The 72,089-nt window shown below is 45.6% G+C and overlaps 1 protein-coding gene across 1 annotated transcript; it reads left to right on the forward strand.

Moving 5' to 3' along the window:
* The first annotated feature begins 600 nt into the window (after positions 1-600).
* On the forward strand, positions 601-48,389 carry MED31 (mediator complex subunit 31). The gene is made up of 4 exons (XM_085649896.1): positions 601-705; positions 40,282-40,356; positions 43,731-43,827; positions 45,976-48,389. Exons 1-4 carry the CDS (start codon positions 681-683, stop codon positions 46,169-46,171), a joined length of 393 nt encoding a protein of 130 aa, XP_085506022.1. The 5' UTR covers positions 601-680; the 3' UTR covers positions 46,172-48,389.
* Positions 48,390-72,089: the final 23,700 nt, after the last annotated feature.

The following is a 72,089-nucleotide window of genomic DNA, read 5'->3' on the forward strand; positions in this document are numbered from 1 at the left end:
GTATGTAGTGCGCTTTACAAATGATTGATTGATTGACCTTGTACTGCGTCTTAAAAAAGCACCCCACGCAGGTGATCAACAGCACTAGTATAAAAATGCATGAGTAAATATTTTAGTGAGATGATGCGGACAAGCCACTAATATGCTTTACTCTAACCATTCTTAAGTGGTATTTGGTAGGGCTGAGCTCAGCTCGTGCACAAGTTTAAGAGCTGTTTGTTGGCTCTGCTCTCCCTGTTAATTTGCTGGCTCGCCCAACTCTAAAATTATATACATGCCAACAAAACCGATTCAGGCGAGACACTTCTGATTTTCCAAGCAAAAAAATGGCTTTATTTTAGAAGTACTGTCTGCCGCCTAAAATTGGACGTTTCAGTGAAAGTTTACAAGAAAAATACAATCCCCCGATTTTCTTTTCGAAATCTCCCTCTTTTCTAACTTTAAAAAGTTGGTATGTATGATAAACACTCACAACTAGAAAGCTGCCCCCTGCAGCTGTGACTAAGTCACCGGCGGTCACCCTAAGGGCTATACTATATTTATTTTTCTGGTATTGTTATTACGTCTGAATAGCTTTTGTCCTCTTTTCATCTTCACGGACGCCGCTAATTTTAGTCCCTCTTTTATTTTCACGGGCTCCTTCGTTATGTTCCTTCTGGGTCTCTTTGCACAGAACCATCATGGAGGAGTCGGATGTTATCATAGGTACTGTGGCATGACCGCGGCGTGTATGAGTTGGGAGTTCTCGGTGGCGCGCTAAGTCTCTTTGTGACGCAGTAAATGTAGTTGGGGTAGGTGAGGAAGCCCGCGTACCTAGGTTTGAGTAGGCGGTGACTTTGAACATCACTGCCTAGTGTCTCTGTCCCAGGAGCTCACTGGTGATCGGACAATCGTGATTCTAATTGACAGGTCCTCAATAGAGAGCTGTTAAGTTAAAATGGGGAGTCAGTATCCCACTGCTGGCTATGCTGAAGTTTACCTATTTTGTTTCTTTTTAGCGATGTGAGTGGGATAACGCGGCGGCCATCTTTGAAGGGACATGACGTTTTTAAATGAGCACAGTAAACCAAAAATGCCACGGGTATCTGATACTTCACTCTATCAAAAAGTCTGAGCACTGGAGAGAAAACTGGGTCTGTACGGGAAAGGGAAATATAACACTACGGACTAGAGATGAGACCTGGGCAGGTTTTGGGGCTGTTCGAAAATGTGCCGCTGATGGAAGAGGTACTGCAAAGACCAACAGATTTGCTTCCGCTTGCAATCCTGGATACTAGGCATTTATAGGTGCCAAGTTTCCACCTTGCCTATTTGTGCCTTTCCCATGTTCTCAGTGTGCTTATGTGTGACACTTAATTGCTTTATGCCCATAGCTGCCAAAGGTTTCAGATTGCTTCTGTGTGACATTTTCATAATTTCAGTGTAATTGGGAGTTACATTCAACGACTATGAATGACACTTTCTCGCGAGCAAAAATAAAGCAATAAAGAATAGGGAAACATATAAATATCAGACATTACACCCATTTGAGCAACAAGAAACCCTAAGAATATCTTAGAACTGCTGTAATGCACCAGAAATGGAAGGGCACTGTGGGACCTGATTGTACCAAACAGGATGCGAGATGCCCCAGCGCTGATCTAAGCTCCCTACTAATAATTTATCTTAATTACTCAGAGTAACTACAGTGAGTTGACTTGTGGACTCGGAGCACTGTCCAGCCCGCCGCATCAGGCAAGCCTCAGGAGAGTGAGAGGCTGAGGCACTAAGGCTGTACTTTTTTCAAAAGACTTTAGCTCAGCTGCTAGTCCTCTAAAATAATTCAAATACATTTTACTCTAGGCCATAGACCCGATCTGTTTATTATGAGAAGCTAGGCAAAAACGTGATGTACTTATTGTGAAACGCATATGTTAAAAGTGAGAAGAGATATAATCAGGGCCACTGTAATTATGCGGCATAAGAGGACCAAGTTATGTGGCTGGGTTGAGTAAATTATGCAGCAAGAAAAGGCAAATGATGTGGCACATTTTGTAATAATGTTTACTTAATTATTTTGACATTTTTAAACTTAGTAACATTGAATCGGCATTGATGGCACCTCATAAGTACCAATATAACAGCCAAATATTGCAATAAGCTGCAGAAAAGTGACCAGTCCAGCTTCGCAAAGGGCCCCCCACTGTGCAGCAACACGTGACTGCATTTTTAGTAGTTTTTGAACCGTTTGAGCTACAAATAAAAAATGTTTTTGTTCAAATCTGCAGATTAGGTGATGGATTATGTGGCAAATAAGCAAATCTATAACTATGCGATAATCGCTGCAGCCGCATAATTGCACCCTAGAAAAATTGTATAATTGCTATTACACTACAATAAACACAGCAGAGAGGTTTTTTTGTTACTCTGAATCTCCCATATTACCACAGTACACTCATTTTGGTTCTAGTGATCGGCAAAACAAAAGCATGTCACTTAAAATGCTATCCATAGATTATGTAGATCAAAAACAAAAATATTCCTCTTGGTTTGATTGAGCATTGAATTAATTGAGAAACGCCAATTAGAGCATTAACAGAATTATGCCTTTTAAAGCATGAAAACATGAGTTAGTGAAAGAGAAGGAGACGGTGAACATGTCTATCTTTGGTGCAAAAACAGGTGATTCTAAAGGGCTGCAGTGTGTGCAACCAGAAGATTGTACGTGGGACAAAATAGTGAAGGCAACCGCATCTGGCCTGTGCACTGAAGCACAATGAGAGATTACGGGGTGTTCTGTATCCTCAAACGGACACTTCCACCAGTGAAATGGGAGGCCAAGAACAGCGGAAGCCCTCACTGAGAGAGCATCTGCTGATTGTAAACACGAGCATGGATTTAAAAAACATTTGCAGCAAGCCACCAGTGACGTCCCCAGATCAGCAACATTGAAAGTAGCTCATGTTGACATACACACTTGAGTGTCAAAAAACATAATTTATAGTTTCGGTATGAGCAACTTGTGATACTCCAACTCCGGAAGCTTTCAGACTAATGCCCGCGGGGGCCAGAGCATGTGAGCACTTTTTAGTTGCAGAGTGGAAAAATAAATGGGTGATATTCAAATAATCACTTCACTTTTTATTTCTACACATACTAAACTCAGTGGCCAGTACGAGTCTGCAGACCTGAGGTTGAGAGTGACTGAGACCCACGGCCACGACGAGGAGTCCCCAGCAGCATGGTCTGGTCACGGGCATCGTGATGAGTGCCAGGCGGCCGTTGGCGAGTGGCGGCAGAGTGCAAATCTAAACTTACAAACATAACTTGAAACGGCCTTATAAAGCTGCCAATGCATTTGCCTTGACACAAACCCACCACAAACCCACCTTTTTGTACTAACATACTTGTTCTGAAATATTAATGGTGTCTGTTTAAAAAATATACACACCATTTACTGGCAGGATTTTAGTTTATTGAAATTACATGTTACTGCCAAATTATACTGGCTCATAATTAAGTGATGGAAAAGGGAAATATGTCGTTTTCAAATTGGAAATGAAATAGATGTGTATGTTAATTCTGTAATAGAAACTAGTGTCCACTGAAAGGAACTAGTGGCCTTAATCGCCACTTTCCCCCATGATTAATGGTATAATTAAAAATTAAACTCCTTTCCATCAATTATGCGAAGATTTCCCTTGGGAACAGGGATGGGTCAGTCAACACCACCCATTTAAAATTTAATGCAACATTCATTCGTTTGAGGGCATTGTCACTCAGCCCCAATGCTGGTTTCCCAGCAGCAGGAGCACAGCTAACGTTTTTGCAGTAGGTAAAGTAACACTGGGGTCGAGGGGCGTGAAGGGCAGACCGAACCCCAACTAAAAGTGTTTTTCATATACATTTTGGAGGCCATTTTCTTTTTTTGTATTACAGTACATGTCACCCTTTCTTCAACACTGCCCATTAGGGGTGTGCAACTGTGTTGCATCTCTCAGTAAGGTCATGAACTTGCCACAGGCAGTTCTCTTCACCTCCCTGGAAAGCTCCCACATAGCTACACACAGCGGCCGGAATACAACAACACTGCTGTAGTTGCAACTGGAGCATCCACAGTGGTTTCTCAATTATAAATACAGGACTACGTTTATGAGAATTTAAAAGAAAACCCTGGGTTGGATGACTTGTTAATATGTCGAACGGGAAACTGGAGAGCTCTGAGTCACTGTTAGATCCAGGGATAGAATGTAAGGTGTACTGGTTTATTCCCTCTCTAGTTATTTCTAAGAAATCCTCTTACAGAAATGCTAAATATTGGCATGTATTCACCTGTAAAAAAGATACAACTTTTAGATATAAAATGCATTGTAGCAGCATCTGTGGGCAGAACTCCATCGCCCAGAAATCTCAGGGCCCCAGGAGGTAGTCTCTGCATCGTTCTGCGGCTGTTCCTTGTTGGCCCTATATAGCGCATGTTCCTCTCACGCAGTGCGGGTTGTAGAAGCTTCTCTGGGCAGGACTCCATTGCCCAGAAATCTCCAGGGTCCCAGTAGGCGGTCCCTGCATCGTCCTGCAGCTGTTCATTCTGGGCGCTATATAGCACATGTTCCTCTCCCGCAACGCTGGTTGTAGCAGCATCTGCGAACAGGACTCCATTGCCCAGAAATCTCCAGTACTCCAGGAGGCGGTCCCTGCATTGTCCTACAGCTGTTCCTTGTTGGCACAATATAGAGCGTGTTCCTCTCCAGCAGCGGTGCACCGTCTGCTCCCATCCGAGACCAACTGACGCTGGGCAATCCCTCTGACATGGACACTGTAGTTTAAACATGGATTAACCATCATACAGATATTCAAGGTGACCATTAGCCCTACTGTCTCCTTTAGCTGTTTAAGTATTATGGGGAAGAGGAAGGTCATAAGAACAGCCAAATTACTTTGCAAACCATACAAGCATTGATGCCACGCTAGAGAGAGCAATAGGGGTGGTCAGTACAGAAATAACCCTTACAGAATGTAGGCCCTCTCTAGGTCTGGGGGCGGGCTTGGGAGATGCATTACATGATGCTGACCCTTTATCATGAAGTTCGTAGTAGCCCCAGCACAAAGTCAGCTGGAGGGGTAAAGGGGAAGAGATTGAGTAATTCTTGTGCGGCAGAGACCCCAACAGTTTTCCCTGACTTGGAATTCTGACTTGGAATGCTTCCATGTCACTGTGGATACCAGCAGTCCCTCACTGTTCTCCGAACCAGTGGTAAAGAGGAAAAAATTGTCCATCCGCGCAATCCGCTCAACACCTCAAATAAGTGAAGGATTAACTAAATCAGGGGCTGAGCCACCATTGATGAGTGACAGTCTATGAAAGAATGTTCCGCATATTTGCTGAGGCTTTAGACAAACATCTAACACCAATAAATGACCGCTTAGCAAACATGGAAATCAATCAATCAATCATAGCATTTGTAAAGCGCACTACATACCTGTGAGGGTCTCAAGGCTCTGGGGGGGGGGGGAGGGAATGCTGCTACTGTTCGAAGAGCCAGGTCTGGAGGAGTCTCCTGAAGGATAGAAGGTCTTCGGTCTGCCGTAGGCGGATGGGGAGGGTGTTCCATGTCTTGGCAGCGAGGTGGGAGAATGATCTGCCGCCGGCGGTCACTCTTCGGATGCGGGGGATGGTGGCGAGGGCATGGTCTGCGGAGCTGGCGGGCGGGAGTGTAGAGGCTGAGTCGTCTGTTGAGGTACGCTGGTCCGGTGTCGTGGAGTGCCTTGTGTGCGTGGGTGAGGAGCTTGAAGGTTATTCTCTTGTTGATGGGGAGCCAGTGTAGGTCTTTCAGGTGGGGTGTGATGTGGCTGCGGCGGGGGATGTCCAGGATCAGGCGAGCGGAGGCGTTCTGGATGCGTTGGGGTCGTTTCAGGAGTTTGGCCGAGGCTCCTGCGTATAGTGCGTTGCCGTAGTCCAGTCTGCTGCTGACGAGGGCCTGGGTGACCGTCCTTCTAGTTTCGGTGGGGATCCACTTGAAGATCCTGCGAAGCATGCGGAGGGTGTTGAAGCAGGAGGAGGAGACGGCGTTGACCTGCTTTGTCATGGAGAGTGTGGAGTCGAGGATGACCCCTAGGTTTCTTGCGTGATTGGTGGGTGTAGGGTTCTTCCTAGTGCCGTCGGCCGCCAGGAAAAACATTTGGCTACATTTCTTAATTCATCCCCTGTGTATTTACCCCAGTCCCCCCCCCTCCCTGTTTCTATTTCTCCCATTTTTGTACTCCAACCCAGGTTGCTTGCGTCTGACTCCACAGTGTGATCCATGGGGTGTTCCCAAATATTGCCTTGCCTTTCCAGCTGTCTAAATTTTCGACCACCATAGGAGGTCCTCACGAGCATTCTGTGACAAGGGAATTCTGTCTGAATACCTTAGGCCTTTCTTCAACCCCAAAGATTTCAGTCTTTGTAAAGCCCTGTAGTGTAGTGGGTCTTAGGAAACTGCTTGAATGGAAGAGGACAGAAGTCCAACTACTCTTGCTAGCTCACGTAAGGTCACTACATCTTTTAATAACACATAAGCGATCTCCTTCTTTATTTTGGACAATTTCTTTAGTGATAGTTGTAGTTGGGCCGTAATAGTATCTACCTATAACCCTAGGAATTCTAGATATTGTGTTGGGGTCATTACGGACTTCTCGACATCGATAATAAATCATAACCGCTCCAAGAGATCCACTGATCATTTCATGTGTTTTAGCAAATCTTCCTGACTTTGTGACATCAGTAGCATATCGTCTAGCTAAATCACTAACCGTAAGCCCCTTCTTCTCAAAGAGGTGACCACTGGTCTTAAAACCTCGGTGAAGCAGAGAGGGGCTGAAGAGAGGCCAAAGGGGAGGTAACGAAACTGGTAAACTATCTCTTTCCAGGTGAACCTTAGATATTTTTGTGAATGCTGTCCATAAGGATTGTGAAATAAGCATTCTTGAGATCTCGTTTTACAAGCCAGTTCTTCCTTTGTAGAATGTCTCTTAGAAGGTGGATACCCTCCATTTAGAAATGTCTGTAGACTAGAAAAGTATTTAGTTCTCTTAAGTTTGACAGGACGCCAGCCTTCGTCTATTTTCTGAATTAGGAAGATCATGCTCACGAAGCCCTGTCTTGGGGTGTCACTCTGCATATAGCCCCTTTTAGTAGCATGTGACTCACTTCTACATGTACTAGAGCTATTTGTGTCTGGTCTAGAACTAACTCTCTGGATTGTCGTACTTAATAAGGTGTTAGGTTGAATTCTATCATTAATCCCTTTATGGTATATAGTACCCAACAGTCGTTTTCTATTAATGTCCAATTTTGGCTGAATAAGCGTAGTCTTCCCTCTACTTTTTAATGGGAAAACCATGCGGAGGTAAGACTCTTACCTTGTTGTCCGGGTCACTGGAATCTGCCTCTGCCTCTGCCACCACCTCATGTGCGAGTGTTTCGGCCTTTTTGTGGGGAAAAAGAAGTTGTTACTTCCGCTGAAGTATCTTCCGTAACCACGTTGTCCTTGTTGCTAGTACAGGGACCCATGTTGTCTGCGGCTGACAGCCAGTCCCATCCTGTCAGCCCTTCCAAAAATTCTAACCCCGAACATACTTCTCATGTTCGTCGCGGCCTTGCTAAAGGCTGAGAAGGTAGAGACATACCTCCCTAATATTTTGATAAAATTATCTCCGGAGAGTAACCCATTCGGGTCACACTGAATAGCCTTATTAGCGCGGTTTACCAATTTGGGGTTTATTCTCATTTAATATTGCTCTTCTACATTCAGAGTTTAGCCCTGCGTTGGCATTACCAAGGAGGCATAGGGTTCATTGACACCACCCCCGGAGCAGTTCAACATCCACAAGTGTGCCCTTAAGAGAGGCCTCATTTGCCAAGTCTAGGATTCTAGCCAGTGGTCCTAGGGTATCTAGTAAAGCACGTTGGGTTAAACATCTCCACACCTGTTGGTCCCTTCATAGCCTTAGAATTGCCGGGTTGGTCTAAATCCTCATCATGGAGGTAATTATCAAGAGTTTCCAAGGGGTCAAAAACGTATTTGTCCGCCTCATCATCAATATTAATTGAGAATGGATACTCATCATTATCAGTTTGAAAACTGAGGTATTTTGTGCCATGAAGGTCACTCGGTCTTCTTGTGCCGTGAGGGACACCCAAACTTATTGCGCCGATATGGTCGCTCTTGCCAATTGTGCCGCTGTGGATACCCAGGTCATCCATAGCGCACAGGCTACCTAGGGATAGTTCCCTTTCTTTTGTAGCACACAGGCTACCATGAGGCTCAAGGTGTTTAGGCTTTTCTAAAGCCTTACCTCCTTTCTTTGATAGAGGATTTTCCTCCTCAGAGAGGGTTACTGAGTCCTCCTCAGCAGGGTAATCTCTTTTTCTGATATAAAAAACTGCCTCCACTGTCTTCTTTAAGGAGGACTTGAATTGTTTTTCAAAAAAACTCATTAACGTATTTTCATTAGGAGTTGTATTCTCATCCTCTTGCATCCCATTCTCTGAAATGCTCATTATAATTTGCTTCAAAATCTGACGCGTTTTGGGCGGTTGCCCTTGCATATATATATATATATATATATATATATATTCACTGAAAAAACCATAGGTTTCACACACGTTATAGTTAGGAATTAGCATTTAAAAAACCTTGCAAATTCACTGAAAAAACCATAGGTTTCACACATGTTATAGTTAGCGGAAATTTTACTGATAAAAAACCAGTGAAATTCCCCCGTTATAGTTAGTGCAGGCAACTATAACTCACGCGACCGCAATCCTCTGCTGATGCTAATACTGTATTTAGACACTTATTTGCCCATGTCTTCTTCCATACATTTTTAGCTATACATATATTACAAATATTTTTTTTTCATAAAGACACATATGTCATCAGCAGAAGATTGCGGTCGCGTGAGTTATAGTTGCCTGCACTAACTATAACGGGGGAATTTCACTGGTTTTTTATCAGTAAAATTTCCGCTAACTATAACATGTGTGAAACCTATGGTTTTTTCAGTGAATTTGCAAGGTTTTTTAAATGCTAATTCCTAACTATAACGTGTGTGAAACCTATGGTTTTTTCAGTGAATTTGTACGGTTTTTTAAATGCTAAGTTACTTTACGCCATTCGTGGCGTGCGCGCCCACTTAACGCAGTTCGTTCCGTGCGCGCACGGTGCGCTTCGCGCACCGTGCGCGCACAGTAAGCACGCGGTGCGCTTCGCGCACCGTGCGCCCACTTTACGCAGTTAGTGCCGTGCACGCACAGTGGGCACGCGGTGCGCTACGCGCACCGCGTGCCCACGTTACGCTAGATGGGCCATGTACGCACGATGCGCTTCGCGCACCGTGCGCACATGGAGGACATATGATGCACTTCGTTTTGAAAGGTAATATTTTAATTTTTCGTATGTTTTATAAGCCATGCACAAATGGTGCCCTTCGGGCACCGTTTGCACACGGGGTGGAGAGAGTGTGGATAATTTTTTCTTTTTTTATTTTTGTTTAAAATATTCTAGTTTATCACACCTCTTATAGGCCATGCACAATTGGTGGCCGGCGGCCACCAATTGCACATGGGGTGGGGAGAGTATGGATAGTTTTTTTTTTTAATTAATTTTTTACCGTACGCGTACGGTAAGCGTAATCGGCGAAATTAGCGAAAAAATAAAAATTGCATTTTTGGCCTTGGGGGGTCTTTGGGGACTCCCTCAACATGGCTATGTGTGTGGGAGCTGTCTAAACAGCCCCTTTACATGTTTTTTGGCTTTATTTTACAACCTAACTCTCAGTGCGAGAGAGAAAATGGCGGCCGCCGCTTCCTGGTTTCGGCCGATTCGAATGTTTACTAAGATCTAAGAGCCAATCAGAATCGCGCTCGCGCACGCCACCGTACGCGTACGGTAAGCGTACCGTAAGCGCACCGTAAGCTGGCTCAGATATATATATTGATTTAAAGGCTATTTTCTCAGAATCTACTGAACAGATTTACACCAAACCTACAAAAGGCACTTCCTTGACCTGAGGACTACCTCTCTGCCAAATTTCTAGTAATTCTGTTCAGCCGTTCGGGCTGTAGCCCTGTCTAAAGGTCCTATGGAAAAATGCATCGGAAAAATGCGTTTTGGGACCCCCCTTTTATCTCAGCCCCCGCTTGACGAATCCCCCCGAGACTTTCAGGGTAGGAGCGGAGCGTAGCGCCCCACCTATTTTGAAAAATTCGCGAGGATTCGTCGACCGGCGCCAAAGTTATTCAAAATAGAATGTTGAGGATTTCCTATGGAAACGTGGTCCTAACTATAACTACCTACTGGCGACCGCCAGTAGGTAATATATATATATATTCACTGAAAAAACCATAGGTTTCACACAAGTTATAGTTAGCTGTACATTTCACTCGTAAAAAACCAATGAAATTCCCCCGTTATAGTTAGTGCAGGCAACTATAACTCACGCAACCGCAATCCTCTGCTGATGCTAATACTGTATTTAGACACTTATTTGCCCATGTCGTCTTCCATTAAATTTTAGCTATACATATATTACAAATATTTTTTTTTCATAAAGACACATATGTCATCAGCAGAGGATTGCGGTCGCGTGAGTTATAGTTGCCTGCACTAACTATAACGGGGGAATTTCATTGGTTTTTTACGAGTGAAATGTACAGCTAACTATAACTTGTGTGAAACCTATGGTTTTTTCAGTGAATTTGCAAGGTTTTTTAAATGCTAATTCCTAACTATAACGTGTGTGAAACCTATGGTTTTTTCATTGAATTTGTACGTTTTTTTAAATGCTAAGTTACTTTACGCCATTCGTGGCGTGCGCGCCCAGTTAACGCAGTTCGTTCCGTGCGCGCACGGTGTGCTTCGATCACCGTGCGTGCACAGTGAGCACGCGGTGCGCTTTGCGCACCGCGCGCCCACTTTACGCAGTTAGTGCCGTGCACGCACGGTGGTCACGCGGTGCGCTGCGCGCACCGCGTGCCCACGTTATGCGCGATGGGCCATGTACGCACGATGCGCTTCGCGCACCGTGCGCACATGGGGGACATATTATGCGCATCGTTGTGAAATGTTTTGTTTATTAATTTCACACGCTTTATTTTTGCTGCCCCACTCAGAGTGCGAGAGAGAAAATGGCGGCCGCCGCTTCCTGGTTTCGACCGATTCGAATGTTTACTTAGATCTAACAGCCAATCAGAATCGCGCTCGCGCACGTCACCGTACGCGTACGGTAAGCGCACCGTAAGCGCACCGTAAGCTGGCTCAGATATATATATTGATTTAAAGGCTATTTTCTCAGAATCTACTGAACAGATTTACACCAAACCTACAAAAGGCACTTCCTTGACCTGTAGACTACCTCTCTGCCAAATTTCAAGGAACTCTGTTCAGCCGTTCGGGCTGTAGCTGTGTCTAAAGGTCCTATGGAAAAATGCATGGGAAAAACGCGTTTTGGGACCCCCCTTTTATCTCAGCCCCCGCTTGACGAATCCCCCCGAGACTTTCAGGGTAGGAGCGGAGCGTAGCGCCCCACCTATTTTGAAAACTTCGCGAGGATTCGTCGACCGGCGCCAAAGTTATTCAAAATAGAATGTTGCGGATTTCCTATGGTAAGAGGGTCCTAACTATAACTACCTACTGGCGACCGCCAGTAGGTAATATATATATATATATATATATATATATTACCTACTGGCGGTCGCCAGTAGGTAGTTATAGTTAGGACCACGTTTCCATAGGAAAACCTCAACATTCTATTTTGAATAACTTTGGCGCCGGTCGACGAATCCTCGCGAATTTCTCAAAATAGGTGGGGCGCTACGCTCCGCTCCTACCCTGAAAGTCTCGGGGGGGATCCGTCAAGCGGGGGCTGAGATAAAAGGGGGGTCCCAAAACGCGTTTTTCCCATGCATTTTTCCATAGGACCTTTAGAACGAGCTACAGCCCGAACGGCTGAACAGAATTACTCAAAATTTGGCAGAGAGGTAGTCCCTAGGTCAAGGAAGTGCCTTTTGTAGGTTTGGTGTAAATCTGTTCAGTAGATTCTGAGAAAATAGCCTTTAAATCAATATATATATCTGAGCCCGCTTACGGTACGCTTACCGTACGCTTACGGTAAGCGTACGGTGGCGTGCGCGAGCGCGATTCTGATTGGCTCTTAGATCTTAGTAAACATTCGAATCGGCCGAAACCAGGAAGCGGCGGCCGCCATTTTGTCTCTCGCACTGAGTGTTGTTTATCAAACATGATGGCCAAAAACATGTTACGGGGCTGTTTTGACAACTCCCTCCCACATAGTCATGTTGAGGGAGTCCACAAACATCCCCCAAGAGCAAAAACGGTTTTATTTTTTTTTCGGCAATTTCGCGGGGTACGCTTACCGTACGCTTACCGTAAGCGTACGGTAAAAAAATAAAAATAAAAAAAACACTATCCACACTTACCCCACCCCCTGTGCTTTTGGTGGCCGAAGGCCACCAAATGTACAGGGCTTATTAATAGGTAAAAAAAACTAAATTTTGGCAACATGAAATTATAAAATTGAAATAAAAAAAACACTATCCACATTGACCCCACCCCCTGTGCTTTTGGTGGCCGAAGGCCACCAAATGTACAGGGCTTATTAAAGTTGATAAAAACCGTGCACGGAACGAACTGCGTTAAGTGGGCGCGCACGCCTCGAATGGCGTAATGTAACTTAGCATTTAAAAAACCGTACAAATTCACTGAAAAAACCATAGGTTTCACACACGTTATAGTTAGGAATTAGCATTTAAAAAACCTTGCAAATTCACTGAAAAAACCATAGGTTTCACACATGTTATAGTTAGCGGAAATTTTACTGATAAAAAACCAGTGAAATTCCCCCGTTATAGTTAGTGCAGGCAACTATAACTCACGCGACCGCAATCTTCTGCTGATGACATATGTGTCTTTATGAAAAAAAAATATTTGTAATATATGTATAGCTAAAAATGTATGGAAGAAGACATGGGCATATAAGTGTCTAAATACAGTATTAGCATCAGCAGAGGATTGCGGTCGCGTGAGTTATAGTTGCCTGCACTAACTATAACGGGGGAATTTCACTGGTTTTTTATCAGTAAAATTTCCGCTAACTATAACATGTGTGAAACCTATGGTTTTTTCAGTGAATATATATATATATATATATATATATATATATATATATATATATTTCCAACACACTGGTAGCTCACATGAAGACGCACACGAACTTGCACAAGGTTACCAGCCTTTAATCAAATCAGGTATGGACACGTTTATCACGCAGGTAAGTAATGCAGCTTTCCACCTTTGCCGACGCGTTTTGAGTGTCCTCTTTTTCATGGGCTGCGGGGAAAGTTCATGCACCACCCCAGGATGACAAGTGGGGCCACGCGAGTGCGGATTTACCGTCGCGCTACGTGGAGCTTGCACGCAGGATTGAGGACACGTGAGCATGTGGGGGTTCACTATGGACTAAAAACCACAGAAATAAGTGAGCTCGAACATTGGTTTGAAATGGGGAACTACAACTCCCACAAGTCTCCACAATGCCAAATTCAGGGAGGAGTCTTGTAAGTATTATGGGAGTTAGCCCACCACAGCATGAACTTTCCCCGCAGCCCATGAAGAGGACACTCTAAACGCGTCGGCAAAGGTGGAAAGCTGCATTACTTACCTGCGTGCATAAACGTGTCCATACCTGATTTGATTAAAGGCTGGTAACCTTGTGCAAGTTTGTGTGCGTCTTCATGTGAGCTACCAGTGTGTTGGAAATATATATGTATGTGTATGTATGTGTGTGTGTGTATATATATATATATATATATATATATGTGTGTATATATATATATATATATATATATATTATTTTTTTTAATAATTAAGGTCTAGACAGTTTTCTTACCGGCGTTTTATCGAGTAGCAAATTCACTGTTACTCACTCGCACTGTGCGTAGTCATGGTAACTTAGAGCACAAGCTATTTTTGGGCTTAGTCTCTTGTCAGTTTTGTTTATTATTTCTACCTCTTTCGTTCGTCATCGAACGCCGGATGGGTTGGGCCAGTCCTCTTTGGGTTGGAGTTAGTTTGAGCGGAGTCTAGAGCGTGTCGCACGACCTCCGTCTGTTCTCCTTCCTCCCTGCGTCTAGTGAGGGAGCAGAAACTAAGTAGGTCCGAGCACAGGCCGCATTGAGAGCAGTTGTGTCTCCGGTTTGTCTCCAAAGCACGAGAAGGGCGGCCAGGCATTTCTGCTCGCCTTTCCCAGCTCAACCGTTGTTCTGTGTCTCAGGAGGGCACAACTTTGACTGATACAGGCTATTATTTAAGGTATTTCCATAAATGCATAGTAACCTGTTAATTAATGATTGAATGGGGAAACCTGACCATAAATTGGAAGGGTACTTATGCCAAAACAGCGCCACTTACCTGTTAGTGTAACTGGAAGGCTGTTTTGAGTTGGAAGTGTTTTAAATAAATTATTATAAGCCTATAAAGCCCCCCAACAGTATTATGTACTTATCTGTTGTTTGTTTATTGGTATAAGTAAATATTGATAGTCAAAGTTATGCAATATAGATTATAAATATCAAAGTCAAGGAAAATATACTTAACTGTCCAGGAGCAACAAATAAAAAAGGATGATGCATAATATTAACCATTGTTGTCTTTAATGAAAACAAGATTCTCTCTGTATGTTAATTGGAGAATCATCATTCTTTGACCACGACCCCCGCTGGTAAAAGACAGTGTAAGGCATCAGGTGAGTCCATTAAGAAAACATCTCTATCAAGGAGTAGGAAGAATCCTCTACCAGATTCAAACCCAGCAAAGGGATCAGGCGTTTGCCTCTCTGACCTCCCTGCTGCGGGGGAGGAGCTATTAGTGCTGATAATGGTAATGCAGAGTTTGTTCGTCCCATAGTCTCACATAATCTCACATAATAGCTTAAAGTCCACCACAGAGGAAGTATCGCCAAGTGCTACCATCTTAAATTTCCCTAGAGGCTTCCCCGTATGTTTTAGCTTTGGCGGGGATGCCCCTCTTTAAAAAAACAGTCAATCCGAATCCTGGGAGCAAGCCCGGAATAAGGTAATCCACTGGCTTCGGTCTAATAGACCTTTTAAAGTGCTGGATGGGAATGATATTTTAATGGTCCAGTGATACAGTTGTATTGGCAATGCTTCAAAAGATATCCTTGAGGACTGTATTACAATTCATTTTCGGCGGCCTGAGACTTTGGGGGAGATTGCTGGATATTAGCCCAATAAAGGCACATATAAGATCAAATATTGTCACATTCTCTTTAGGCTACTTCTATAGATCTCCCCAGGCGATGGCTCGTCCCATGCTACGTGATTACCATCTGCAGCCTTTGTGGGGCCTACCAAGTAGGAACAGATATTCTCCACTCCTAAATTGTAATGAGTTGGACTGACAAGAGGTGCCTGAGCCAAATGCCCTGGTCGCTACTACAGAAACTCCTGGGGTAGTGGACGTCCATTGCTTACCTAACTCAGCATTTCCGGTGGAGTTGGTTCTCGCAGTGTCCACCCTTGAACCCCCTTCCTCATTTGATGCAGTTAAAACTGACTCTGCCTTAAGTCATAGTTGGAACATAGCTGCTTGCGTTTTAAGATCTTACTCCCCGAATGGCAATGTTTATGAGTTCTTTTGATATTCTGTTATTCCAGGAAACATGGGACTTAACCCTATAACTCACAAAGGTTTTATGTGCTTCTCACAACCTGCATTCCCTTCTTTGTGTGGGAGCCCATCAGCAGGGCTATCCATTTGGACGAATCTGTTGCTCGAGTGTTGTGCAGAGCCCTTAGACACAAAGGAAAATCCTTTTCAAGCATTAGCCTACAAGGGGGCATTGGAGTTATACCGTATTAATTTTTATAACAATGATTTTTGCAATGTTCCCAACAAAAGGTTCCCTGTGGTGTTTAATTATATTTCTTCTATCGTGAAGCAAAAAGTGAACGTGGGCCATCGATTATATGTTTGTTTAGCGGGAGACTTTAATCAAAGCTTCCTATCCGAAATAGAAATATTATAATTGGTGATAATGGCAGGATACTAGGGGCAAGAAGTTGGAGACATATCTTGACACAGCTGATATAGGCAATTCTGGAGTGTCTACCTTTAGAGGGATAAATTGTTCTTCTGTAATCCACTATACATTTGTTTTCCATAATCTGACAAATTGTTTGATGCATAGTACCGTTGTGGCCACCTAATTCAGTGACCATAATCCTGTGTAACAACACTGGACATCCCTACTAGAAAGATCCCTAAGCTAGCAACTACCATCTACGCATAATTTACGAGTATGTTGTAAAAGAACTGATCCTATGCAATTTTTAAAGAAGGTAATATCTGAGACCAGTGAATTAGTAATAGGGTGTCTAGAACAGTCTGAAGAACATGGGGCGGTAGTGCTTTTGTAACCCTATAAGAGGAGATTAGAAAATCCTTCAGTAAGCCCCATTGACCCATGGCACTTTACCCACGGTGGTTTGACCACGAGGGCTCTCTAGCTAACCGTTTATTGCGTAGAGCTTTGGCTAAGAACCATCGAGACCACGATGGGGTGATCACACTGCGAAGGGAGTATAAATCAGTAACCACACAGATGCGAAATGCAGATATCACTCAGCAGTGGGAGGCTCTAACCTATAAAGCTCACGTAAAGGATAGTAAATTGTTTTGGAAATCCGTGACCAGTATGCATTCCTTGGATCAGACATCTTCCCTCATTTGCTGTCATATAAGAGAGTAAGGTATTGGTTGAGCATTTTATTAAGATTTACCTAGATCCCGATCCCAATTTGCCATTCTCATGTGGCCAGGTTACGTCTCCTTCTAAAATTTAAAGGTTCTCACCACATTAAGTTGTTTTAGCTATTCAGCAGAACGCAGGTGGTAAATCCCCTGGCCCGAAGAATTTCAGATTGATTTAACGCAAATTTTGACATATGGGCCCCTTTTCTAACTAATTTTTTTACCAGCTTCGGTTACTCCACTATACAAAGTTCTTGGGCAATTTCTACTATTGTTCTCATTTTCAAAAAAGGTGATTTGTCAAAGCCCGTCTGCTATCGCCCAATCTCAATGATCGATATACCGGCAAAGATATTGGGATTCAAGAGTGGGCGATGGATAATAATATTCTGCACCCAAGCCAATATGGCTTTCGGGCCGGAATTGACACTGTAGAACAGTGCCTTAATTTGAATCTGTGTATTAGCAGGTATACACTGGCCCAACAGTCACATTATACTTGTGTTTCATGAACTTGTCCATGCCCTTCGACTGTGTAAACGCAACAGGCTCTGGCAACTTCTTAGCAAGATGGAACTTGATGAGACAGTTACACATATACTGGCCTCACTTCACACAAACACCTCAGCAAAGGTACGGTATGGTCAAAGAAGTGTAGTGACAGATGTTTTTTAAATTAAGCACAGAGAGCGCCATGGGTGCGTACCCTTCCCTTTACTATTAATTCAATACATAATAGTAGTCATTTGCTAGCTAGCACCCTGGACGTCCCAACGATAAGTGGTTCTCCGCTCCCAGTACTTTTGTACTCAGATGATGAGGCCCTGATGGCCCGCACTCCTAAGGCTCTGCGTATGCTAGTTCATACCGTCGTGGATTTTATGGCCAAAGTGGATCCAGCAACAAATTTTGCAAAACCTTTTATAATGACCTGCGTCCCCAAGAGAACTCAGGTTTCCAAAAGTGTAGTTGGCTCAAACACCCTATTAAGCACTAAATCCTTTTCCTATTTAGGTGTTACTTTTAGTGCGACGGGCTCCTTGGCACCGCATGTCCTGCATTGTTGGGCTAAGCTGTCTAGGTCAACAGGATCGCTTCTTAGCCTTCTCCGTCCTACCAGTGGTTGGTCTTTGGCCCCGGTGCTACAGATTTACACTGCACAACGTGCCCCGACCGGTTCCTACAGGGTGGATGTTTGGGGAATTGCTGACTGCACACCCATACAGAGGGAGGAAAACCTCTTCTGTAGGAGAATACTGGCTGCCTCAGCATCATCCTCACATTTTATTTGTCACAGTGATGTTTGTCGTATTTGAGTGATTTTATTCGAAACAGACCCCCTTTACTGTGGCTTTCCATCTGGCAAACTGAAGAAGCATCGCTAACAAGGCACATCATCTCTAACTGTTTGGCGTGTGAGAAAGACCTGTCAGTCCCTTGGTTAGCGGGTGTGAAAGACAAATTCGATGAGACTGATCTCTCTCACACCTTTTCTGACCCGGCTTCAAGTGCGGTGATTGATAATAAAAAAAAAAACAGGTGGGCGCAGCATTACTAGCCCACTTACACGAAAGGAAGGCCAGGGAGGAATCATAGAAAACTATGCATATTATCAAATGATAAATATGGGGCAAACTCTTACAGCTATTTGGGGAAACCAAAAAGGAATTGGGAGCGGTTGCTTTTGTTTTGATTCAGAGCTGACACTGTTAAATACCTACTCTGTCTTCCCATAGAGTATCAGTTAAATCTAGATACTAGACCTTGCCTGTGTAACATTGGTGCTAATAGCTCAAGGGTTAATTTTCGGTTCTTCTGTAAGTTTTATGAATTCTAAAAGTTTTGTGGTCCCTTTTTTGAGGATAAGGAACTTGAGATATTATGTCCCAGCTTATCAATTTCTTCATCGATTCTCAGATGAAGAGACTTGTACTGTTGTAAGCCGATTTCTTCATGCTGCTACCCATTCACGATGCACTGTGCATTTAATTTAAATTGGGTGCAGGTTTTTATTGTATGTTTTAAAAAACTTTTTTAATGATTATTGCTGCTAATTGATTCCTCTAGGCTGCTGTATGATCACGTGGCACAAAGCGCCATATTTAAATGGCGTTTTGGATTTAAAGTATGTTTTTAACCTTTTATGACTCTTTATTGGTGGATGCGCCTCACTTTTTTGTAATTTATCCTGTGCATGTATATTATACTTATATGGTTGTACTATCAGCCGATTAAAGTTATTTTATTCAATTCTACCATTTAAAATCTTTGCATGCAGTAATAATATTCACAAGTTATCATATGGCCTTAAGTTACTTCTTTCCAAACATAAAATGACTTTCTCTATATAGCAATAGCAACTCGTACGGATATAATATAAGTATCAAGTCTCATAACTACAAACAAAAGTGCTAAAAGCTTAATTCCATTACATAGTTTTCACTGTTTAACTTCAAGCCATAAATGGCTTCTTCGCTTATGAAAAAAATTACTTTTTCTGTATAGTGATATTACATTTTGCAACTGCAATCGTAATGCTCCAAAGCCCTGGGATACTCCAAATGGGTTCAGTGCCTATATGAATCAGTAATATTTGGTTTCTTATTCTCTTTTTTCCCCCGGAATTTTAGAGCGGTATAAAAATAGCCCTACATCTCCCAAGTTTTCAATTAAATGCATTACAGATTTTTTGGACAGCAAATAATTCTCATCGTCTGATATACTAACCACTCTACCCATTTCACAAAGAAGAGTTTTTACCTCCCTAATGGAAATGAGTGTGCAATTTTTTGCACCAGAAATGAGAAGGTTGTGCACAGTTTGAAAAATCAATCAATCAGGATTTGTAGAGCACGGCTGCTTCCCCTGTGAGGGGCTTGAGGCACTATCGGATAAGCCTGGTAGTTCGCTAGTTCTTCTATTGGTTGGATTGTGCACTGGTTATTGATTAATGTAAAATTAAGGTACACTGATTTAATCTCTTCATAGTAAAGAAATGTGTAATGTTATAAAGTAATATGCCTCAGCAGTCCCTCCTCTTATTTCTTCCTCACAGTCATGTTTTGTTACTGCACCTTAGTCCTGTTGCGTAGCTCTAAGGCTCATGCACATCTACTCAGAGAATGCACCTAAATCAATTTCTCACTCAGATTGAAAGTATGCAATTTAAGTATTCCCACTGCTTGAAACAAACCAACATAAAACAATAGTGAAACGACTAACCTGATTCCGTGAAAAAGCGAATATTGCTGATTAGCTGCCCTGATGCTTCTCCTGGCCAAGCGCAGAGTGGCAGTCCATTGGGGTCGGTTGCTGGCTCCCTCGATCCAAAAATGGCTAACTGATATCGCGTATTGTCATGAACAGTTCGTATTGGGACCTAATGTCACCGCAGGCTCGACCCCTGGACATTGGGGACCCCTACACCTCCATCCTTCTCCAAAGGGATACAGCCCTCCCTATCGAAATAGAACGCTCCTCACCCAATCAGAGAGCAGCTTTGTAATCTAGCCTGCTACAATTCAGTGTCAAGTGCACTACAAGAGGATGGTTATCGAGATTATAATTACCATGTCTTAGATTATGTGCTGGGGAGTTTAGCTCACTGCATACTGTGCTAGCTCTGGAAATGTAACATGTATGGCTCGTTGTAGTATTTGCCACAAAAAGTTCCTATTTTGCAACTCTACCCAATATGCACAGTTTTTGTTGATCATTGCTATATTGATTGTCTATGCACAGCCTGCTGTTAATACATAAATAATAAAAAAATAAAAAAAGGGACTCGGTGAAAACATACCAAACCCCTCCTCTAGTCATATTTTTATAAGACTGCATTAAGATAAGGTAACTACTGTTGATCTCAAGTATCACAAGTACAGCCTGACCATGTGTAATTATTAAAAGGAGTAAAACGTTCATGACATTACTGGCTTACTTTCTTTAAAAATATCAGTTTAGTAAGAACACAAATACAATCATTATGCCTCAGCATATAGCATTGTTTTTAGACCTCATCTGAGAAAGAAGGTGATTCCATAATAGGTGCACAACTCTTTCTTTAAAAAACTAGCATGCCGTCCAATACATGCCACCCTATCACACTGCAGTTCTGATAACGTCTTGATGCAAATAGTATTGGCTGCACAGAAGTTCAACAAGTCATTCGCCTTAAACTGCATAGATTGCGCTATGTTTGGCTCCACTCCAGTATATGAGAAGTGTTTGCACTGTAACCCCATGACCCAAGATGAGAGACAGCCTGAGGGCAGGGTCAGGTCCATGTTAGCCCCATATGCACGCACATAAAACTTCATAAGCGTCACGGACCTGTGCAAGGAATGATCGGGTGACAAGGCAGCACTTTCTCCAGTCAAAGATAGGTTCTGTCTATGAAAGGCACGTCATTCTGTACCCAGGCACATTGTGATAGGAATCAGAACTGAGATAGCATATATGGTGTCATCTTGGTTTTTAAGCCTAGCTGATGTGCATGGCAATATCCATTTTCTAGAGAAGAGGGTATGCAGTTCCTTAGGTGGGTCAAGAGAGGTCAAGAGAGATCAACAATGTGTGTTGTCACCAAGAGAAATGGCAGTTTTTAAATAATTGGCGGGAGGGGAATTCTTTCTTTCTGAATTAGGGCCCTCACTCACTCAGCCAGCTAGATGTCATTTGGGCCTGCTCCTCGTCGGGTCGGCGCTGCAATACCCGACGGGCACCCAAAGAGGGGTTCTTTTGCGTAGATCTTTTGTTCCTTGCCGTTTGGTGCAGTGGAGGTGAGGGACCTAAGAAGTGTAGATGTAGTGTAATGGAAAGTGATTAAAACAGGTTGTGTAGTCCAAAGAATGACTTTTATTCAGGTTGACTCCCCTCCTGGTTAAAAGGAAGAGTGGCGACTATCTGAATTAATGGTTCAGGATAACTGCGCTCTACTCTTAAGGAGTCGACATGTTTCTTGCCTAATAGTCTGGAAGATCAGTGGCAATTCATCAGGACCTAGTGCAAAAACTATCTACACACCGTGGAAAGGTGGACAACCTACCTACCATGTGTAAACCCTGCAAGTAAGGTACCTACAGCAAAGGACGACCTATAAGAAAACAAATGATAAAAACCACAGCAATGTCAATGGCAGCATTTTCATCGTGACAACGTATCTCTCTCTAAATACCAATTGATATTAGTGACCCTTAATGTGTGCAAGAGTGGCTAATAATGTCACACAATTAGTGGTTAAAGGTGATACTAGCAAGCATGTGGTTAAAAAAACATTCGCATTGTGGAGGTCTCTATTTTGATAAAATCTGGCGGTAGCTACGAGGGTGGCCGGTGAAGGGCATATGGGTTCACCTAAATGCTCTAAGAGTTTCGCCTCAACAGAATTCGGCGGGTTGTGAGACGCATAAAGTATTGTGTCCTGGGGAAAGATGATGGCAAGGGTATCGGGTGAAGGTTGCTGAACACATGGAGTCTCTTACCATCCTGGAAACAATAGCATGTTGCAGGTATGAGACCGGGAAAGCGGCATGTCTGCCCAGGCGCACCTCTTATAACACGGAGTAGAAAAAGCCCCCCGAAGGCCCGAGCTACTAAAGAACAAAGGCACCCCCACCACTCGTCAGGCTGCTACCCACGGTTATGAGAGGCACTGGCCTGAAGATCTGGGCTTGGCCGTGTTCTCCTGCTCAATACAGGCTCTGTGGGTGACCAGCTCCATGCTTAAAAATCGCGTGTCTTATAGTCCATAGCTTCGCTACCCAAGAGCTTACCTCCTGCGTCGCTGAATGTCGGGTCGAGGCTGCTCATAAATCCAGACACACTCACCTTGAATTCTAGGATGCAGAATGTAAAGAAATGTGTAATATGACATTCTTGTGCATACACGGCCAAAGACTCAGAGCATTAATAAGCAAAGATTACTTTGGGATCTCCCTCCAGTCAAGGGCCACTACACCTGTGGCTCATGCGCACTGTGTCGTCAGACTACACCCATGAAGGAGATGACCCTTTGGGACACCTTCATATGGAAACTGACAAGACACACTAACTGCAACACCACCCACTGCATCTACATGGTCACTTGTCCTTGCAACATGAAGTACATAGGCATGACCACATGTCGAGCCCTTAAAAGTAGAGCGTAGGGGGGCGTGGCCAGGTGCCGACGAAGATGGCCGCCTAGGGACCGAGCTCCGCCGGGACCGCTGTGTTACCCACGACCATCCGTCCATCCATCCGGGTTGAGCGCACCACCGAGAAAGCGCCAACTCCCCTGCGTGTAGCGCTGCTGCTCGGCGCTTGGAGCAACCTTCAGAGGCTCAAGCGCAATTGTTTGTGTCGCGGTGGATTTGGGTCTGCGGCTGGAGCCGGAGAGGCGGGGTGGCCGCTACCTGAGGCCCTGGCAGGTGGCCTACATCGAGCGCTGAGCCGGCGCAGGGCGGATTATTGCGGGCCGGACCCGAGTTGCTCCCGCACTTCTTCGTTGCTGCCCGGCCGCTGACGGAAGTCTGCGGAGGCCCTGTAAAGAACGCCGGAGCCGAGAGAAGAGCCACGCAGATCCCGGCCCGGCCGCTGCGGGCCTGCGGAGGCAGCTGGCCTACGACGCGGCGGGCTCGGTGGGTGGAGCTCTGCTTGAGGACACTCCGGGCCCGGGAGGGGATCCTGGTCACCAGTGAAGACGCCTGCGAGGTTGGTGGCGCGGCGGAGGGAGAGGCGGCCCAGGGCGAAATATACTGACGGGAGAAAAGGCCCGGGCGGTGTGCCTGCCGGTGGCGCCTTCAGCGGGTGGCGGTCGCGCCCGGGTGCCGGTGGGGCCTGCCCAGGGTCAACGACGCGGACAAGCCTCACCCAGCAGTGAGAGAGCCTTTTGTGGCGGCCGCCCGCGGTGGGCTGTGCCGCCCTAGATGGAAGGAGGTCCATGGTGCGGTGGACGGGCGATGTGGTGTGAACGCTGTTGATTCTACCACGGCGACGTGACCGGCCAGTGGTGCGTTGACTGGGCATTGCCCAGGGGGGGCTTGCTGGCGCCCGGGGTGGGACGCGGACCTTGGCGGCGCAGCAGTCTACATCCACCATGCGACCAAAGGTGGGGAAACCCACGCAAACCAATAAACTGGACAAATATGCGGTGCCCACCGGTCAGGCGCAGTCTGGGGCGACGCTGGAAGCCGCGGCGGATCATGCGGAGCCCTCCCTGACCTCCATCATGGCCGCGATACAGACGCTGGGCACCAACCTTGAGACAAAGATGGACAAGATCTCTATTGAGGTTAATCTGCTGCGCACAGACCTTGGCAAGACTACGGAGAGGTCGAAAGCTAATGAGACTGACATCAAGGCTCTCAAGGCCTCAGAGAAACGGCTTGAGGGGCGCATTAACGAGCTCGTCCTCCAACATCGCCAAATGGCTCTGCGGCTCGAGGACCAGGAAGGGAGGGCACGACGGAGTAATATCCGCGTAGTAGGGGTGCCGGAGGGAACAGAGGGGCGCAGCGTGGAGCTCTTTCTGGAAGATCTCATTCTTAATCATCTAAAGCCCAGAAGACTCTCAAAGCTCTTCACAGTCGAGTGTGCTCACCGAGCCCTGCTCCATCGCCATGATATTGAATTAACGTGACCGGGACGCCATCCTCCAGGTGGCACGGCAGCAGGGAGATCTCCAATACGAAGGGGCCACCATCCGATTCTTCCCTGATTTCACGCTGCGGGTTCAGCAGGAACGCCGCTCGTTCATGGTTGTCAAGGCGACACTCAGGGACCGAGGTATACAATATATGATGTTCTTTCCCGCCAAACTGAAAGTTATCGCGGAGGGCAAATCCCGCTTCTTCACTTCGCCGGCGGCGGTCCAGGAGTGGCTCGATACGACGACGGCGAGGGAACGGATGGGGCACGACCGCGACCACACGACTGAGAGAGGAGCAGCATCCCCCGGTTCTGTGGAGGGAGGAGCTGTGATAGCCGAACAGAGCCAGGGGTCATGGCGGTCCAGGTCGAACAGCCCTCGCTGGGACTCGCTCCCGGACACAGCGGCACGCTGAGGTTTCCGAATGTGACATCAAGCCACGCCGAACAGTAATGTATATGACATGATATGGGGCCATGGATGATGTTGCTGGTTTGTGAGGCGGGCGTGTTCGCTCCCTCCTTTGATGATTCTGTGGTAGATCCCGGATTGCCTCGCACACTTAAGCGACTTATAGTTTGGGGTAGCACAGTGTTGGCGGCTGGAGTTGGGGCCGGCCTACGTTATATCCGGGGGAGGGGCGGTCACTCTCTCCGGGGTGAGTCGGGCAACAGGCGCTCTGCTAATTGGGGCAGTGGGTAGTTTAAAACCTATGGAGCAGGGAGCAGGGGGGGGGGGGTCTGTTCAGAGGGATGTTACAGTGGTTACTGAAGGGTTGGTAAGACAGAAGGTGACGGATCCACAGAATGTGGTCCTAACTGCTATATATATTGTTATGGAATGTTGGGGGGGGTGGGCGGGAGGAGGGGAGGTTGGACGGTTGCTATGGTCACACATTGCTACTATTAATGGGGTTGCAGGTGGCACCGGTGCTCAGAGACAGGCTGGCTCCTACAGTAATGGATATGGCTAATAGATGGGAGAGCAGCCTTAGGGTCCTTAGCTGGAATGTGAACGGGCTGGGGGATGGGCTCAAACGTACCATTGTTTTACAGTTTATTAAACGCCACCTTCCTGATGTAGTACTATTGCAGGAAACGCACTTGATGGGGAATACATGTCAGGCCCTCGACAGATGGGCATACACGCTAGCGATACACTCCGGCTTCACCTCTGGCTCTAGGGGAGTGGGGATCCTGCTTCGCCGTTCCCTGCCCTTTCACATTGACCACTCTGAGACAGATCCACTGGGCCGCTTTGCGGGCCTGTCGGGGAGATGGGAGGGCCGTCGGTTAAATCTCATTTCTGCGTATATCCCCCCCCCCCCCGGCCTCCAGACTCAAGCGTATGCAGACCTGGGTAAACTCCTGCTCTCCCTCCCTGATGGGAAGTTGATCGTCGGGGGAGACTTTAATGCAGTGGTCTCCGGGACCCTTGACAGACATCCCCCCAGGGACACGCCTCAGGGGCACAGGTGGTTGGCGGACTTCCTCGAAGCCTTCGGGCTCACGGACGTGTGGCGGCTGCTGCACCCCACGGGTAGGCACTTTACCTTCCACTATGGCCCGCATCGTTCCTTTTCCCGCTTGGATTACCTTTTGACTTCCTTACAGCCTGATATGAACATACGGGAGGCCTCCCTATAAACGCCTGGTGCCGCAAAAGTGAGGACCTGAGAAAAAAGCTGTCCCGCTCCATCGAGCACTACTTCGAGCACAATGTCGGATCGGTGAGCTCCTCTGTCAATCTGTGGGAAGCTTTTAAAACGGTGCTGCGGGGGGAGGCGCTTTCGGCCATCTCCGGCAGCCGTAAGGAAAAGGTGGCACAGATCACCTCGGTTGAAACGGACCTCAGGGCACTTGAAGATGCTGCGTGCGCGGCTACTGAGCCGGAGGTGCAGCACCGGTTGAGACTTAAAACTGCGGAATATAGAGAGCTGGTCACGCATAATGCCCAAACTGTTATTCAACACAAAGCGGGCAGGATATGACCAAGGCGACAAAGCGGGCAAACTTATCGCCTGGCTCGAGAAAAAACAGAAGGCCACTAAAGTGGTGCCAGAGATTATAACAGCGTCGGGAGACGTGGTTACGGAGCCCCCTAGAGGTTACGGTGGAATTTGCAAGGCACTTCCGGCAGGTATATAGTAGGGGGTCGGACCGTCCGGAGGAGGACTCTGTTGCCTTGCTCGCAGATATTCGTATGCCCTGCCTGTTGGAGGCCGACCGTGAAGCCCTGGAGGCCCCCCTGGCTGCGGCCGAGCTGGAACATGCGATCGCAGACCTCCGCCCGGGTAAAGCGCTTGGACCTAATGGTCTGCCCTTTGAGCTCTATAAGCTGAAGCCCGCCGTCCTTAGTCCGCCCCTCCAACGAATGTTCGAAGAAAGCAAGGCGATAGGGAGATTGCCGCTAGATCAGCGCTTGGCCACTATAGTGACCATACCGAAAGAAGGGAAACCGAGAGAGTCCTGCTCCTCGTATAGACCGATCTCCCTGCTAAATGCAGAACCGAAAATACTTGCAAAACACCCTTGCCAATAGACTTCACTCCGTCCTCCTCATGCTGGTCCATCCGGACCAGTCCGGCTTCATGCCACGTCTCAATACGGCGCTCAACATCCGGCGCCTGAATGGTGTACTGGGGAGGTGCCATACGATCCGGGAAGATGCGGTGGTGGTTTCTCTTGACGCCACCATGGCATTTGACACCCTGGAATGGCCATACATGATGGCGGTGCTCCGCAAAGTGGGCCCACACTTTATGGCATGGGTCCGTCTCCTCTACTCGGAGCCCCTGGCCCAAGTGGTAGTCAACAACAAGGTTTCTGAGGTCTTCGCCCTGGAGAGGGGAACCAGACAGGGATGCCCGCTCTCACCTCTCCTATTTGCGCTCTCCCTTGAGCCACTAGCGGCGTGGATCCGGCAGGACATCTACCTCGCAGGGATACGGTGGACGGACGGCTGGGAGGACAAAATCTCTCTATACGCCGATGATATCCTCCTTTACTTATCCCAACCGCGGAGATCTATAGTGGCAGCGATGGATATTTTTACTAGTTTTGGGCGGAACTCGGGGTTCCGCATCAATTGGAGCAAGTCCCTCCTCTATGTCCTCTATGGCAGCCCTCCCAGGCTTCCCAGCGACTGCCCGCTTACCGTGGCGGAGGACGGCTTCAGGTACCTCGGAGTATTTGTCACTCTGGATAGGACTCTCCGGTATGAAAGGAATTTAATGCCGCCACTGCGGCAGCTCCAGCGTGACTCAACTTCCTGGCAGAGACTGCCATTGTCACTGCTGGGCCGTGCGGCCCTCTTTAAAATGATGGCACTCCCTAGATTTATCTATGCCCTCCAAAACTATCCGGACTTGGTGCCAAATTCTTACTTTGTGGCTATAGAGGCGGCACAGCGAGCCCTCCTCTGGTCGGGTACGCCTAGAATAGTGCTGCGAAAACTCACGCTGGGATGGTACGACGGGGGGATAGCCCTCCCGGATATCCGCAAGTACTACTGGGCGGCTCACCTGTCGGCGATAAATCAGGGGACATATAGTGATGGGAATGACCCAGGTTATGGGATGGACAGATGGTTGCTCCCGGGTGGGAATTGGGACATCGCGCTTTACTCCCAAGCCCGGCAAATATCAGCTCACGGGCTCGACGAAGCACTCCGTGCAAATATGGCACGCTGCACATCGTAAGTTGGGCTGGTCCAACACTTTGACCTTGGCCACCCCCCTGTGGGCGTCGGAGAGACTGGGCAGCCTGGGTCACACAAAGGGGTTCCGTAGCTGTGACCTTATCGGGATCTCCCAGGTGAAAGACTTGTGGGGGCCCGAGGGAATCAGATCTTTTGCGTACCTGCAAGACACATACGACCTGGCGCACACAGAGTATTTCAGATACATGCAGATTAGGCACTCCCTCCAAGCTAACATTCCACCGGGGACGAGGCCCCCGCAGGCCTTCCCACTCGAGGATCGGCTGCTCGATGGGCACATGCCGGAGCACGCCATCTCGCTCACGTACAAAAAACTGATAAATAACCCCCCTGATCCACTCGAGTCCCTAAAGGAGAAGTGGGTGGCTGATGGACTTGAGATCGACGATGAGGAGTGGGTGACTGCTCTGGCATCCCCAAGGGAGGTGGCTATATCGGCTAGACTTCGACTCGTGCAGCTTAAAATATTGCATCGAGTATACGTCTCCTGCACAAGACTTCTGGCAATAGGGGGGGAGGGGCTCTGCCGGCAGGGTTGTGGGGAGGCTGGCTCCTTTTTCCATATTTTGCGGGAATGCCCAGGGGTGCAGAGGTACTGGAGGCGAGTTGTGTCCTGCATGCGAGAGGTGTGGGAGGTTGACCTTCGCACAGAGGCTAAGAGATGCATACTGAACATATGGGAACCCACGGACCTACCTACACGGGGGAGACTTTGGGTCACACTTGGGCAAATGGTGGCGAAACGAAACATAGCCCGTCTATGGGGTGCGCCGACGCCGCCGAAATTGGTGGACTGGCAAAGGGACATGGATTGGTGCATGTTGCAGGAGAAGACGGTATACACGGCACGAGGGTGCCCCAGAAAGTGGGGGGAGGTGTGGTCGCATTGGAACGAATACAGAGGTGGCATATGTGAGCCCCCGCAGGCCCGCCTGTCCGGCTTGGAGATTATGGACTGAACCTAGCCTGCCTTCAGAACTACTGTGAGTACATTTTGACCTGCAGTGTCACTGTATGTCACCGATGTTGCAGCAACTCCACTGTTTTTGTGCTATTCCTTGTGACCCTGTTTTTTCTTGCAAACAATAAAAAAGAATAAAAAAAAAAAAAAAAAGAGTATAGCGTAGTTATCCTGAACCATTAATTCAGATAGTCGCCACGCTTCCTTTTAACCAGGTGGGGAGCCAACCTGAATAAAAGTCATTCTTTGGACTGCCCAACCTAATCACGTTCCATTACACCACATCTACACTTCTTAGGTCCCTCACCTCCACTGCACCAAAGGGCAAGGAACAAAAGGTCTCTGTCAAAGAACCCCTCTTTGGGTGCCCGTCTGGTATTGCAGTGCCAACCCGACGAGAAGCAGGCACAAATAATGAAGCATGATACCTAGCTGGCTGGGTGTGTGAGGGCCCTAGTTCTGAAAGGAGGAATTTCCCTCCTGCTGATTATTTTAGGACTGCCATTTCTCTTTGTGACAATACATATTGTTGATGTCTCTTTAGCTCTCTTGACCCACCTAAGGAACTGCATACCAACTTCTCTAGTGTTGGCTTGGGCATTTATGCTGGACTTTCCAAAAGCGCTTCTGTCCCCCTCTTGTTAATTAAATATCCATTTACTGTAATGATACAGATATAACATCCAAATGTGCTAGTCTAACTTCCCATGTGTGATACATGGCAGGCGGGACATTAAGCGGTAATTCTTGAAGGACTTGTGCAGCTTTCCAAGAGAAGTGGGAAAGTGCATAAGTCGAAAGGGAGTCTGGGACCGAAATGTGGGACGTGGAGATTCAAATGGGAATGCTTTTAAAGACTAAAGGGAGAACAAATAGGAGGCAAGTCTTATAGGTGGAGAGAACAAGATGTGGTAGAAGTAAAAAGAGGTGGACAGAGTGTGTGGGATATGTGTAGTGAGAACTGCTGATATTGACATGCACTTCATGATCTGCCAATGTTGTGAAACTTTGGAGGGTTATATAGTAAGGGGTGCTCTGGAGCTCACGTGGCACAGCACAGTTTCCGCCCACAGGATTTATTTTTTCTCTTTATTTACATTTTCAAAATACAGCACAGCGTGTCTCAGTTACATATAGTTACAAATGAAGAAAACTCAAACAACATTATACTAAACATTATTGCTTTTCAGGAATTGAAACAGAATTTTTCTAATTAATAGAGTGGAAACACAAAAAAGCGAACAAGAAAGAAAAAATATCGGAATTTCCATAGTATAAACAGTAACAAGTAAATTTCAAGTGGGCAAATTCATGTCAAAATTATACCACAGGTACAAATAGCTGAGTTTCTAGCACATAAAGCTATGGCCCACTGTAAGTCAGCGTTTCCTTCTAGTTGTAAATAGGAGCCCATATCTGTCTGCTGAGTATTTTCGCTCTCTTACCCTTCTTTTCATATATTCCCCTCTCAAGATTGAATACTGAGAGGAGCCGAGCGAGCCAAAGCTGGAATGTTGGGGCAGCTTGGTCAAGCCAAACCGAAGCTACACAAATTCTTAACACTGCCATGTCAAGGAAGAGAAAGCGATAAGAGAAGGTTTGTGTCTGGGTTTTATCAACCCCATGAAGTATCAAGACTGGTGTTTGCTTGACTTTAAGGCCCAAGCTGGACTCAATAAATGTTTAAATGGAAGATTTCAACGTATCAAGGCGAGGGCAAATAGAATACATATGGGATAGGTCGGCGTTTTAAGAATTACACCGTGGGCACCTAATGGCCCCCCCCCCACCCCCCAATTGTGAGATCTTAGCCTTGGTATAATATAAAGAAAAGAGTATTTTATAATGCTGGACCTGAAGCCCCGCAGAGCCTGGGGTCCTGCATCATATAGCCATTGATAAAAGTGTTGAAATACTTCCTGAATCTCACAGGGGTCTGTTACTATCTTTCTGCATTCATCTCTGATCTCATTTATCTCACTCGCTGCACATTTTTGTCTGAGTCTAGCGGCCAACATGTGGCCCACCCATTCGTTAAATTCATGGCAGTGTTCCCTTTTAGCCAAGAAAAGCTCGGCGGCTTTTTCGGCAGAACGATCTCCAATTCCAGCCTTAGCCCAGGCGAGCCTGAGCAAGACATCTTCCGTTGCTAAGCCTGAGTTTACAGCTGCTGCCAACTCCGTCTCAATTCTTGCTAAATTTTTATATAGCACTTCCACCCGATGCGCCTCCTTCGTCTGTCGGGACAGGCTAAAACTGATTGTCTCCCCTCTAAGCCCAGATTTAAAAGCGCCCCAAACGACACAGCGCTGGCGCTTTATCTATTTATATCCCAATAGGTCTTAATCCAACCTTTCATATTGGGGACATAATCCGGATCTAGTAGTAACCCTCTTTCAAAAGTCCAAGTCCGCTCAACCTGCCCACCTTTTGTAAATACCAAAGTGAGGACAAGGGGGTTATGATCAGATATTATCCTAGGATTCTTCTCTATTTTAGCCCGCTACACCATAGATTGTGCCACAAAAAAAAAATCAAGTCTATAAACTGTCTGATGTGGAGCAGAAAAAAAAGGTACTACCAGGGTGCTGGCCATTTAACTGATGCCATAAATCTACAAGTCCATGATTTCTTACTATATTTGTTAGAGCCTTAAAAACCTTCTTTTTACGACCAACATATAAATCTCCAGTACTACCCTACAGCCCACCAAGTCCATTAATATTCAAATCACCACACAATAATAGTGGGGTAGGCCAATTAGCTAACTCATCATCTAAATGCTCCAAGGCCTCTGAATCATCAGCAGTGGAGCCATACAGAGAACACAGAGTGAAATGCTCCCCAGCAAATACACAATGCAATACCACCCACCTGCCCCACCTATCTGAGATCTTTTTTTTAACGATTATATCCTTCCTTCAGGTAAGAATAGCAACGCCTCTTGTCTGAGTCCCTTGTTTGGTGGCCCCCAATAAATGAAATCCATGTTGTTCTTGGACCCCTTCTCTACTGCCCTCTATATGGGTCTCTAGGACGCATAAAATATCCGCCCTCCTAGATTTCAAAATAATAGATGCCCTTTGTCGCTTAGCCTGGTCATGAAGCCCACAAATGTGTATTGTTACAATTCTAAGATTGATAGAATTCATAAACCAATTTTTGAGTAGCTTTCCTAAGACATGACTTTTCCTGTTTCTCCTCTCCCTTGATGCCACCCTGAGCACCTTTTTCCTACAAAATAAAACTTTCCTATATATTTCCTGAATCCTGTAATGCCAAGTATCCTCATCTGAGGTGCAGTGCTGTACTGTATCCATTTCCCTCCCAAACCCCGAGCCCCCCCCTGAACTACACTCCCCCTCCTCCCCCCCAACATCCCGCATAGGCAAATAGGTTCAATCATGACCTATGTGTGACTGCTGATCGCGCAACTCGAGCTGCTGTGTGCTCCCCAGCCCCATGCTGATCTATACCACCACAACAATAGTAAACCCCTGTGAAGGCCCCCCCCCCCCGATATAAAACAAATAACAATATACGACAAATTAATATCAATTAGGGATCAATTACTCTACCATTGCCCCACCCAAGCCTCTGACATTGGCATTTGGGATTTATCCAGCAACCACAGACAGCATCTTGCTGCACCATAGAACAACATCCGACAACGCTCTCCCTTTAGGAACCTTTCAACTCTGACATAAATACTTGGGCTTTGATTTCCGAGAGGAATATGTGAACCCGACCCTTAACTATAACCTTAAGGCGGGCGGGATAAAGTAAGTAAGCTTCGCAACACATCCCCTGAAAAGCAGAAATCAATTGTCGGAGCCTCCACCTTCGCTCCACAGTGGCATGGCAAAAATCCGGCCTTGTGAAAAATGTATGTCCTTCAAAAGATCGTTTGGTGTCTGGTCTTGCCATATCTATTATGGCCTGACGAAGCAGAAAGTTCCCGATGATCAAAATTGCCCTAGGGCGCTCTTCTTGCCTAACTGAATAGTTCCTCTTCTTCTGTACCATTGGAAAACGATGGGCCCGTTGACCCTCCATATCCCAATTCCAGTGTGTGAGTTCCGGAAAGGATCCTTTCAACAAGGATACGACAAAGGACTTCATATTTCCCCCTTCTGCATTTTCCGCAATCCCAAGCAAGCGAACGTTATTCCTCCTTTGGCGATTCTCGAAATCCTCGAGTTTCCAGCACATATCCATTGCCTGCTTTTCCTGCTGCACTTTAGACTCTTGTAGTTTGTCTACCGCCTCTTCCAAGGCAACCGTTCTGTCCTCCACTTGGGTAACCCTTTCGGCCATTTCAGTACAAAGCTTGTTTGTTTTACGAATGGAGGCTTGAAGCTTCTTTGTTGCTTGAAGTGACTTCCTGCTTTCCGATTTGGCCTTGCTCAGCATTTGTTTTAAGGTTTGATATAACAAGTCCAATGAGGGAGAGATGGTATTACCCGATAGTGCGGTTAATCCCCCTGCTGCCGCCTGCCCACCGTTCTCTTGTACTAGACTTGTGGCCGAATAGTCCCATTCCAGATTACGCACTGTGGTAGAATCAGTTTTTGCTGAACTAGTCTTAGATCTTATTCTGCACCCACAGGATTTTTAATGGTAAGTAATGTGATGCAATGCTTTGCACCACACAAACCCCTGTGCAAAGCTTTAATAAATATGCTCTCTGGTTTCATCTTTCATCTCATTGACCGATCCTGTCACAACAGTGATTTTAACCAGGATTATGGAAAATGGGACATCATGGTGGGGCTACACAAAATGAGCAATGACAGTTGTTTTGTGTGAGTGTAGGAAACTATACCCACACACAAAAAAAGGTATGAGTGATGCAAGAACCACAACAACTACCTACACAAACCTCAAAGTGGTCAAGTAAAATCCTGGTTTCTTTTTTGTTCTCAGCTGTCGCCTTGTTTTCATGCAACTATTACTTTTGCCATTCAAACTAGATGCTTTGTCTTCTGATTTGGTGGTTGACTTAAGTGGATTCTCTGCACACTTGACCAACCGTAACATGCTTTGCACATCACCGGAATCCACAACTACCAGATTTTTCTCACCTCCTTGATTACAAAAGGGCCTATGTATGCAGATAACCCCTTATTCACAAACCTTGTCCCCAAGAGTCCATACTCTACTCTTTGTTTTGTGAACACCACCATACCACCATTGGTATTTCTGTTTTTGCTATCTTTGCCTTGACCTACACCTTACCTTCCCAGAACCTGCCTTGTGATTCATCTGTACCCATCTAAGTTTCATCTTGTAAATTGCCTTTCTGCCCTTTATCCCTTCCAAAGGTGATTGCTTGTTGAACAGCGAGTTGTAGTCCAGTTAGCCCACAAGGGTTCCCTCAAAACTCCACCTAGTGGCACTCTTAATTGTGAAGCTCTTTGGACACCGGCCTTCACCATTTAATTAAACTTCAGCTAAACCATCAGCTTGCATCAAATACAATGCTGTAGGCTGGTGCACAATAGATTTCCCTGTCAGAAACTGACACATTTCTTTGGAAATAAACTACACCATTTTCTGTCATGAACATTTCTGGAGTTCGCTTTTTGGAAAACTCCTCAATTGAAATTCAGTAACACATGGGGTTACTGACCCCACACATTTCACCAGGACACACTTTATTGCATATCCCACCAACAGAATTACAAACCTTTCCATTTGCTGAAGTTCATTAAAAGGACCTATTATGTCCAGTCACATTTTTTTCAATGGCTCTTCTGGGATCACAACATGTGAAATAGGTGCTTGTCTTACCATTCTGCTGTTGTGCGACTGTGCACATCCCATCCATATGTTGTCACCAGTATGATTCCTTCAATCTTTTTATCGGTAAATTACTTCCTAAGTTCCCTTCATGGGCTATGCTCAGCGCTTTCTCTTTCACAGATTCTGGTGGAACCTTCCCCAGATCTCTGCACAAAACGCAATCGACCAAATGTAATTGATCTTTCACTACATTAAAATATTTTTCTTGGAAACTCACATTCTCAGACCTAACCCACCCTTTCACCATATACTCCATCCCTTTCCAGTACAACACTTCCACTCCAGTGGCATTTTCCCTAACAACTTTGGCCTGGGCATCGGAATGCACCCACAGAACTGACTGTATTGCCTCCTCATCCACTAAAGATGAATAACCTTCAACACAATCATATTGGAACAACAGTAACATAAATAGTGTGCACTTTAATTTTTAGAACAACCATGTTCTGCAATTGAACTCACCCACTCCCTTTAATCGCAATCAAATCCTTGAGGTAACACTGTGGCTGTCTGTACTTGAAAACACCTGCACTATGGGCTTGTGATCACCCTTAACATCAAAAGGCTACCCTCACCCTCAAAAAGAAGTTGAAGTGATTATTTCCCAGGTGCATGCTAAGGCATCTCCTTCAGTTACCAAGTAGTTCACTTCAGCTGCTTTGAGAGCTTGTGAAGCTAATGCAACTACTCTTTCTTCTCCATTATTTAACTGGGCCAGAACAACTCCCAACCCCTTAACACTGGTATCAAGTCATCAACATGGTCTTCACAAATTAAAATTTCACAATGAACTCTTGGCTAGTTGAAATGCATCGGAACACCCATCAGTCCAATTAGATTACTCTCCCTTCTTCAAGAACAACCTCATTGGATAACCCAATAAAGCACAATTTCTGATGAATTCGTCAAAGTATTCCATCAGCCCTGAGAATGACCTTAGCTGTTCCTTGTCACCAGGGAGAGGACTATTGATTCATCCAAATCAGGCTTTTAACTTGTTCCTTCCCACAAATTTTGTCCCATATATTTCAAAGCGCCTACTCTGAATTGACACATATCTCTTTTCAGATTCAAACCATCTTCATGTAACTTCAAACAGGACTTAGCATGCTCTCACCTATCTTTTCCATAAATCAATATATCATCCTGGAACACCTGACTGGTTGCACACCTTCAAGGACCATTGTCATAAACGATGGAAACAAGCAGCAACCAGATGGCATTCTTACAAAATGATTTGCCGCCAGTGGCATGATGAAAGAAGTCAGTAGTTTAGAATCTTCACTTAAAACAATCTGGTGACAGTTGGACGACAAATCCATAACACTGGAAATTAATACTTCTGCCCCACACAACAAAGGAGGTTCTTCCGAAATATTAGGCAATGGCTGTCACCCACCCAGGTTCCCTTGTTGAGGTCACGCAGACCTACACACACATACAAATATTTATAGTGCTATCCTTGGGCGCCAAGACCACTGGCTCCAACTATTCTGGACAATCCAACCTTTTTCTAATATACTCAACTCCTGTTTTAGTGGTTCCACCATTATAAAAGGATCTTTACATACATTATGCACCACAGGTTTCACACCTTTCCTAAGAAAAATATTGTGTTCAAATGTTTTATCAGTCCTAGTTTATCCCCAAAAACCTGTATAAAATGGTTAACTAAGTCCCCATCTTCACTGATGTGGCCAACCATCAGAACTTGGTCATATGATTCAGTGCTATTCCCCAGTAGATTTTTGCCCATCCTAGATACATAAACTTTGCTGATTGTTCAAGACCTGTAGTGTTTAAGGGGCATGAAACTATCAACTCTCCCACTCGCAATGGCAAGTCAGTTTTTATTCGGTTGAGCTAATTTTAGTGTTTACTAGTCCGTTCTGGACAGAGAGATCGAGCTAGCAAAGAATAGGTGTTCTGTTCGTCCTGAAAATGAATGAGCAATAAATGCACCTTTAAATCTTGTTCTTATCTCGTCATATTTACACTGCATTGAAAGACAGAGGTCAATTGTCAGTGTTTGTCTTTTTACTAATTGCTGCTTTTTTAATCCTGGAGATTGGTGTTTAGTTTTCTTTCTCTGACTTCTAACTTTTCAGAGTTTGTAAATTGAACTGTCTGACAATTGAGCTGGGGTGCAAGGAGTCTGAAATGAAAAGTGGTAGGATGTCAGTCTTTTTCTCACACACAAAAACTTAAATACCTTTTATATTAACTGTACAGATATTTCAAAATGTTCCCAGGAGCTAAGAAAGCAAATGTTTTATTAATTCAGAAGTGAAATGGAAACAAAGATTTAGCTATTGACATGAACTGGATCAAAACAAATCAGAACACTTTACTTGGTAATGTACAAATGATAATAATTTGCTGAAGGTCGATTTCCACTCCTTATCGTTTGATTGCTATATCGTTTTATCAGTAAACCTGCAAATGAGTGGGAAATGTTGTGACCATTTCAATTTAATCTGTGCTGTCTGCAAATGACAGTGTGCTACCACATTGCACTTACGTCATATATTTGTGATGGTGTGCTACCAAAATTCACCACTGGCTACTTACATCAATCTTGACATCTGACGCAATGCTGAACCACCGCTTTTGTTTCTTAAACACTTGATGTAGTTGTTAGTGGTCCCCCGTGAGTTCATATAACTGAGCATTAATTTCCATTCTCCCCAGAGATCCCTGTTGCTGGTGTTTTACTGCATCTCACACACCACCTGCTCTGTACAGGTGGGCGAGCCAACAAATTAGCAGAGAGAGCTGAGCCAGGGGTCGACTCTGTTTCTGATAGCACGAGCCGATCCTCAAAAATATTTGCCATGTAAATCATGCATAAAAGATTATGTTGCAATAGGATATGGTGTATTCAGAATTCAAAAAAAGTGTATTTCATTTACACACAGAAGTTTAATCTTAGAACATCAGATTACATCACTGCATTGAGAATATTTATGAAAAGTGACAGTCTTTAAACCTGAACTGAGAATCGTTACTCCCCCCCCCCCACCCCCCCCTGATGATAATGCTATTAGTGAGTGAACGAAAAGGAAATTCAGGGGGCATGTGTTCCCCATATGTGGTCTAGATTCTTATTATACATGAAAGAACAGTTTAGTGTATTAAATCAAAAGATTTCTTTTTGTCCAGTAGTCGTGCTGAACTTGCGTATTTGCAGGTGCTCTTATATTTCATAATAGAGAAAAAGGAGGCTCGGTGATGTAGGATCACACAGTTTGAGACCAGTTTATGGGCCAAAAACATTACAGCTAGGACGAGTAATTTTTTTTATGTCACTAGAGCTGCAGGTCTGGTCACATTTTCTGATTTTTATTTTTCGGAGGCCTGCTCTATCCTCATAGGAACATATCCCATGAGATCAGCAGTGCTGCCACCATATCCATACAGACATTGCATAGATGCCAGGAGATTCACCTTCAACCCCCACCTACGGATATTTCTTCCGGGCTTTAATACAGGGTCCTGTCTTCAATGCCAGTACACTTTGTTTTATTACTGTTGAAAATGTGTCCCCACCAATCGCCACTTAATAAGAATCAAAAAGATTTTCCATGGCAAAAGTGGTTCTCCAGTGTCACTGAAAAAGGATGGAGGTTGAGACATTTTAATGGCCCCTCAATTTAACACAATAAGTTAAAACAATTAACTAAAATAACAACTCTATAAAATTCATAGGCATCCTCAAATGTATTTGAAACTTGATGGGTCTGTAGTTTTCATTTGGCTACAAAATTACAAAGTACAAGGTTTTACGTGCTAAAATTCCCGAAATTAGGTTGCTACTATTTGAAGTGATAGTTAAACCGCACTCAGTGAAAATAGTCCTGAAGTTATTAGGGTGCAGCTAAGAGAAGAGTGTAATATTTCCATTACAGTGCAGCACAGTTTTGTTCATGTTAAGCAACTACTGTTTCTCATGCAGTGATGCACTTAAGCTAGCCGCTATCTGACCCCATGCTACCTGCATACATGCCTGTATCCCAGCATTCCCTGCGCAATATCGTTGCTCGTGGGAAGATGTCCAAGCGAACTTCACTGCTTGTCAATGGTGGGAGAGTTTTCACAAGAAGTAATATGCACTGCTAGGTTCGTGCTAGGCCAATAACAGTTGATTCATAAAAGATCAGGAATGAAGGTAAACTGCTTACATTAAAAAAAACTCATCACAAGAAAAATCTGTACAGTTTGTTGCTCCTTACTCATTGTATCTGGATCAGCCCTTGCTTTAAAAATAACATTTTCATCGAAATTGCAACTTCTCTGTCGTGCGATCCTCTGGTGAGGTGGTGATAGAAAAACCTTTTGCTTGCACAGTCAGCTCTCGCCATTAGCCAGTGTTCTGGCACACCCCTTCTGTGATGACCGGTGCTGGGGAGCTCTGTGTCTGCGGCTTCACAGACGAGGCATGATGTGATCAGGAACTCCCTGAGTTTCTTAAGGGAAACCACACTTTCTCCTGCATCCATTTGCCCTTGCAATCCCCTGATGTCCATGATGGGCGAGTGAGCAGGTACAGCCTTGTCAGCTCCTGGAAATGATAATCTTGTCTCCAGTTAGGAGGGTTAACACTGCCCGTCAGGCTCCGTTTGCTCCTGATCTTCCATAACTCTGCCAGTGTTTGACAAGTGTCTTTATCTCTTGCCTTGTAACCCTGAAGAAATGTCTTCCGTTCTTCATCTAGTAATAACCTTTTCACCAATTGCATGCATTAGGTCATGTTTGTGGCATGTCTCTCTAAATCTGAGATGGTTTTGGGGCAGGCTTCTTCTAAGACGAGCCATACAAAAGGTTCCATATCATCTGTTGTGTGAAGGTCTTCTGTGGGGCTCCCAGTTTTGTGTCTATAGAGGCAGTCCACAGGATTGTCAGCCCCAAGCCTGCATTTAACCTTGAAGTAGTAGTGTTCGAGCTGGGAGGCCGACTTCTCAAAGCACAGTGGAGAAAATTGCAAAGTTCCCTTGATTAGTGGAACAGTGGGGCAAGCGGCTTGTGTTCAGTTATGAACATGAAGTTTCTTCTGAAGCGGTAGAGGTGGAAGTGATTGTAGGCTCACTGGCTTGCCTGAGCCTTACGTTCAATTGGGAATGTCTTTCCTCTCTGTCTGTTTGCTCTCTGCTAGAGAACTCAATGGGATTTGAATGTTGTTGCTTGTGTTTCTGTGAGAGAACGGTTCCAAACCCAACGGGGTTGGCGACTACAACCACTATCTTCTCTCGGATTCTAAAGTAGTGCTTTCTTGTGTCTGTCAGAATGGCCTCTGATATTTTTGATCACTGTTTCGTGTTATTGTCTGCCTCTTTTGATGCTTTTCTCCTTTTATTTAGATGAGCAAACTCGAATCCGGTTTCAGCTGGAGCTAGAATTTGTTCAGTGTTTGGCGAACCCAAATTATCTTAACTGTAAGTATATGCACTTCAAACCCCCAGTCAAATGTTCTTCACGTGTACCAATGAGAAGCGTTTACTTGTGTTTAAACAGGGAGTAAACATAAAATTGAATAGCTGAATAATACCAAAATGCGAATTTGACTTGTGTGTGAGTGTTGAGTGCAACAATCTCTGTATACACTGCAGTCTAGCTTTTAGTATTAGAAAAGGGTATATGCAAGCCACTTCAGTTTTTAGAGCAACACAAAAACATTTTTTAGAGGGAAGGTATGGTTTCAATTGTAAGTTGCTGATCTTAAGACTTGGAACAATTTGTTCTAATGGTACTGACCAAAATTGTAATTTTTGGCATATTGCTCGCTCTGTCAATGACTCGACCATTTGCGTAATTTGAATATGAAAATGCTGTACCGTGTGTAGCATAGCACTGTCCTGATTGCATTCTTTCCTCCCCATCATATCTTGTTTTCTCTAATCTGCAATATGAACTGAAATGAAATGAAAAGTGGATTTATAAAGCGCAGATTGCTGCCCTAAGGCGTCCATGCGCTACTTGAAGGGTGAGGTGGGGACGACCAAAGTGATTCAGGAAAATTAGCTTTGGGGGGTGAAAAGAAAAGTCTTCAGATGTTTCCGAAAAGAAGAAAGGTTGGGATTGGATCTGAGTTGGGGAGGTAAGAGGTTCCACAGCTTGGCGACATTATAGGAAAACATCCTGCCGCCAGCCCGTGTTTCTCCTAATTCTGGGTACTGTTGCTAGAAAGGCCTGGCCGGAGCGGAGTTGTTTCCTAGGATGGTAATGAGTGATGAAGTTTCGGCAGATTGCCGGTCCTTTGTCCCAGAAGGCCTGATGGGCAATACACAGTGCTTTAAAGGAGATTCTTTGCCGGACCGGTAACCAATGCAGGCTTCTCAGTCCGGGTTTAGCTGATTGTCTCCGTGGCAGCTGTAATAATGTGCGGGCGGCACAGCTTTGAACGGTCTGCAGCTTACGGAGTGTATAGTCAGGGGCACCAAGGTATAAGGAGTTGCCAAAGTCCAGTCGAGACTGAATTAGACCTTGGAACAGCGACTTGCTTGGCCTCCATGGGTAGAAGTGGGAGCACTTTTCTAAGCATTCTAAGTAGGCCAAAACAGGTCGCAGACAACTTTGTAGCCTGCGTGTTGAAGGTTAGGGCTTTATCCAGCCATATTCCCAGACTTTTTATATTATCCTTGGATGCCGGTGGAGTGCCTGAGCAGGGGGGCCAAAGAGAGTCGAAAGATGTTGGGGCGGCGAGCCCCAAAAGCATCAGCTCCGTTTTGTCCCCGTTAAGTTTAAGGAAGGATCTCGTCATCCATCCTTTCACATCCTCCAGACACTCTCTTAGTCCCCTTTGTGCAGAGCCGCTATCCTCCTGTGCCAGGGATACCACTAGCTGAGTATCGTCCGCATAGGAAACGATCTTAATACCAAATGGGCGGACGACCTCAGCCAGTGGTCGCATATAGATGTTAAATAACGCAGGGCTTAACGATGAGCCCTGCGGCACCCCACAGCTCAGGGGTTTACTAGAGGAAACAATATCTCCCTCGAAAACCTGAAAGGATCTATTGCTTAGGAAGGATTTAAGCCAACATAGGGCCTTGCCTGAGATTCCCAGTTCAGAGAGGCGACAGAGAAGCACATCATGGCTAACGGTGTCAAACGCTGCGCTTAGATCAAGGAGGATCACTGCCACTGACCCTCCTTGATCCAAGATCCTTCTGGATTCCTCGGTTACCGCCAATAAGGCGGTTTCCGTCCCCTGTTTTGGTCGAAAGCCTGTTTGGGTGATATCCAGCAGCTGGTTAGACTCCAGAAAAGCCGTCAGGTGTATATTAATGTGCTTCTCCAAGATCTTACTTATCCAGGGGAGCAAGGAAATAGGGCGATAATTACTAAAGTCGCCAGGATCCAGATTGTTTTTTTTAGCAAGGCATGGACCATAGCCTGCTTCCAGAGTGGTGGAACTACTCCGGCAGTGATGGAAGCATTAAGGAGATTCTTGATGGTAGGAAGAACCGCCTGGATAACCGAAATCATAGCCTTTGGAGGGGCAGGGTCACGAGGTGATCCAGATTTTACTTGTCGTGCTAAAGACTCCAACGAGTCCTGTTCCAACAAAGGGAAACATTCCAAAGTGGCCATAGGTTGAGGAGAGAGTTCCGCAGAAAAGGGCCATGTCTGAGAAACACGATGAGAGTCAGTATCAGGGAAGGAAGAACTTTTTGGTGAAAAAAGGCTGCCAGATTGCTACAATGTGTTAACGTTTTACATGGTAGTGTAGACGGCGGTGGGGCTTTTGTAAGATTCTTCACTATTTGAAAAATTTCCTTGGGTTTTGATTTAGCCCGCAGAATTTGAGTTGAAAAATACGTTGCTTGGGCGAGTTTAACCTCGTATTTATAGTCTCTAATTGCCTTTCTGTATAAAACTTTCTCACTTAAGAGGAAGTAGAGTCGTCATCGTCTTTCCATTTTCCTGCAATGCCTCTTTTTTTCCCTAAGTTCCTCAGAGAACCAAGCAGCAGATTTTTGTAAACGTTTTGTAGTGATTTTTCGAAGGGGGAGAATACTCTCCAAAGAGTGCGAGACCCATTCTTCGTACTCCTGATTGGCTATGTTTGGATCCATGTTAGGGGATGGGCAGGAGCTGGCAAGGCTGCTGGACCAAGATTCCGCAGAAAGTTTCGTCCAGTTTCTGAAATTCTTCTCGCAGTGAATTAAGCGGGGAGGTGTACAGGTAGACCATTAGAGAGGGACAAGGAAGTGATCAGTCCATGGAAGAGCAATGGGGTGTCCAGCCTTAAGATCAGAGCAATTGCTAACCCACCAACCATACTACATCTGTACTCCCGCTCTTAAATGGTTTGTGAACCACTGCTGCTCTATGGAGCTAAGCAGTAGCTATATCGGACAATTATATGAATATAAAATACAGTTGTACGCCTAAAAATCAGTTTTGACTCTATTTTTAATTATTGACAGTAAAATCCTGCCACTGTGAAATTGTACTCAGATACTGATTGAGCATTATTACTGGCTACTAAACTCTACAAATATTGCCATCAGTGAACTTTTTCAATCAAAAGATTGGGGGGGGAGGGGGTGCAAAAAAAGAATTGGGTCTGACACGGACCTCAAATTTCATTCCACATACTCCTTTGTTTCCTAAAAAAAAGTCGACTTTGCTGCCCCTGTTCCATGTTGGTGGTTTTGTGTTCCCTTTAAAAGAAATTGAAAATCATTTGAAACACATGAGCTGTTTTCCATAAGGACTCCCTTTGGGGAAATGCCAGCATTATTCATCAGTACTTTTTGTGTAGCTGCCTTTTAATTGACATTTTTGCATTTTCTCTTCCTAGTTCTGGCCCAAAGAGGTTATTTCAAAGATAAGGCATTTGTTAATTATCTGAAATACCTGCTGTACTGGAAAGAGCCAGAATATGCAAAGTACCTCAAGTAAGTATTATTTAAATTGTTTCTAAGTGAGCAAGATACTTTTCAGGCATGGGCTTTATAATTAAATGCCTGGTGACCATGTCCGAGTCCAGAGAGGCATGATAAAAAGTTCCAATGAAAGGAAAACTGTACCGTGTTGCAGCCCGGGCTGATGTAAATATCAGTGCAGCTTCTGTAGGAAGGATAGAAATGAGGTGTTGAAGGTGGTGGATTTGATGTTGTGGGTACTCACTAGCTGGCTGTGCTCTTTGGAAGTGTGCAGTCTTTGGTCTCCCATCCCAACTTTACTCCGGTCGTAGTGGCTGGTGAGATTTAAACAGGATAGTGATGAGTAGCAATCCGACTCTGGTGCAGGATGCTTGTTGGAAACAAATGACAGGACAAGTGCTTCAGAGAACCCGCAACAGGCTGTGTCTCTTGGGTGTGCATCTATCAGGATCACAAACAGAATTTCAACAACTGCTTGTTTGGGTATAGTTGTCTGGCTTGACTGCTCCTGTGGAGGCGCAGGTAGAAGGCTGCGACTTGGGGAAACCAAGCAACCACAGGCTTAGTAGGTTTGTAACTCTTCTAGGGTAAGGAGTGCAGGTATGTTGTGTGTCCTGTGGAGGCGCAGGTAGAAGGCTACGACTTGGGGAAACCAAGCAACCACACGCTTAGTCGGTTTGTAACTCTTCTGGGGTAAGGAGTGCAGGTATGTTGTGTGTCCTGTGGAGGCGCAGGTACAAGGCTACGACTTGGGGAAACCAAGTAACCACAGGCTTAGTCGGTTTGTAACTCTTCTGGGGTAAGGAGTGCAGGTATGTTGTGTGTCCTGTGGAGGCGCAGGTAGAAGGCTACGACTTGGGGAAACCAAGCAACCACAGGCTTAGTCGGTTTGTAACTCTTCTGGGGTAAGGAGTGCAGGTATGTTGTGTGTCCTGTGAAGGCGCAGGTAGAAGGCTACGACTTGGGGAAACCAAGCAACCACAGGCTTATTCGGTTTGTAACTATACTGGGGTAAGGAGTGCAGGTATGTTGTGTGGCCTTAGCTAGCTTGTGGTTTTGGGGGGGCTGTGAGAGTCTCAGTATGTGTGCAGCATATTTGCTAATTAAGCTCCCTGCTTAATTAGTGTTCCAGAACCTGGATTTTACTGAAAATGGAGAACCCTGCTAGAATGGTGTAAAAACAAAGATTAATCGAGTGTCGTTGTGTTTCTCCTTTTACAGATATGAGGTTTCCAACAGGAGCTCTTGTGTGTTCTGGAGCACGTTCTATTGGGCACACTGAATGTCATAATTCTTACACTACTCACTATAATTTTTTCAGAATATTTGTTTTCTTGCTCAGCCTAGCAGGTGCTGCAGTCCTCTGATTTGCGGCACGCTGCAAAACTGGATTTCTCTCCCATTATCCAGTAGGCTCTTCAGCTCGCATATGTAAGCGGGAGCTTAGCAATAGGTGTTCCTCTATGCCGCACAAAGGCATACTTTGTTTACGGCTTGGGACGCTGTATTCTATATCCTTGGTAGTGCTCATTAGAAGTGACTTTTTGACTCCTTTTTTTGAGGATTGTGCCACTTTCAACTAGGTAATTTTTTGTTTGGATGCAAAGGAAGACGTTATGTTAATTAGTATAGTTATTGATAATAATAGTCTTTCTTAAGTAATCCCATCTTAAAAGTGAAGCTGTTTCGAATTTCCAACTTGTGATTAGTTTTCTTAAGTTTACATGCATCTCAATGCCCCATTCTCCACTGGCAGTTAATGTAGTACAAGTTGTGGCCCTTTTATTATGCTTTGACCCCTATTGGGCTTTCCCTTTTCCTCTCCCAAAGTTGGTGGAAATGTGAACACTAATGCGGAGACTACAGCCACTGTTAAATAATGCAGACAACTCCATAATCCAACTGTCTTTAAGGGTGTGACTTGTGCAGCATTGTGCGTTTTTTTTATTATCACACATGCTCTCGAGAGTACTATAAGAGCTGCCCCACCTCCAACAATTCCAGAAGGCTCCAGAATCCCTTCTTACACCACACGTGACAACATAGTACCTTCACCACTGTGCCCTTCTGGAGAATGTCTGTAGATCTCGCAAGGTACCCCTTTGAAACACTGCTACCACTTTAAAAATTCACAACTATGTTTTATGTTCTTCTCTCAAGGTACCCTCAGTGCTTGCACATGCTGGAACTCCTTCAGTACGAACACTTCCGGAAAGAGCTTGTCAATGCCCAGTGTGCCAAATTCATCGACGAGCAGCAGATCCTTCACTGGCAGCATTACTCCCGGAAGAGAATGCGCCTGCAGCAGGCCCTGGCGGAGCAGCAGCAGCAGCAGAATAACACTTCCAGCAAATGAGTGCTCTCCGAGCTGCCCAAAGTGTCTCCGTTGAATCATGTTGGACGTGGGAGTGAATGAAACTGACCCTGGCCTTTGCAGTAAATAGATTATTCGATTATGCATAATGAGATTGAGAAGACGAACGTCTTGTTGCATATTGAGTTGAGGAACTTATGTCAATAATGTGATGTACATTGTATATACAGAGATTGTCCTAAAAGGCAGGAAAGTAGCAGTTTTGTACAAACAAAATACAACAATTCTTTGCTTATCAGTGTCTGTTATTCTAATTTCTTTTGGGATGCTGCTGAGAAGAGGGGTAACGGTCAGACCCACATGAATTTGGGGGTGGAACGGAGGGTCAGTGCTCCGGTGTTATGCGCTAGATGTCTTTTAGTTCTACTTCCCTCCCTAAAGCTACCGTTCACGGTGCTGCATCGCTGAAAAAATGTTGGTGATAATATTTCTAATGTCATTCACCAAGTATACAATGCAGACCATAAAATGGATTCCTTCTGCATGTAATAGTCTTTATTAAAATGTATGTTGGTATTTTTGTGGCCCTTTCACTGGTATGTGTGGTCCAGTAGTACTTTCTAAAGTCTAGGAGAGACTTTAAAAGCAGTTCAGAGGTTTCCATTGCACATCAGATTCTGATTTGCCTATTGATGACATGCCACGTATATTGTTTTGGTGCAGCTCTCTGTTTTGTATTTGTTTTATTCAGGAGGTGTAGGTCTGTCAATGTGTAATTTTATTTTTAGGACAAGCTTACCAAACAGCACAATATATTTGTTTGAGAGAGACCTTTTGTAGGCATTAGAAATTACAGGAGCTTAGAGCCAGTCCATTGGTTGGCTTCATTGTCACTCTCATTTGCTTACTTTTTATTGGATGGCCTTCCTTGTCCATCTTGCATTTGTCCCTCCCCGAGAGCACACCCTCTTTAACATCTTCTTGATTCACTGACTTGTGTACTTCCACTGCTCACTTATAGGGAACTGCTGTTTTCTTTTTGGTCAAGCACTACAACAGCGTGCATGTGTTTTTCTGTCTCTCTTCCTTTTGTGTATCTTCTCACCCCTACAACCCCGCCCCCCCCACAAAAAAAATTCCCACATCTGTGCTGTGTGGGAATTGTATATGTATTTGCCCTTTCAGTATCCCTCTCATTGCTGCTCGCTCCCTCTTCTGTATACTTCTCCCTGCATCTGACCGACGCTCCATGCTACGGTCTTCCTTGACTGCTCTCCCATTTGCTGCCTTTTTTCTGTGTGGCCCCCCATATATATTTATTATGAGGGCCAGGCAGCAAATTGCTGCTAGCCGTCTGCAAAAAAGCAACTTTGCTTTTTATAATTTCTTATTTTATTGACTGATCAAAGTAGCGCCTGCATCATTCAGGATGCTTGTTTCCGGTCCAGGGAAGGCATGGCTTGGCAGTTCGGGCTGGACTGTTCCCATTAGGCACAAGGTCAGACTGATTTGCATATGGCCATGTCTGAACTGGGGTGGCGGAGTGAGCTAAAGAATGATGATGGATTAAACCCAGATCAGGTGACTGGGTGTGAGTGCTTGCAATGTTCAATACTCCGTCCATCATCACCTTTGGTTTTGCTTTGCATTATTCTGTAGGCGTGTGTATGTGTAATGGCACTTGCACACCTACAGAATGATGTGGCTCTCAACAAAAGGCATGTTAGCACAACTTTTTTTTGCCCATACTAAATAGTACCAGCTAAAAGCATTATTTTCTTTTACTGATGCACTTCAGCATCACCAAAAAGCATTTGCAAAACCAGTAGGTACCGAAGGTGAGACCTATTGGCTACACCACTGGTAGTATAAGTTGGTGCATCTGTCCCTTATCCAGCGGAGGGAGGTTGTCTGGGTATGCTGTTTGTGAGTGTTTTACATTGGCATTTGTGTATGGTGTCCAACGGGGTATGTTCAATGTGATTATGATATTTGTTTGTAAAATGGTCTTTCTAATGTATTCTTTGTGCTGAGCTTTCCTGGTGACACCACTATTGCTAGACACCAATTAATACCAGACAACATGGCACATCTAGTCTGGGCTGAGTGTTTGTTGGGAGCTTTGTCTAACGTGTTTTGTTTGATGTTTGTGTGCATAGGAGAGGAACTGGTTGCTAGAAGAGTGTTTCTCAGATTGTAGGTCGCGACTGGATTTTGGTGGGTTGCGAAAGACTAAATAAAGATGCCATTAAATTCTGTATTTTTCTTGTCATATTTCCTGAGCTTCGAAGACCGAGGTAAAATGTCCGGCTCTATCTTCTGACAATAACTGCTTTTTCATGTAACATGGGGGTTGGTGTTTACAAAGACCTCTCACTTTGAAGTCCGAGAAAGAAAAGTAAAGTGAATTATGTGACACACTTTCTGGGGTACAGGGAGTGTGAAAGGAAAGGCTGTAGTATGTCAGTAAGTCAACATTCTTTATTCGGTTTCTCTAAAATAAAAAAAAAATAAAAAAACAAGAGCAGGAATAAAATACAGATAAAAACATCCACGTTAAAATGCAAGTTAAAACTGTTCTGTGCCTGCCCGGAAAACATTAGCTTCACATCATGTAACTGAGGCCACGTTCATTCATAAGGTATGGACATACCCCCAACTAACGGCATACTGGAATGAGGTAGCCGTCGCACTATCTGAGGCCACAGACACGACAATCACACACAGGTTCCTCACTTCCCATTAGGCATAACAAAGCGCAATGCACGCTGCAAAGACCTCAACAAATTTCTAGACCTAGCACTCGGCTGGCCATGTCATGGAAGTTGGCATCGGTGCCCCGAACCCTTGTGTGGCTCTTCGACCTTCGGAGGGCGCTTGTGGCAGAGCACGAGCTGGCCCAAGACAATACTGCAAACTTACCCGTTGCCACTAATCCTCTAGGCACTAATACTTAACTTTCATAGAATCAAAACGGAATACCGCACCCCACAATCAGGACTGACCCGTCCCAGAGCGATAGAGGCCCCCTCACCATAGCATCATCTCTGACTTATGCTGGCCCACCCCAACCCTCGCGCCCCTGTCCTACAACCACCCACTGCTGGCACCAAGATGCACAAAACTCCTGGCCCCGCTCAAAAACTCCCAAAACTGACCCGACCCCTCCCACCCTGCACATGAATCCAGACCATTTTATACCACCTGTCGCTTAGCAAGTGCATATATAGATGGGTTCACAGCGGGGTGCCCAGAGTCAGTAAATAATAAATATGCCCATTGCGGTGAGAGACATGTTGCAACGTTTATTGTTATGTAAATGGAAAGTTCTGAAATCACAGGATACCGATACGGCACTAATATCAGAATACTACTTTGCTTATATGCACAGTATAGTTCTTCTGTAAACGGGCAAAAGATTACATGCCTAACTCCTACTGTCCTAGGATCTGTGTTAACAATATTGAAAAGTAATAAACAGTAATTCACTTTTTTTTTAATATCATGTATCATATAACACTTCTCACACAGACCGCGCCAGATTTAAAAAAAAAAAAAAAAGCTAGATTAAGACAGGTAAACTCATCCAATAAGGAATAAAGTGCAGAGCGAATTTGTGCTAAATACTTTTCTGTAAACAGTGATATGATGAAAGACCTTCTTAGACTATTGTAGAAAGTGCAAAACATGATTAAGTGCATCGTATCCTGTGCTGAATAATTATTACCACTACAGGGGCTTTGGGTAGGACCGTATGAGCTCCCATGAGGAAATGCTAATAAATAATTTATTACATTCAGACAAAAGCATGTCAAAAGAAACGGTGACAGTCAGATATAGAAACCTGAGGAACGGTTCTATAGTTACAGTAGTCTGCAGTGGGAAATGTGGTCTTACGGATGAATTTTCTTTGGCCAGAAGAGCTCTCTCATTGGCTTTCCATTCCGCCAGGGCTTTTTTGGTCCAGGAGTAGAGATTCAGGGTGACTGAACATTTCAGGAATCCTCAACCTAGTAAACCAGCCTTAATGTATCTGATCCACGGAATACTAACTGCACTATCATGGGCTAAGCAATCGTTTAAAATATAGCGATTAAAATGCTTAGCTGGGTGAACTCGCACCGAGATCCAGAGGAGTAAGGTCCTTGCCATCAAGGTGTACTCTAGATACCCAATCCTAAGTTCCTCATGGACAATTATGGAGGATTACTCTGGGGAAGAGAAAGTAGGTATCTTAAAAACTTGTTTTCAATGACTTGCAGCAAAGACACATTGGTGTACCCCCGATATGTTGCTGTCATAAGATTCTAGGGCCGAGAAATGAGTACACCATCGTCTGCGTAAAACGGTAAAGGAGTCTGATGGGTACCAACTTTTGGCAGAACCTTACCTACTTCATTCAGTGACTTCTCAAGGCAGTTGATATAAAGTAAACAAAAAAGGAACCAAAATTCAACCTTGGCGTACACCCAGATTATGTTCAGTGCACTCTCCCCATCAGCAAATCCCACTGAAGCTGTCAAATTATTATATAAATCACACAAAAAAGGGTGGCCGCCAGCTCCAGCATGATAGACTAGAGCTTCTCTCTACTGACCATGTTGGAGCTGCGCTAAGATCCATAAATGCAACATGCAACGCCCCTTTTTTGGCAATAATGCATTTGGCAATAAGCCGATATAAACTCAGACCCTGATCAATGGTGCCTAGACCCTGGCGGAAACTGTACTGAGTATCAGATAGAACATTCTCTTCTGCGGCCCAATCCACTAATCTATTAATTAAATTGCAGCCCTCAATCTTAGCTGTGGACCTGATCTGAGAAATGGCTCTATAACACTAAGGGACCGTTTAAAAGTTTGGTGTTCCATGGACCGCCAGACTTGTGGGAACGCGGCAGCAGTGGTCTTCCGTCCGTCTTCTTAGAAGTCACGCAGTCGGACTAAACAGCCTGCGACAGCCGCAATGGAACCACCGTTCTCTGGCGGTGTTGCAGCGGTCAGGAGGCTGCAATATGCTTCTTGGGACCGCCGTGGTCCACCCAAGCATATTATAACTTCCCTCTCTGCCGGTGGTGTCATGGAGGTTTCCTCCTCCAGTAACACCGTGGCGGATAGGAAACAAAGGTGGCCCTGCAGAGCACCCTGAACCTCCTCTGCCGGGTTGATGCATGCAAAGGGGGCTCAACATGTGCCCCCCTGTGTGCATGCACACAAGTTCCTGCACAGCATGGACTTTTCAGTCCATGCCGTGCAGGAACTGTTTTGGTGTTCCCATTGCAGCACCGTGGAAACGACTAAAACCAGCCCGCCAGATAGGAGGAAACTCCTAATCTGCTGGGTGGTCTGAGCACAGCTTTAGCGGTGCAGCAGCGGAACGTACTCTGCGCTGCACCGCCAAAGTCGTAATTTGGCCCTTAATGTCTTGGCGGTTGCCTTTCTTGAAAATAGGGAGACTGTTACAGGGAAAGACCACGTTTCCGGGATACTGAATTTTGGAGATTAATTCAAAAATAAAGTTGGAAGAGGAGTCCAAAAGTCTTGATTAGACTGAAATAAGTCATGGGGGGGACCCCATCGGGGCCAGGAGCCTGGTTAGCAGGGAGCACCTGGATGGCATTATAAACCTCTTCCAGAGTAAAGCTAATTAGAGCTAGAACATCAACGGAAGAGGCTATGGAGCATGTAGAATTTGGCAACTCGTATGGATTTAAAGGGCAGGTTCTAAGGCTGGTTTAAACAGTTGACAATTTCCCAAAACCTTGAGCTGTCCCTGAGGTGACTAGCAGCCAGCAGCAGCTCCCAAGCTTCTTCCCTCAAGAACTTCTTTCGCTCTTCCAGGGTGCTCTTATAGCCAGCACGACAAGCAGAAACCCGTTCACGGTCTCTGGGGACATATATATAACACCAAACCTCTCTGGGTCTAAACTAACAAAGTGTGTCTGGAATTACAGACTATAAGGGAAAATATTGACTATCAGTGGAGGAGAAAAATCCCTTTAGGACGATTACCCTCACTCACCAAAGGTGACATGCTTCATCATTTGGGAATCTCCTCTCAGTGGAAAAACCTAGTTCCACCGAGGGCTACAACCCCCTCACTATGAGGGAGGAGCTCAGGGATGTTTTGAAGATGAAGATTCTACATGAGGGATCCTAAAGTCCGTGATAAATCAGATAAAATAGCAAAAAGACCGCAGCGCAAATGATAATAAGAGTGATTTAAAATTACCTAGTAGAGATACAAATAGGGTTGGCTTTATTAGTTTGTTCCCCCTGGCAGAAATAAAAAGCAGTGCAACAGCAGTACGGAATTTAGACTGCTCGTTAAACACAAATGTTCAACATGTTTCAGCCCTTTCGATCAAAAGAATATCTGGGCTTTCGTCAGGACCATAAGAGAATACAAAGCTGCTGCTAAAGTGAACAAATCATACAAGTGCAATGTAACACAAAATTTCAGAAGGCATTTGAGAGTACGTGTCTCCGTTGTCCCTATCGGCGTTTTTTAATAATTTTTCGATGGGTGATTCTTTAAGGCTTATACATGGAATTGAGAGAGATGTTTCTTTGTTATAGCCACAGTTTGGTTAATAATACTCAATTTCAAGTCTGGTAATACCCATGTCTGATGGGGGCCAAAGATGCGAGATGTGATTATGTATATTACCTGCCAAGACACTATAACGACAGAAGAAGACGAACAGCAAAATATAAATGGCTGTAAATGAACTCTACACATTAAGCAGTAAGGAAGGCAAAAATGTAGCAAATGTTTTGTAATTCTGTAGTGAGATGGAAACAAGATTTTAATAGGATCAAAACCAAACAAGGCACTTTGGTGCTTCACAAATGATAAATATTAACTGAAACCCAGTTTCCACACATTATCATTTGTGTACAATATAGTTTTGTCATTAACCCTGCATATCCGTGGAAATACTAGTGGCCATTTGAAAGGAAAATGTTTTGTATGTAAATGGTAGTGCGTTACCACAAAATGTTGTAGTTACATTTAAACAAGCATTTGCAATGCAATAGGTCTCGCTTTTACGTGAGTTTTAGCTATTGGCATGGTAAATCACAATAACTTTTATTTATGCTTTGGTTTATAAAATCTAAATAAAAGGCATTGTTATTTGCAATGCCAATAGCTTATACTCGCGTACATGCAAGACCAATTGCATTGCAAATGCTTGTTCTATAAGTCAGCAGCTCTGGTTTCTCCCCCATGGCCAAGCGTATAACGCTTAAAGCACTGTACATAGAGCTTTTCATCACACTGGTCCCCTTCCACCTCGACAACAGCTGCAACGCTATCTTCCAAGTAGATCATTACACTCTGCGAATGCCATTTTGCTCAAAGTTCCTAAATTTAAGAAAGATTACCTTAGTGGTAGAACATTTTCTGTATAGGTAGCTTGGCTATGGGACAGTATGCTGGACTAGCTTCATTCTGTTAGCTATCTCTGTGCCTTTAGGAAAGCCTTGAAGAGAGGAATTTTATTAGGGATTAAAAAGTGTTTCAATCCGATCGGAGTCACCTCTGTTTTTAGACACTGGCAAGTGAAAGGGGTCTTTTGAAGGGAGATAGGCTGCGTACCTTGAAGAGTGAATCTGTTGAGTACGTTTTGTTCTTTGATATTTTCATCAGGTATAGACTATGAATTTATATTGCCACTGATGGAGAATGCCCAAAGTCAATATGGTGAGAAGGGTTTGTTGTAATTTAAGCTAGCAAATTTGTGGAAGTATATTTTGTTGTTGCATCATTCTTAGAGTGAATGGTTGTAAATATATTTCTGGTTTCATGGTAGTATTTTAAACCTTGCAAACTAGATTTTTGAATTCTAAATCACTGCAGCCAGCACCCAATTATGTTCGCCTCTGTCGCTCCAGATTAAGGGCCTCATTTATTTATTGATGGACGTAGTTTAAATTACGCCGTTGCATTGACGGAGTTCTCGTCTGCCAAATTTAGAAATGACAGCCAAGCCAGCGGTCATTTTGAAGCACTGCCAAGAGCTGCCGTCACAACAGTTCCTCAAAGCTGATTTAAGTTTGACGCACAGCTCTGTCAACATGACAGAGGCGTCTGTCAAACTTAATATTTTTTCTTTTAAAAAAAAATATATATTGAAGTGGGATTTTCTTTTTGGGGAAAAAAAAAAAGCCCCCTCCCCCCCGCCTTGCCATGGCGAGTGGGCATTAGACAGTTTTCACTGCCCCTTATCGCCAGGGTTTTTCTAGCGGTGACTGGCAGTTAAAACTGACCTGTATGCCTGCCCATCTTAATTTGGTGAGTGGACATTCACTTACTCTGTCGGGCCATCGCATGGGTGTAATCAGTAACCATGGTGGAGATGGAGTTGGCTTCGCCGTAGTTATACCAATAGTCCGCCCGCATTTTAAATCGGACTGGCGCACCTTTATCTTGGTAGTAAGGATACTCCGTCAAAGTCCAACTGAATATCCTTACCGCCAAGATATAAATCAGGTTGTGTCTTGAAAGCCACAAACAACCCTTCTCATAACTGAGTCACTCAGTGACCCAATCTCCTCCTATAAGCTCCCCTAGTTCCCTTTAGTAATACTTAATGCATGTCATTCATTTGATCTCATCACTAGAAGCCAGTCAGGCCCCTTCACGTGGGTTTGTCAGTTCTCCTGTGAACCCCTATGGACCAATATGTCACCACCACAGATGAATCTTAGCATTACCCCTCCTCACCTTCACTAAACTGCAGTCAATTAACTAGATGAGCCTGTCAACTCTATTACCCTGTGGAACCTTCGCTTTCCAACAGACAAGCTTTTTACCTTAATAACAAGTATTTGTTCATCCATGCAAAGTATAACGAATCTCGGGTCAGACTAGCAGATGTTCAATGTATATCATCAATGGGTCCAGAACAAGAAGTGAGATCTCCCCTGGGGGATACTCAATTTTAAGTATAAGCAAAGTGGTTAGTCATACTGGTAAAGGAGAGTAGGGTAACATATGTCGTGTAAAATGAACAATTTATTTTATACAGGTTTTTAAGTATTTTCAATAGTTTTCAGGTACTCACATAAAGTGGGCGTGTCGTGATAAGGTGATAGTAAATTTAAAAGCATAACATCACATTGACAACAGAAAAAGGAGGGGAAACTCCACGGAATTTATATACAATGTAAGGAGTGCCTGTTGTAAGGGTCGACTGCGTTTCGATCTTATAGATTTAAGATCATCTTCAGGACAATTAGTGAGCAGTCTGAAATTTCTATTAGCTGGGGGCGGCCCTGAACATGAGGTGCTCGCAGGGGTGATGTCAGCCGGGGTCAAGAGCTGGCGAATGCGTGGATGAGTCTGCCTAGAGTTAATGGTTGCCGTTAGGTGGCTACAATAGAAGTGCGAAGCAGGACTGTAGACCAGCAGCTCCGGCAGAGCGGGCTTCACGTGTTAATCAGTGAGGACGAGCGCTATACTTATAGGTAATTAATTGGGTGCCCGGGAAGAGGACTGTAGAGCTACAGTTCCGGCAGTATGGGCTGCACGTGGTACCCAACACCAACGATCACTATTTAGTTAGGAGACTGAGTGTTCTGCCGAGTCTGTTTTTAATTGTAGATCACGGGCAGGAGTCAAGCACCTTCCTGGCGGCCGAGCAGCAATTTAATGAGCTCGGACCATTGTTTTTTCTAAAACATATGCTAACCCCAGTGTAGCCGTGCTACAAATAATGACAGACGCCCTTTACGATTTCTCAGGAGCTTTATTCTCTACTCCTTATCTCTACCTCGTCCCTATTCTAACTGCCCACTTCTCTCCTCGCTCCTCCTCTTCCCCTCGCCCCAAGGCTCCGCCCCCGCCAGCTACTAGAATGCTCACAACCTTACATCTCCCCCTTTGTTACTAAAGCTTGTGACAGTGCTCACATCTCTTCGATCAACCGTCTCGGTTTTTGAATATCTCTTCTTGGCCGGAGGGACAGGCCTTCAGACACAGTTCCATTGCCGCCCTCAGCGTCCCGTTCCTGACCTATAGGTGTTCGACCATGCCCTTCACAGTGTCCAGTCACAGACGTTGTAGGCCCCAGCGTGAGTGTCTCTTTCATGGTGAGACCGCATCTTTGAAGGTGGGGGGCATTGCGAGTGGTGCGCCTGTTTTCCGACTCAGCCGTCAGCGCGGTACTCGTTCGTCTAGTGACTGTGAGGGGCGTTGCCCGGAACCAACAGTCCGTTTCCTTACTTGGTTCTTGTTTGACCACGACGCAATCCCCTTCCCGAGGCGAGAGAGATCTGGCTCGTCTCTTGTGGTCCGTAGAATTTCTCATGCTCTCCTTGTCAGCGCGATCAGCGTTAGTTACTATTTCTTGGTGAAGATGACCTGATGACACCGGTCTTGATGCCCCCTCCCAAGTGGGTATCCGCGTCCAGATGGGGCGCCCTAACATGAGTGTCGCTGGACATTTGCCTGTCGTGGCATTGGGTGTTGTTCGATATGCTCGAAGCACTTCGTTGAGAGCCATTTGCAAATCTCGTCTATCACAGGTAGCCTGCTGGAGAGTCTCTTTGAGTATGGCCATAAACCTCTCACCAGTGCCATTGGCTTGTGACCACACAGGTGTTATCCGCCGAAGCCGGACACCCACGGATTTCGCAAAGTCGCTGAATTTCCGTCCAGTGAACGATGGGCTATTGTCTGTTTTCAGTTCCTTGGGCACACCCCAGGCTGCAAAGACTTCATCTAGAACCGCAATGGTGGCGGCAGCACTGGTGGACGGCACAAACTGGGCAATGGGAAACCGGGAGTACTCGTCCATTATTACGAGAACATATTTGCCTGATTGCATTGGGCCATAAAAGTCCAGGGCTAGTTCGTGCCACACTCCAGGCGGCGGCGGTGTCATCTGACTCGGGGCCGGAAGATCACCGTGCCCTACTATTGGACACTGTGGATACTCTTTCAGGGTGGCATGAGGGGTGGTCTCCAGGGGGCCCGCAGGCGGTCGCGCTTGATCCTCCCCAAGGTGGACATCTTCCTCCACAACGGACAGTCCAAGTGAGTGTGGTGCCCTGGGGTGTCGCGACTTGTAGTCAGCCACGTTGACTGATTTGCCTGGCTTGTACACGATGTCATTGTCATTGCTGACGCGATAGAGAACTTCCACCAGACGCAGCCGCTCGGCCGTCGGCAGGCTAAGGAGACAGTCAGCCTCCGGCCCTTCTATGACGTGGATCACAGCGGGAACTGACATTGTGTTGTGTCTCAGCGTAGTTGAAAACTTCCCGAGGCAAGGGAGGGGCTTCCTGGACATCCAGGTGTAGACCCGAACAAATGCAGGACTCAGGCGCGGGAGGGGTTTCATTTTTTTGTACTCCGTCACCGGAATGTAATTTAGTGACGCTCCGCTGTCCATCACAAATTTTGTGGCATGTCCACCGACGCTGATGTCCAGTCGGGAATATTTCTTAAGTTGGTCCGGGTCGGCAACCATGCTCGCGTATTCAATTGAATATTCTTGTTCGTCTGATGTCGATCTAGAGTCCCGAGAGGGTGATCTCCTCGACCATCGCGATGTCCGCGACTCCCTGCTGGAGTGCGATGATCTTGATGACGACTTTGGGCGACCATGCACCGCTCGCGCATGTTGCCGGCAAGTGTCACTCCGCGACGTCACGGGCGGTTTCTTTCCTTTCTCGCGGCGATACTCTCCGCACATGGCTTCAAAGTGACTGCTCCGACCACACTTGCGGCACTGCTGGCCCATAGCCGGGCACACTCTGGAGTGTGGGAAGTCGTACCCGCATCTGTAACATTTTTGTGCTGTCGCCTTCTTCACATAATCATGTCGTCTGTTGTTTCTCCCCGAGTCCGGTCGACGGTGCCCAGAATGGCGCCGGCGCGATGATGGCCGATCGTGTCGCCCGCGCTCCCTGGACCCTCGGCGAGGGCGACCGGTTCGCACCTGACATATCTGCTCTCGGCGTTCCGTACGCCCTGCTTCCATGGTCTTGGCCTGCTCCTCGGTCTGGTCATGCACTCTCGTCAGTTCCTCTATTTCGTCTAGGGTGTGACTTTTCTTTAACAATTTTCTTCGGAGGGTCTCAGATTGACAGCCGTCAATGACACGCAGCCGTATGGCATCCTCCGTAGAGAATGCTTCAAAGTTGCAGTGGCGTGCCAACCGTCGTAGTCGGGTTATGTATGTGTTCATCGCTTCATCCTTTACTTGGTGCGCCCGCTGGAACACATACCTCTCGTAGTCTACATTTTTTTTGTGTAAAAATTTCTTATCCAGGGCTTCCCGTACCTTGGCGTACGTCCCTGCATCCGCAGCTGGGATTTCCTTAATTATCTTGCTAATGTCCTTTCCCACGAGGTTTCGAAGCGCAATCAGTTGGTCCTCATCGCCGAGGACCTTGGAACCTTTGATGTAGTCCTCAAAGTCCTCGATCCACTCCTCCCACCGAGGGCCCATGCTGCTACCGACTACAAGCGTCAGGGGCTCCGGAGGGCGCAGATGTGACAGCCCTATGACGATGGGTTTGGCCTCCTGTCGGGTCGGTGATCCTTGATTCGACATTGTGAATCCCGTGCGCTCGGGTCAGTTCACTTCAGTCGGCTTGCGTGCTCGCACCTGCGTTTGTAGCACACTTGTCTCGGGTTTGCTCGTGCTTGTTTGTTTCTTTGTCTTGGCTTTGCTTGTGCTTGTTTGTTTCTTCGTCTTGGCTTTGCTCGTGCTTGTTTGTTCCTTTATCTTGGCTTTGCTCGTGCTTGTTTGTTCCTTTATCTTGGCTTTGCTCGTGCTTGTTTGTTTCTTTATCTTGGCTTTGCTCGTGCTTGTTTGTTCCTTTGGCTTGGCTTTGCTCGTGCTTGTTTGTTCCTTTATCTTGGCTTTGCTTGTGCTTGTTGATGACTTATCCTGGGTATGCTTATGCTTGTTTGTTCTCCCTCAGTGAATCCTAGGCGCCTGACTTCAAGATGGCCGCCAATTCACTTTAATGGGGGGTGTCCCAGGAGGATTGCCTGACTTCAAGATGGCCGCCGTCCCTGCACACACGCGCGAGGCTCTCTCCCGGCTCATTCAGTCTACTACAAGTTGGACTCACCGGCGGGCATCTTCAGGGGTGGCACCCTCCAGTCCCTGCTCATTCACGGCGGCGACAGCTACCAGGTGAGGTCGGGGTGGGCTCCCGCCTTGTTCTGCAGCTTCCCGCTCTTCTTGCGCGCCGACCCTGCCAAAGCTCACGCATCGGGCGTGAGATTAGCCGGCAGCGAGGGATTTTCGGTCTTCGTTTTTCTTTTATTTTTTTTGCGCGCTCAACAGCGCTTACAGGCAGGCTTTTGGAGACAGCGTCTCCAGCGTCAGGCACCTTCTCCTTCACTCTGGGGACACGAGGCGGGGTCGGGGTAGGCTCCCGACTTCCGTAGTCACTGGTGGCATCCAGAGGTGCTCAATCGCCTCAGGCAGGTCCGGTTCTTCACCACGCTCCAGGGCTCTGTAACTGGTGTGGGCTTGCTCATCCCACCCTCGTCGCCAGTTGTAGCATCGTGCTACAAATAATGACAGACGCCCTTTACGATTTCTCAGGAGCTTTATTCTCTACTCCTTATCTCTACCTCGTCCCTATTCTAACTGCCCACTTCTCTCCTCGCTCCTCCTCTTCCCCTCGCCCCAAGGCTCCGCCCCCGCCAGCTACTAGAATGCTCACAACCTTACACCCAGGTTCACATTTCGGGGTACCCTTGTTCTCCCATACTGACAATGTATATCATCATCACTGTGAGTCTGTCTGACATTTGTCACGCAAATCGAACTCGGTGCCATATAGGCAGACAGCATGTGCGGTGGATTTAAGGGGCAGGGAGATTCGATCAGTGGCATGGAAAGGCAGGACATAACTTATTTATGTCAGCAGCTAATGTATTTCTTCTTTACCACTTCCACTTCGTTCTGTCTGTTTTAGGATCAGAACTCTGTCAAATGCAATAATCCCCTGTCCGAATACTGATGAGGCGTCTGCTTGCACCACATTTAGTCAGGCTGCAGGCACGTGGGTCTTAAGACATTCTGTGACATTTTACTGAACCCCAGTGCCATTCACACTTCAATCCTATAACAGTGATATCGGTAATGGTATGACTACTCCAGAGGCCAAGCATCTTCCATTGAATGCGCTCTTGTAGGGCGCGGGCCTGCATATGCCAAGATTGACTACGATTTAAGATCTCATCAGAACTATGGGAAGGGCAGCGACTGAAGGAGTGAAAATATCAGCTACAGCCTGCTATGCAAGGGATGTTTGTTTACTGCAGTGACTGTGCAAGAAGAAAGTAGAAAGGGACTTCACATGCTTATAATGGAAGACGGAGGCAAGGCTCCTGGTGAGCAGCATTGGTGGCATAACTACCCTTAAAAAAACCTGGCCACAGGACAGACTTTTAGTTTCAAGCAGATCTTTTTCGAATGGTGCTTTATTGTCCGTTGTTGTTGTGACACTATCAGCTGACTCTGGTTTCAGCTGCTCTCAAGCACCAAAGGGTCACTATACCTAGTCAAAGTTTTTTCTTTGCATTCTTTAACTTGTAGTTCTACGTTCCCTGTTATAATTCCAGAACTACAAGTACCAGGATACAAAAACTCTGTTAATACCTGTGTGTGTGACTTCAGGAATGTCTGTGCTTGTTTGCGATGTCGGAGCCTGTAAGTGATCTGTGCAATAACCCTGTTGTATTTTCTGAGCCTGTTTGTTCTTCGCCTCCCGAGACACATCTGTCATCTATAGCCAGAGCCAGTGGGTCTTCATAACCCAAGGTGTCCATCAAGTCCTACACATGGGTATCAGAGAATATTCATATAGAGCCATTTTACCTGGACACCTTTTCAAATAAGCGTTTTGCCCGCTCCCCAAATGGGCCTAGTAAACAAGTGCATGTGCCACAGCTAATTCAAAGAGAATCCGGCAAAAACCTCCATGGCCCCACAGATGCGCCTGTCACCTTCTCATCTGACCTCGGTAAGCCCCACCTCTAACTCCACACTCGACAATCTGTCAGACTCCCAGGCTGACTGTCACCACAGTGGTCCTCTGTCAGTCCCAAATATCAGCCGAAGTTAAGCATTTGTGATGTGGCCCACCCGAAACAAAAGCCTCGGCTACTCATACCTCGTGACCTCTGACTGTCCCAGGTCATTGACAATTTCTCTATTACTACCTTACACGTCCCTGACCCCAGACACCTGTCAGTACAGCAGCCTTACTCTCCCTCGCCCCCTCTTGTGCACTGTCTCATCATGCCCTCGCGTCTCACAGCGAGAGTTGTCCTCCTTAAACATCTACTTCTTGGTACTGGTGGGACAGCGAGAGACCGCAGCTGTTCTGGCTCTAACAGCGACAACAACACAGATGAGCCCAGCTTCCTCTGACGTAAGCTGAAGCGGAGGGGCGGGCTTCCGCCGCGTCACTACCAGCAGCAGCCAGCCGGGGTGGTGTCTTGCCTGTCCTAACGCTATCCACTGCGCCAGTGGTTGCAGCTTAGATAGAGTGGGCATGGCCACAAAAACAGAAAGCGAAGGGATGGAAAAGCGAATGCAAGGACGGAGGAGGGCGTGGTCAGCGGGGGCCTAGACAACAAGCATTGGCAATGCAATAGGCTCGCATTTACACAAGACCTATTGCATTGCAAATGACAATGCCTGCGGGTGATGAGGCACAAGAGGGGGGTAGGTGGGAAGGAGGGGGGGTGAGAAGGCATCGGACTGCAGGGGGGGGCCACGGGAAGAAAGTAGTCTGTGCTGTGAAGGGGCCAGTAGCCATGGAAGGATACAAATGGCTGTCATGGGGCGGGACTAACAAGCTTAAAACCAATCGGAAGGCAGCAATCATAACCTAAGCCAATGAAGAAGATGGGCCGGAGAGTGGGCGGAACTTCCACACTATAGTGTATACTGCAAGCCTCGCAAAGCGATGGCAGCGCAATCTCGCTGCAACGCTAGACGAGACCTAAAAATAAAATTGACTGCCTCGTCCATTGAACTAGGTAGGTCACAAGAGTTTGTCGTTCTAAGAATTGGGTCTTGGTTCTAAAATGTTTGGGAAGTACTGTGCTAGAGGGATGCTGAAAGACAAGTCTTTGACTTTATGCTTACTGACATAAAGATTTGCAGATGCTTTACAGGAGTGCATAAAACCAAGCTTCAGACTAGGAATTTATGATGAACAATGATTGGGGTGTATTTAATGTTCACCCTTCTATCCGTTTTGTTCCCTGACAGTTTATCTGACTTGTAATACTGGTACACAGACGAGCATAATGCAGAATGAGGAGCGAAGGACATGTACCAGTTTTCTATTTTTCCACAAATGTTTGTTAGGGCATAGTAAATCTCCTGTGTGTAAGCCCTTTTGTATTGTATAAGTGAGTACAACGAAAACCCCTTCCCCACTGTAATATACACAGGGCTTGCTTAAACTGTCTTATTAGGTATCTGCAATGGAACTGTGTGGTAAAGTGTCCTATAGTCTGCTTCTTATAGGTTGTGTTGTAGATGTTTAGACATACCTATCCTGTGTTGGTATGACCCATTTGGTAGGTTAGAATGTTTGTATTTGAAGAGAAGCTTCGAGAACTGCTGCTGAGCTCTCACTGCTGGCCTGTGGTTGTAGTTTCTCCTTTTGAATGAAGTCACCAACTTATGCAGTCTCTAGAGTCTTATTTGTCTCCGGGTCTGGTGGCTCAGTGGACTAATGCGTCCATTGCAGGGGCCTGTGTTCTACCTCATGGTCACAGGTTCAAATCCCGGCGGGTCCACTCAGCCTTTCATCCATCTGAGGTCGATAAAATGAGTACCATTGAGTTGGGTAACAATGAACATCTGTTATTCAGCGCCAAGAGACCTCTGGGTGAAGGTGTGCTTTACAAATACAAATGTTATGTTATGTTGTCTTCCTACATCATGGACTTCACATTGGCGATGATCTAGTTTGGATCCTATTGATTCTAGGAGAAACTTCAACACTTGCTGCATGTGTCAAGGAGGTATTCTTCATCTGAATTAAAGTACTATTCATATACTTATTCAAATACTTCCCTTTCAAACAGTACGGGGATGTTGTAAGTGTTCTTATATTTTAGAGTGCCCAGCTATATCTACTTGAGAAACGTAGTTTTATTTTTCAATCATACATCGAAGACAGTATTGATTGACCTATTGCGCTTCAAACATTTTCACTTGATCGCATTGCCTCTGCCTGCTCCTACTGTTGAAAGTCTTTCCGTGGAGCCCTGATTTTTCACACTGCACCTAAGGAACTTTCCTCTAATCTACTTCACTGCAAAAAAATGCTACAGGGAAAACTATAATCTCAACTGGACTTCGGATACTATATCGAGTATCGGTGATATTTCTCATTTTTTATTGTTATTCATGGTCATTCATTTTTGTGCCTTTCATAAAAAAAAATTCTTTTCATCACTTTTTTTCTTACATTTTTTCCTTTTCTCCCTTTACATATTGTTTTCTACATCTTTAGTAACTTGTAACATACAAAACATTACTCCTTTCTTCTAAATTCCACCTGGTGATCCAATTGTACCATTGTCCAAATGGAAAAAAAAGTTATTATTAAATATTTAAAGGTATCATGTACAAATATTTCTCCAGAAAAAGCGTCAATGTTATTACACTGCTTGGGAGCGTAAGGGCAGGACATTTTTGAAAATCTTCCAGCGATAACTATAGAGGGTGGTGCTTCCCCAAATGAGTTTCTCTTATATTACATTATTATTTTGGTAACAGAAAACAAGGGGTGCAGGAATCTGTTTAAGAATATGTAACAGATCTTTGCAAATTAGCGTCTTCATGTAATTCTGGTGCAAATATTGAAAAGAGGATTTGTGACCAATTTATGTTAGTATAACTGATAAAATAAGAGGGGAACTTTGGTCTAAAAGTGATCCCACACTCAATGAAATTCTATGTACCGCTAAACAAATTGAACATTCAACAACAACAACATTCTGAACTGCAACAAAAACAATTACTTCTTCTATTCAATCTATTTTCAGTAAAAGCAAAAAACTGAATTTTCATTAGCTAAACCTAAGCTTGTATGCTTTAGGTGTGGTAACCCGAATTACATGGACAATTTTGAAGATTGTCCAGCAGCTAATGTAGTATGTAAATCATGTAGAAAAACGGGTCACCTTGTGAAATGCTGTAAATCTGCTAGAGCTAAAGAAACGATACATGAGGTAAACGTCAAATAAAATGAGATGGTTCTACAAATAATCCATTAGGTTTCTAATGTTAGATGTGAATATCCATCAGATACCGTGACTCTTAATGGTATAATGGTGTCCTTGATGATGGATTCAGGTGCTAGGATGACTTTGATATCTGACAAAGACTTAGTACATTTATTTCAAAGAAAGTTCAAAAAGTGTGACCCAGATCTCACTGTATTGTTATGGAGGCAAGCCTATATAATTAATTGGTTATTTTGTGGCCTGGTTTAAATTCCATGGTAATCTTTCCTGAGGTAAAGTGTATGTGCCGGTCAAAGGTGATACAGTTTTAAGCTGGGCCATTAAAACCTATTGGGTATTTACCTTGACCCAAATTCTGTCCTTCCAGTTCAGATCAGGAAAGTGGGTGTTCTACCTAATGTATTACAGCAATAATTTCCTGATGTCTCTTCTAACAAAGGAGTATGTATAAAGGGATATGGTAATCACATGATATTGAAAAGTGGAGCAACACCAGTAGCCTGCAAGGTGAGAAATATCCTTTTGAGTGGGCTTTCCTCACCCACTTCCCCTCCTCGGCCCCCGGGGCTAATTGAAGACAAATCAGTCAGGACTGGGGAGGTGGGTGTGTCACCAATGGCAGTTTTAGGGTAGGAGGGTGGCAGATGCCAGTTTTTGTGCCCCTCCCCCAATCCAGACTGGGCATACCATTAATTTGCCCCTGAGGGGGACAGAAAGTCCACTACACATCGGGAAAATAATGAGGCGGGTCTGCCCCATCCTAACATTTGCCCCAACCTCAGCCCTAACGCCTCAACAGTCTTTCTGCTCCCCTGCAGACTAAGAAAGCCTATCCCAGTGACAGGCGAGGGGACATTAAATTCCTTTGGGTATTGTTTGTACAAATGGGCCAGGACAGTGTGGCTAACTCCCAATGTCCTCCCACTTGCAACAGTGAATGACTGCACATTTTGGGCTTGGGTAGACAGCCACCTGAAAATACCAACCAAACCCAAACGGTTCTAAAAACTAGACACCCAGGAAAGTCAAGGGTTGTGTGCTTTCAGTGGATCCCACAACATTTTCTTACCCACAATGCCTAGCAAACCTCAAACTTTGACTAAAAACACACACTTCCCTCACATCATCATCATCATCATCAAAAACACTTTATTCGATTAATTAAAATCATAAAAGGACAGATTTCATACAATAGATAATGCAATCAAAAAAACAATGTATACCATCAATATTAAAAACATATCTTCAAAGTTAAAAATACCATGCCGAAGAACAATCGTTAAAAAGTCAGTCAGGATTACACAAACTGGTGTAGAATTTTTGGTTTGCAGCGCACGGCTGCCATCAAGAAATTTGCCACACTAAACACAATACGGGTACTGCTCAGCTGCTGAAGAAATAACAAGGCAGGTTTAACTTGTAAAAAACCGGCTTCCTTCAGAATTGGGAACAAATATTTTTTTCGGCTAGCAGAATAAAACTCGCAAAACATGATGAAGTGCAATGTATCTTGATATGAAAAATTATCACATTGGCACGGCCTGCTGCATTCAGGTTTATCCCAGGACGGATAAAAGCCTAATGAGTAATGGATCAGGTTAAATCTAAAATCAGCAGTAGAAATCTATGGTGTGGATTAGAGACAATACTTAAATAGGGTTCCAGTGAGGGAGATAAGAGAAGCATGTAATGCGCTCTAACACTCGGTTTTGTGAGTTCCCTCTCTTCCCGATCCAATTTTGCCCTGTCTGTAAAGGACTGCTTGATCCACGCTACGTCTGCCTTTACAATATGTAATGGGGATGAGAAAAGCTCAGGACGCCCAAGACGGGAGAACGCCGCTCTAACGTACTCCAGCCAGGGTATTCTTTTAACATTGTCCATAGCTAGGATGTCATTAAGGATCATATGATTGAGAGTGATTTCCTGATTTAACCAGGTTTTCACCCAGCACAGTAAAGGGGCCATCTTCAGTTTGTCAGTAACATATCCCAGGCCAACCTCCGAGTGAATAGAGAAAGTAGGGGTAGATTGAGGAACTGAGAGCAAATGTCTCAGAAATCTGTTTTCTACCACTTGGAGCTTGTCCTGGGCGACATAGCCCCACAGTGCGGCGCCATATATGGCAATAGCCAGGCATTTCGAGGTATAAACTTTCAGCAGGGCCTCCATCGGCCGTGCCCCTAGTCTTTTGGCAAAGCTCATCAGCGCTGAAGTGGACCTAGCTGCCGAGTTACGTTTAAGCTTAATTTGCGGGCCCCAGGTGCCTCTCTCATCAAAGAGGACCCCCAGATAGCAAAAGACCTTTACTCTCGAGATCTCTTCCCCATTACAGAAAAAGGACCTAGATTTAGGTTTTTTGCACTGTTTCTCCACTATCATAAAATGGGATTTCTGTATATTCACCTTAAGGTCTAAGGCGACCATAAAGGCGCCAAACGCATCCAGCAGTCTCTGAAGCCCCACGCCAGTGCGAGCCAACAGAACAGCATCGTCCGCGTATAGAAGAACCGGTATAACTGAGTCTCCTACACGCGGTGCATCCTCCCTCAGGTTCCCCAGGGACTTTTCCAGGCCATTAATATAGATGGTAAAGAGGAGTGGGGCCAGGATACACCCTTGCCTCACCCCCTCTCTGACCTAAAATGCTTCGTGCATTTTCCATCCTGGGTGACCCTTACAGAGGCGGAAAGATCCTGATGAAGTGCTGCCGAAAAACTCACTAGGGGGGGTCAATGCCTATTTCCAGCAAGATATGCCATAACTTCGACCGATTAACTAAATCAAAAGCTGAGGACAAGTCCATAAAAGCCATAAAAAGGGACCCGTCCTTCGCCACCGTGTATTCACTAATTAAAAGCTGAAGATTTAAGCATTGATCCAGGGTCCCCCTATTCTCTCTAAACCCATATGGCAAATTAGACAAAACACTCCGACTGTCTAAAACAACCCTAAGTTTATGGAGTAAGACCCTGCCCAAGATCTTCACTGCCGAGTCTAACAGGGAAATGGGTCTGTAGCAAGACGGGTCTCAACGCTGACCCTTTTTAAAAATTGGTATAATGACCGCAGTAGCCCATGATGCAGGAAACTTGTTACCTGGGACGGCATTAAAAACATTTGTTAAGATCCTTGCCCATATAAATCCACCGGTACGCCGTCGGGGCCCGGCGCCTTGTTTCTAGAGGATTCCTTTATGGCTCTCTCCACATCCAAAATGTCAAAGGATAAGCGAGGCGGAGAGTGTGGTTCGAGGGAAATACTACTGCTTGGGGGACTTAAACCACCCACACCATACATATTACTAAAATGGTCAAACCATTGGTCGTCCGGGATCACACAATCCAGCTCTGTGCCCTCAGTGCCCGAAAAGAATGGGTGATTAATTGTTGCCCAAAACTTTCCGCTGTCCCGTAGGACGTCGAATGATAGGAGATTATCCCAGGCCTCCGATTTTATCACCTTTTTCCATACGGCAATAGCCTCTTTGTAAGCCCCTCTAGCTACGGCAATTGCCGCCTTGTCCCCGGGGCTACTTTTCAGCGCCTGGAACAAGACCCTATGGGCCCTAGAGCAACTTCAATCAAACCATTTTAAAGAATTGCTACATCTACGGGTACTGGTGGAAGTCAGGTCCCTAGAGATCTGTAAACAGATTGCCTCGAAGGCGATGATTACCTCCGCTGCGGATGAATTATCATTAAGGCAAGTGGCCCAAGGCCCATCAATTTTTGCACAGAGATCCTCCAAAAAGGTTGCGAGGACCACCTTAGCCCATTTGATCCTACGACCCTGATCTTTCGTGATCAGGGGAGGATCACTTTGGTAAACATGACACACGTCGCCCGTGCTCTCGGCCATATCCAGCTCCAAGTACACCGGATTGTGATCACTAAGAGCGGACGGGACGGCTTTGTAAGCTCTGGCCCACGCTAGGGCACCAGTGGACATAAAAATATAATCAAACACTGTCCCTGAAATAGAGCCTTTATATGTGACAACCTTGCCCCCAACCTCTATAAGATTGGACTCATAGATATTGGTAATGGCAAGGAATTCCTCTAGAGCCTCCCCATGCTTGGAGTGCTCAAAATGGGAGGCCGCAGCACCTATTGGCCCCTCATGATCCTCCTGGGCCCTAGCATGACACTCAGCATCACAGGGATGAACATTAAAATCGCCCATGAGGACGATCTCGAAACCAGTGTTTTGATTTTGACTATATTCTAAAATAAAACATTGCAGAGCGGCCACATGTTGATTAAAATTGACATAGTCTCTAGAATTATAAAAATTGATCAGTAGGATTTTCAGAGAGTGGGAGACAGACCATTCAACACAGAGAAAATTATTCGAACCAGAGACCAGTCGAGTAAATGTGCCCTTCAAGTGTAATGCAAAAAGAAGTATTAGACCCCCTTTCGCTCGTCCCGCCCCACCCGTAACAGCCGGTACCGCAAAGCTAGAATAGCCATCCATAAAGAAGTTGCTTAAGGGGTCCCATGATTCCTGCATGGCAATAATATCGTGTTTACCTAAAAAATCAAGCCACATTGCATCCGCTCTCTTGGATCTAATCCCAGCAACATTCCAGCTAATTAATTTACAGATAGCCCCTACAACAGGGTTAGCGTAACTGGGTACGAGTGGCTGGTCCGACACTGTCAGTCAATCATTTGTCTCCAAATTAGACAGTGGGGTATAGCGATTATTCAAAATCGGGTTAGTGGGGTGGGGCAGAGGAACATTGATGGATAGCTGCCATTCACCAGACCTTAAAATCTCCCCAGAACTTTGACTCCCCACTGTGGTTTGCTGTTGGCAAATAGATTGAGGCCAGGGGGGTAGGGGAGGAATATTTTTTCCGACAGGAGCAGCTTCAAAATGACTATGTATGCCACATGACAGAGCTGGTGGAGGATAGAAATACCCTAGGGGGACTGGTCTAAGTCCTATTTGCGCTACCTCTGACCCATCCCAAAACAGTCTGTCTGCTATATCAGGGCTGTTGAAGTTAACTATTACGCAGTCACCCGCGTGCCGCTTAGGTCTCCGCCCAACCCACCCCACCCTTCTCGCCATGATATTAGAAGATATGTCCAAGCCCCCACAACTGAAGGCAGTGCACCATGATTTGGACTTCCTCAACAAATCATAAGTTGATTCCATCACTCCCACACGGAGCGGTGGGACCCCTACAAATACAGCCACCAGCGGGGCCGCTTCCGGTGGAAGGTCAAGGGTAACCGAACAACCCCTTGCCTGCCTTACACTGCGACCCGAGGGCTGGGCTACATCATGGCTAGCCGCACGCGGCATGTTACCAGAGGTATGCCTGCCTAATGGCAGCTGCACGACAGAAAGAGATTGGCCCACGCTCTGCAACCCACCTAGGGTACTACAATTCACCTGGGGACTTAGATGATTCGTTGGTCCAAAAGGCACTCCCATGCCCCCCTCTGGACTTTGTGAGCTATGCTTAGCCTGACTATCCCTCTTTTGTTGTGAGCTAAAGTCATTGATGGCGGCAATGATTTTGGAGCATTTTTTAAGCAGGTCAGCAACACAAGCGTTCAAAGTCTCGACAATATCTTTAGCAATGCCCACAAGTAGCGGTTCTATACGTGAGGTAAATAATTCATCCAGTAATTCCACCGAGAAGTTCCCTATTTGACCCTCAGTGGTCTGCGGAGCTTTTGGGGATCTTCTTCTTACAGACCCCACATTACCATGGACGTGTGGCCCCAATTGATCAGCGCCATCCTGGGTGAAGTTAATAAAGTCGCTCACAATGGGTGGGTTCGACACAACCACCACGGGCTCCAGTGGTATACTTGGGCACTACCACACAGTCAGTAGATTCGTGAGGTACAGAGGGAAGTACTAGACCTAGTTCCTGCTCTACAATTGCAATTTCTTTAGTTAGAACCCCTACTGCAGTGGACAGATAGGAGATTATACTGTCCAATTTTCTGGCAACCTTCGCTTTCTTTTTCTTCCCCTCCTCATCCCCATTAACTGCTTGTTTGAGCTTACCCATAGCGACGCCTTGGGGGGGTGGCCCGGCCCGACCTCTTTCGGCCTCAGACAGCCGTAGACGGCCCGGGCTTTGCCCGGTGCTGCCCGCGCGCGTCCCGCGGGCCGGAGAGGGCTGCTGGCAATATCCGGTAGGAGGGGGCGGGGCCGGGTAGCGCTGGTGCCTCTCGCGCTGCTTCAACCCGCCGCCCTGCTCTGCTCAGCTGGTCCCGGTGCTGGACGCTGCGTCTCCCGCGAAGCGGGAGGTGCGAGGTATTTTTCAAGTGCCCGGTGGGAGGGGGCGGGGCCGGGTAGCGCTGGTACCTCTCGCGCTGCTTCAACCCGCCGCCCTGCTCTGCTCAGCTGGTCCCGGTGCTGGATGCTGCGTCTCCCCAATGTCTCATGTCTGTGAGAAAAACGTCTGGAATCTGTGGAAAGCTACACATCTCCTACCACCCAGCATCCCCCCAAGTCTCCCAATAACAATGGTACCTCACATGAGTGGGTTGGCCTAGAGACCTTGATACAAAAGGCCCTAGCGCGCTATGTGGAAATATAAGCGATATGGAAACCTACCAACCACAGATTTTTTGAAAACTAGACAACAAGGGGATTCCAGGGTGGTGTGCCTTTAGTGGATCCCATAAGATTTTCTTACCTACAATGCCCTGCAATCCTCAAATTATGCTTGAAGTCACACATTTTCCTAATTTCTCTGTGATAGAAATTTCTGGAATCTGCAGGAATTGCACAAAAATCCTACCACCCAGCGTTACCCCACTTGTGCTGATAAAAACATTGTGTGGCTGGACCTAGTGCCAGAGACAGGAATGGATCAAACCCACTGACCTTTGCAGGGGCTTCTATTAGCCTTGGTTTGACCCTGAACCCTATTACGGACCTCTCCACGTACAGGTTTAAGGCATCTTGTGTCAAGTGGGGTAAAGTTATTTTTGTGACAAGTGGAAACTGAGGGTGGTAGGAAATATCTGGATATTTTTTACAAAAGTTTCATGTATGCAAGGGCTTCTGGGTGAAATTACCTAGTGAGAGCCACACAAGCCATGCATCCCTCTACTTCTCTGGATGTCTAGTTTTAAAAAATGTGCAGGCTTCTTATGTTTTTCTAGGTACCAGCTGAGCTAAGACCCAAAATCCACAGCTACTCACTTTGGAAAAAAAGGTCAGTTTGAGTGAAAACAAAGTAATGTATCTAGATTGTGTTTTGGTATCTTTTCTGTCGTGTGCACTAGGCGTACCCATAGAAGTGAGGTACCATTTTCTATCAGAGACTTGGGGGAATGCTGGGTGGATGTAGGTTTGTGGCTCCCCACAGATTCCAGAACTTACCATCACAGAAAAATGAGGAAATTTAGTTTTTTAGTCAAAGTTTGAGGTTTGCAAGGGATTCAGGGTAAAAATGCCTGGTGGCAGACACACAAATTACCACACTCAGCAGGCACTAGGCCTATCCACACGGTGCGGTACCATTTGTATCGGAGACATGAAGGGATGCGGGGAAGGCGTTTCTGGGGGGCGGGGAAGGCGTTTCTGGGGGGCAAGATGGCGGCCGCTGCTATGGCCGGTTAGGCGAGTGCTTCCCACCTCTTACACTTTCCCGTACCCTGTCTCCCGTTTGTGGCCACGACGTACGAAAATTAATTTGAAAGGATTCAGATTCTAGCTTCGA

The sequence above is a fragment of the Triturus cristatus genome, chromosome 3_2, assembly GCF_964204655.1.
Source record: "Triturus cristatus chromosome 3_2, aTriCri1.1, whole genome shotgun sequence".
NCBI classification, from domain to species: Eukaryota; Metazoa; Chordata; class Amphibia; order Caudata; family Salamandridae; genus Triturus; species Triturus cristatus.

Coding starts and splice junctions, on each gene's coding strand:
- MED31 (XM_085649896.1), top strand. CDS start 681: ATGGAGGAGTCGGATGTTATCATAG. Junction 706..40,281: donor GGAGTCGGATGTTATCATAG/GTACTGTGGCAT, acceptor CCTTTTATTTAG/ATGAGCAAACTCGAATCCGG. Junction 40,357..43,730: donor GAACCCAAATTATCTTAACT/GTAAGTATATGC, acceptor TTCTCTTCCTAG/TTCTGGCCCAAAGAGGTTAT.